Source organism: Pelmatolapia mariae, linkage group LG1 (assembly GCF_036321145.2).
Source record: "Pelmatolapia mariae isolate MD_Pm_ZW linkage group LG1, Pm_UMD_F_2, whole genome shotgun sequence".
In the NCBI taxonomy this organism is placed as follows: domain Eukaryota; kingdom Metazoa; phylum Chordata; class Actinopteri; order Cichliformes; family Cichlidae; genus Pelmatolapia; species Pelmatolapia mariae.
In genome coordinates, this window is record NC_086227.1 from 13475802 (window position 1) to 13546831 (window position 71030).

Here is a 71030-nt window from a genome sequence, read left to right on the forward strand (position 1 = left end):
ACAGGACCATTTACAAAAGTCCACTTTTAAATCAGCCACTGTTCAAAGGCACATTTTCTTTCTTTCTTTGTTTCTTTCTTTTTTCCCTTTCTTTTTGTTTAGTTTTTTTTTTGTTGTTGTTTAGTTTTTTGTCATATCTAATTTTCATTGGGGAATAGCACCTTTTCAAACCCGATTACAAGTCCCAACTCTAAAGTTGTTTCTTCAAAATAGTGTCATTCCTACAATGGTAGAAATGACACTATGATATCCTTTGAAACAGGTAATGTGATTGGATTAGTGCCAAGTTCCCTCTTAATGAATCAGAATGTCCAACAGTAGGAGGTCATTTCTGGATAATTTGGACAAAAACAAAACCTAAATGTTATCTAGTTTTTATATTTTCTTTTACTTTATAGTAAACAAGCATGAAATATGTGCAAAATTTTGTGATTCTGAATTCTAAGCTACACTTTTTGTTGGGTGGGGTAGCTTTCCTAATCTTATTGTCTACCGTGTGTTCATTTTTTATTTACTATATTGGTCTGTGTCTTGATACAGTCCTGATAATCTCACTGTAGGTTGCTGAGCCAACAGAGCCCTACATAAGCTGGGGGGAAGGGAGGGGTTGAGCTGCCCAGCCGCAATAGTGGAACCATGTGGCATAATCATTTCCTCTCACTCTATAGGCTTCTGTTCCTGGGGTTCACCCGTCTGCCAATAGTACACGTGTAAATCTTTGTCACATATATGCATGCAAGGAAGAATGATGCACATACACACTGCAAATGTATTGCAAACAAACATAGATGGCTATGCACTTTATGCACGAATTTGGTAGCAGTAACATTTTTTTATGCACACATGGACACACAGACATCTTTCCATTACTACAGATATTACTGCTGGTGTTTGCCAAGACCCACCAACTGAGATAAGGGAAATAGTGTAGTGTGTTCAGGCAATGTATTCCCCAAGAAGCTGCTTCAGTTCTGAGGGTCATCTAGATTTGTTCTCTCCAGTCAACACTGCCCTCTTCTGGCTAACATTTGTAATTACAATATGATAAACCGCTTATTTCTGTATTTCTGTGCGCCGCAAAAGATGAAAAGCTTAGAAGTTGAATAACCATTTAGATGGATGGATAGATTCCAAAATACCACATTCTTTGCTACAGTTATTTTTTAATAAGCACCCAAAACCTTTGGGTGTCATACCAGATACTTCTCTATTCTATTAGATGTTGGTAGGCATATAATAAATGTTGTTTTTTTTGCTAGACTAAAATAAGAGATCAAAATTTCAAGAAATCAAGTATTAATTAAAATATTGTGAGACATGTAACAACCACATATTTAAAATACACATTGCAATATAAACCTTCTCTAGTCTTTCTTTTGACATCAGTACTATAAATAGTCTCACAGTAAAACAAAATACTTTAGAAAACAAATATTTTATACAATTACTGAGTGAAACACATTAAAACTGTGAGATGACCAATGCTGCAAATTCATTAGGTTCTGTGGCTCAGAAGAACAGCAAGGTGGCTGTTAATTGAAAGGCTGGTGGCAAAATCCCAGCAAACCTGCGTGTCAAACAAGATACTGAATGTGAGTGTGAGTAGAGACAAAAGAGCATATAAAATAATCACTTGTGTGTTTGTGAATGATGTTTGTATGGAGTAGAAAGGCACCATATACAAGTACCAGTTCATTTACATAATCTCATCTAAACATGACAGAAACAACAAATAAAAATGATTTTGATTTCTACAGAGGCAAAAGGTTTAAAGTCCATTTTCACTGGATTTTATAGGTTTTCATTTGATTGCAACAACATTGGCTGGAAGACTAGAATGCTTCTGCTTCTGACCCATCCTGTTACATTAACACTTTAGCATGTATGAGTGATACTTGTTGGGTGACATCCAATAAGCACCTTTTTAAAACTAACAAAATATTTGCCTTTGTAAAGGTGAGAGTACACTATTTACAGAAATGGAACGGCCATTAATGCCGCTGACCCTTTTTTATGAAACCCAATTTGAAAGTATTTCGAGCGATCTAACAAAACTGAATAAAATTCTGATTGCTGCACAGTGTACTTCTCTTTGGTGTTTAACAAAAACAGCTCTGTTAAAGGACACTTACAGATCGCATGTAATGCACATTTCCCATTCTGTGATTCAATCATGCTTGCTGATAGGTAGCCAGCTTCTTTCACAGTGGCCACAGCTTGACTCCAACCTTTGACCCTGCTATGCAAACTGAATACCAATAAGTGACTGCACACTGATTTTGTCAACATCCCAAACATGCATGTCACTCTTTTTTATGATCTAGTCAGGGATTTAGAACAGTTTTAAAATATAGAGACCATTCTGAATACATATAATAAATTATAATATGCAAGCTTCCAAATGCAAAAAATAAGGTATGATGGGCAGCTTAGCAGATTGGCATGTACCAGTATATTCCAGTAAAACCAATCTCAAGCACATGCATTAATTAAGTACAATGGACAATGTAAACAAATAGTAATGGAGACATTCTCCACATACCCTCTCTCCTCACTAATCAGTGTTTATCACAGTCATTTCCAAACCTGTTGCAACTCTGTTGAGATTACACACATTGGTATGGTCTGCTATTGTGTGGGTTTGTGTGCACATGGGTGTTTGTGTGCCAAGCCCTTGATCTTCTCCTCACACTCAAGAGTGACCTCACAAAGCTGCTCACACCCACCATCTGCTCTGGTCCGGTCTGGTCTGGTCATATGTTGTGCATCGCATAGAAGAACATGTCTGAAAAATGAATGCATTCTGAAATCTATCATATAAGTAGCTGTAAAATAAGATAATTAAGTGTATAATTAATTAATTGCTTGCTTGCTGAGAATAGAATGGAACGGCAGACAGTCAGACATGAATGAAAGAGAAAGACATAAAAAGACAGAGTAAAGCTCAATGACATTAAAATGAAGGAACAGATAATCCTGTTAGAGAAAAAAGGTTAGTGCATAACACAAATGCTCTGATGAGTGTACCCACACATACACACATTTACTTATACTACTGAACACAGGAGGACCTCGACAGAATTTCAAACCAGTGAATAGGAAAGGAAATAATAAATTTTATGTACACACACACACACACACACACACACACACACTGGCACAGACAGTGATTCATCCCTGAAACAACTGCAATTGCGAGAGATCCATCAGTTGGCTCAAGGCTGCCTGGACAGGAACGTAGGAGAGACAGATGGACTAGTTTAACCACAGTAAGAGAGGCTGACCTTCTAAAGAGTGGGAAGAGGAGGGGAGAGTGAGACAAGTGTGGAGAGAAAGCGAGAGAGAGAATCAGGGATGGTGTCAAAGACATAGACGATACTCTGAAATAGCTGTCATCAATCTTCAGTATCGCTACAGACACAGAAATCTCAGAGAGCCGAAGACGTGTGTGAGAAAGAGATAGAGGAGGAGCAGAAGATAGAAAGCAATGACACTTACACTGTAGCTGCGTAACTCCAAAATCAAATATGGAGTACAAAATTACTGAGGCTAGGGGCATGAGGAAGCACTAATACAAAACCACATTACACTGTTGTGTGTGGTTTTAATTTGTCCCTAAAGAAAGAAAATAAATTGTCATCTATTCACTCAGAATCCATGGCTGTTGTGGCAGTTTTGCCTTATTAAGTGGTGCTGTTACCAAACACTGAGATTAAGGAGGATCAGTCAGGATTTTTCACCTTTCTGTGGCAGTGCATATTTCTGTTCTTTATGAAACATTAACAATCTAAGCTATCCTGTCATTACAAGGTCCAACACAAACCAAACACATTTCACAAGAATAAAATGAAAACAGCATAGAAATGAATGCAGATGTTGCAGCTACATATAAAGGAGGGCAGCATTTATGTTATATAACACTCAATTCAGTATCTACAAAGGTAGACAGAGTAATAAGTGTGGTATTAAAGTAGCTTTATTTTTTATCTTATTTTTTATTGTTTTTCAGCAACCAAATCATTTGTTTCCAGTTTTCATAAAATTCGGAATTTCCTGAAACTAATTTAAAATTTTTTTTACCACATTGATTGATATGATATCTTAAATGTCAACATGGGATTCAAAATCTACTCATCCAGGTGTGTTACCCACGCACCCACACACACATGAAAGGTTCTGAAAAAGTGGACAAAAAAGGCTCCGACCCCATCAGGAGTCCAGGTGTCAAGAAAACTGTACTTAACATCAAGGTTTAACGTGTCTTGCTTAGTTAGTTTTATGTTGTAGTATGCTGTTTAAGGTCCAAATATAGCGATTCATGAAATTGTTTCACTCAGAGCACGGAGCACAAATCACTCGTCTTCTTACAGTGAATAGACTGTCTTACCTCACTGTTTAGTTTTGACTGATGTCAACAAACAAAAATCTGCAATAGGATTAGTCCCTCTGACAGGTTAAGAACAAAAAGATGTCACTCAGTGTTGTTTTTGCCACTACTTCAGTTCCTGTGCTATAAATGTTTCCTGGCGTTTCATTTGCCTTTTGAATTTTCTAAAATTCTTTGTTTGTTTCATTTTTTTTTCCTGACAATTTATCACTAAAAGCTGTTGTCACTGGCAATGTGTTTTAGAGCTGAACACCATCAGCTACAGTAAATGAAACTGTTGAGAAAGCCAGAAATTTAGAGATTGCATGTCTGGATCTGTGACTGCAGGTATGTATGACATGTCTGTTCATGACTAGCGTAGATATTTGAACTTTTGAGTGACCTGATTCCATATCTTTCCTTTGTTCTGTATCCTTTAGCGCTCGTGCTGAGCGGGCTGACAAGAATCTTGTCTTTTTGAACGCAGCATTGATTTTCAGCCATTAAATTGAATCATTAAATTACATTTAATCTCCTTATGAAGCAGATATGAAGGAAACAATCGAACTATTACAGACAATCTTAATGGTGAACTTATACTAATGTGAAAAACATAAAGAGCAGACCTGCACACATGTTGCTCATGTACCATATGACGTTATCAGTTAGTTCTTCAGATAAAAGAGGTGAGTCTTGTGCTACTTTCAAACATTGTTTACTATTTTTTTTACAGTACTCTTTCCTCTTGAGTGTTCTTTTGTTTCCTTGTGTTTCCATTTTCTCCTGTGAATGTATTTGTGTGTATAGGTCTGGGCGTGGCAGTCAGCCTTGATCTGCTGTGTATTTGGTCTACACATGTAAAAAGCATCCACAATTAAGGTCTGCAGCACTTCAACCCAAGCTGGTTGTCCACTCCTTGCCAGTTTGTCATATCTGTGTGGAAATTTGTGTACAGATAAGGATGGTGACCTTCTACTCTCTGGTCTTCAGTAATTTTGCATAAATCCAAAGTAATTTTGTTCTTTGTGTTTCAGGACAACAATCCATTGGCTCACCTGCCAGCTCACTACAGCAGAGCTCTGCACCTTCCAACCTACTCAACTCACTCCAGTGTCAGCCAGCCTGACTTTCAGCCTTCAGTCTCAAGCTCAAACAATCTGTCACCACCAACTAAGGACAAAAATACTAAATATTAACAGATAATAGATCAATAGATAATAAAAAAAATATTAATTTTCACAATGCAGGCTGGAAAAAAATTATCGTGTAATAGGTTTGTGTCCATTATACTTTTTATTCCAAAAAAGAAAGAAAGAATAACAATAAATAAAAGTAGGAGAGTTTTTCGACACTTCTCTTCTTGGAGAGAAAAAATACTTTCTGCTGAACATTTTAGCATGTTTGAGCTGGGACCTTCAGTTTTTTCACAGCAAATATGTGGCCCTTGTGCTCTGTCAATATAGCTCAAGTTAAGATAGAATGATGGATGCTTTAAGTTCCTCGAATATTTGCATGTTTGATCTTTGAAAACAGTCTCTGAGGCCTGTAGAACCCAAAGTTTTACAGGGAACTGATATTTTATTTAGAGCTCCTCATATACAAGGCACATAAAATTCTTTTTAAAAGTCCAAATCAGGTGAATTTCTTCACAAATATTAAAACTTAAATAAGGGAAACATTTTTTTCCAACTTACAATATTTCCCAGGTATGACACCATGTACCAAATACAAGCTAACTTTATTAGAAAGAGCAAATTGTTAGTATTATATCCAAAATGTTTGATGATCACTTTTTTGCCTAGATGAATTTTTGACACAGTCATATTTATGTATGCCATTCATACACAGGAGACCAATAAGTTATTCTTTATGTCTAAGTAGAAAAGATATGTGCCTGGTGGCATTCCAATGCAGTCACTGGTAAGGTTATAGACAGCTCACTAGTACCGACTTAGTTGGCTCTAACTTCCTTTAAAACTGTCCTTAATCTGTGTGGTATAGATTTAACAATGTGCTGGACACATCCCTCAGAGATTTCCATATTGACATGATTGTATCAAACGTTGCTGCAGATTTGTCAGTTGCGCAAGTGATGCAAATCTCCTGTTCCACCACATTCCAAAGGTGCTCTATTGGATTGAGATCTGTTGACTGTGGAGCCATTTGAGAACAGTGAACTCACTGACATTTTTAAGGAACCACTTTGAGATTATTTGATCTTTGTGAAATGGAGCACTAGCCTGTTGAAAACAGCGATCAGAAGATGGCTTACATTGTGATCATGGACAGGGTCAGCACCAACACTCAGGTAGCCTGTGGCATTTAAACGATGCTCACTTAGTAAAAAGGGGTTCAAATATCCCTCACACCATTACACCAAAGCAGCATCCTGAACTGTTGATACAAGGCAGGATGGACCCATGCATTCATGTTGTTTATGCCAAATTTTGATCTTATCATTTGATAGTCACAGCAGAAATAAACCTCATCAGAACAGGCAACGTTTTTGCAATCTTCTGTTGTCCAGTTTTTGTAAGCTTGTCTGAATTATAGTTTTCTGTTTTTAGCTGATAGGAGTGACACCTGGTGTGGTCTTCTGCCAAGCATGTCCATTACCAATTATATGTCATATGCATGCTCTGTTACATATATGCTCATACACACACAGTTTCTAATAATCAGTCAATGAGGGCCAAGCAATTCCTGTGAGCCAAAAAGTCATGCTTCAGAAATCTCTGATCTCTCTCTGGCTCAGTTTTTTCTTCTTTTTTTTATTTATCTGGCCTTCGCTCTGTGTGATGTCAGTGATAGCAGATGTATGGTCACCTCACAGCCAGATCAGAATAAAACACAAAAGCCAAACCTGACTGCTGTCTAAATCTATTCTAGTGAGGTGAGAAAATCAGAAGAAACAGACATAAAGGGAAGTGGAAGGTGGCTGAAATGAATAGCTTGTCTCAGGCAGATGATGAACTGAGAGGCTGTGCCGAGGCCTAGTAAAAGGTAAATAAGGATCATTTCTGAACTGTGAATCATGAAAAGCTGCTCTAGCAGAGTTCAAGAATAAACGTTGTAAAAGAAGTTGTAAATTAGTATAGGTATCCTCTTTGACATCTTCATGAGAGTCCCATATTACGGTTTGTAGTTGTAAAGCATATGATATTCATGGCCAGTACACCATGGATGAGGTCACTGCCCTCCAAAAAAAAAGTTTAAAGCTTGCCAATAGATATGTTGTAAATGTATAACAGGTTCAATAAAGAAAAATTATAACTTTGTGCGGTGATGTAAACACACTATATTTGTCTCATTGCAGCACAGATGAAGCTCAGACTATAGAACCAAAGGATGCAGAAGGTTGACTGGATCAGCGTCCAGGCTTGGCATGCTTTTTTATATCTTGTATCTTGAAGTTTTATTCAGAATTAACACAATTTCAGAGACCCAGTGAATCTTTATTTCTGTAACCATTTACTACCTGCTAGTTCTTCACAACTACACAGAGTGTTATTATTTGCACACCTCTTGATGCAATGCTGAGGTATTCACATGCTATTTTAACAGTATGTATCAAACACTCTTTCTTTATTACTTCCAATCACATATAATGGTGATGAAACCCCATTACATGTTTGTGCTGGGAAGCAGAATGTCTTGCACCTCAGACCCAGACTGGAACTCCCTCCAGCTAGCAGCCATCCATGAAATGAGAAAATCTATAATGCACTTAATTTTCATCTCTGTAGATCAAGGTAGTGTCTCTTAGTGGTACTAAGGGACTAAAAACACTGCATCAACCTTCATCAAACCCTCCTGCAATATTCAGACATACAGTACCTATTACTCACCCTGTCAAACACCTACTATACACATTCTTGCACTATTCCTTCTTTTTTGCTCTAAATACATTCTTATCTTCACACATACTGTGCTGCAGCAGTGGAGTCTCAGAGACCTCAGTATTCTTGGCCTGCAAACCAAAGTCACTGAACAACATATCTGGTACCAATTCCCTTTTTCCTAATAATCTAAAGCAGATATCTTCCATTATCTCAAAATAAGATGCAAACATGTGCATTAGTATAAACAGGTTAGACTGCTTTTTCAGTCACTCAGATTCATCAAGACTTCATCCTGAAGGAATGCACTCAAGGTTTTAGTCACACTTCCTCTCGGCAATCTACCCTCTTAAAATATTTCAAAAACAAACAAAAGAGAGCATTTTTGGTAAAGTCTCACAGAGTTTAAAGCTCGTGGATGGCACTCTGGGATATGTAATGGTAATCATTGGTGAATTTGTTTCTAATTTACACAAGCGTACGACAGCGTAAATTATAACGTGATGTTGAAGGTTAAACTGTAAACGCAACTCTTTTGATGGAGGACTTATTTTCTTTTTGTAGGACCTATTGCTAATCATCAGTCATTATGACCAGTCTATGAAAGCAGAACAGCTGTAAAGTCTGACACTTGAAGTTCAAAAAATGGTAGTCACCAAATGCTAAATGGATAGACACATACTACACGATGAGTGTGCCCCGCCATTGTTGTTGACACTGTTTATGCGTATGTGTCACATTCTCTCTGGGCTTCCGCCTCACAATATTCTGTTCTGATGTCCTGTGTGTCATGGTGGCTGGCAGGCAGGCCGTGCTTGATGATGTCAGTGTGGCTTAAAAAACTAGGCCAGTGCCATGATGGTAGGTTGCATATCATCCCCCACGGATCGTTCACATCATTTTTCTACAAACAATGAAGGAGAGTGTTACAGCCGATATGTAAAAGGGAGTTTAAGGGGGAAAGAGGATAAACAGCATTGTGCTGATGCGTTCTGTTAAATCTCATCAGTGAGATGAATAGAGCAGATAAACAGATGTGGAACAGTTATGCTGAAGCTCAGTCAGGTCTTGCTCACCTCCCTTTGTTCTCTGTTAAATGGTGCCTGAGTGAATCTCAAAATCCAAAAAGTACAAACAAGAGGCAGGACAGTTGCATGTGATCTTTTTATTCATTAGAACATTTCTTCATTGATTTTATATTATGCTTCCACAGTGTTACTGGACCTACAATGGTATGACCACCTTTATTTTTCAGCACAGCACAGCCAGGCGAGCCTTTGTGTCATTTCTTTAGTGTTCAGGAGTAGTTCTCCGTGCTTTTTGAAGGACATTCAAATCTCTTCTTTGGATGTTGGCTGCCTTTTGTTTTGTTCTCTGTCAAGATGATCCCACACTGCTTCATAATGTTGAGGTCTGCGCTCTGGGAAGGCAAATCCATAACTGATAGTGTTTCTCTGTGTGTGCATGATTTTACTGCACCAGCAGTGTGTTTGGGATCATTGATATGCTGAAAAATGAAGGTGTTGCCAATCAGATGCCTACAGATGGCATTGAATGGCAGCTCAAATCTTATTCTGTTTTTTCTTCGTTCATATACATACTATCAGCTTTTCAGTTAATATCACCTTGTTGGTGCAAAATAATATCAAACTGTTGTATTTTTCATAGCTTTAACTAAAAAATTGGAAGCTTTTGCAACAGGCTGCTAGTAAAAAATTGCCTAAATATACAATTTAAAATGGGTTCTTAACAAACACAAAAGTGGTTTATCCCGTGGGTAATGTGCTTCTTTTATGCTTGAATGATCCATAGGTCAGTGGCTTAACAAACAAACAGGCCAAAGCACAAACAAACAAACAAACATGCGTTTAACACCCCAGGTACAAAAACTGGACTGAAAATGCATGAAAAGGCAGTCTAAAGAAAAAAATTGAAAGGCCTTGAGAAAACCTGAAGAACTATTGCTCAAAACCACTTTGAAAATTGCAAGATGTGTGCTCATTGGAAGCAAAATATCATGAAATAAAGTGTGACTCAAGACTTTTGTACAACACTGGAAATTCTAATGTTAAAGAAATTGTTTGTGACATTGAGACCAAAAGACAAATACATTATTTTACAAAACTGAAGTGAAATTAAACAGGAAAAGTCTCCGTTTGGATCATCTCTAGATTTATTAGCTTTTCTCTAAAGAAAAAGCAGGGGTTTCACTGAAACATTGTGCCATATGCATCATAAAAGAAAGTAACTGCTATTTCCGTAACCAGTATGTCTGCAATCTTAGCCACCTTCTTTCAGCTGGCAGTGATAAAGTTTTCGGTCCGCAGTATACACATCCTATTGTCTAAGTTAAAACCGACCCTTTACCACTTTTGATTTAACCCGTTCAATTAGACCCCGGACCCTACATTTACAAGCAATAAATTGAAATCCACAAAGATGGAGTCCCTTAAATACAGAAGAGTGCTACTAGAACAGCTGAACAACATGACAGATAAAAGTACAGTTGATTACTGATATGAACTTTACGTCATTCTATAACATAGATAGGAGCGCTTAAGCACACACCTTTCTCAGTGAGAAATACGGCCAGTAATGTCTCGCACACATATCCAGCAGTAAAGATTTCCAGTCTAGGTTGAGCTATCTAGGGCTTTTCAGTCGTGCCTGGACAACGCTGTGAACGCGCATGTCAGGATCGCTGCAGAGATCCTGCTGCCTCGGCTCTCACGATTAATCGTCGGGATGGTGTTGACAGCGAGAGGCAGCAGGCGGCCGTTTTTACACGTTTAAATAAATGTCAGGACCTGATAAAATTTATTTATTCAAGTCCAAGTCAGGTTCTCCGCAACAACATCGTTTGCGGAGGAAGACGGTGCTGCCAGTCCGAGGACGACGTTAATGTTAATGATGGAATTCCCAGTCGCTGCTGCTAGATGGAGAAACCGAAAGGGTGGACTCGTTATAAATAATTAAAAAAGAGAGCCCGTCTGCTGCTAAAATAAAAGGAAAATGCATCTGCACCAGGTGCTGACGGGAGCTGTGAACCCAGGAGACTGCTGCTATTCGGTGGGAAGTGTGAACGACATTCAGTTCACGGTAAGATTTTATTTTGATATTGTTTGCTCAAAGATGACACCCATTGAAGCTAGCGACTAAGTTAGCTAGCTGGGTAGTTAGCTAACCAGCGTTATATTGGCTGTAAACGGGCTGGCTAGCGAGCTAAAGCACTGGCTAGCCGGGTAGTGTGCTAGCCAAACTGCCGCACCGAGTGATTCAGAAACAGTGGGTTGAGACTACGCGGGGCATCCGTGTCACGAGCTCCTTTTTTTAATTTACCGTGACAGTCAGTCACCGACAAGCAGGACCCCACGAGTACATGATCCGCTGCGGTGTTTGCATCTGCTATTTACGTGAAGGTTTTTGACATTATTCTCCCCAAGACATTTAAAAACAGCCACTCAAATGACCTTTAGCTGCATCTCGTAACATTAGAATTACTGCAAGGGAATCCCTTTGCGCAGCCATAACATTTATTGGCAAATATTTGCAGTGGGATACGCGCCGGTGAAATTCATTTGCAGTGCAAATTAGGGGCGACTTGTGTGTCAGGGTTTGACGACGTTGCGCACCGTCACAGAAGGAAAACGCTGTGTTTGGTGTGGTTGCAGAACTAGCTTAGCTTGCTCCCATTTGGCGTTAAATCCTCCTCACAGATCGTTAGCTCGCTGTCATCCTGGCATCAGCTGCGCCAGCCGTGACGTAGAGAGCCTTATATGGATACATGAGTTAGGCGGCTGAATGGCCGTGTTTTGTCACTGGGGAAGAACATAATCAGAAGACATTTGCCATTGCTTTGACTTGAATAAATTAGTTACATTTTTCATGACCAAGTGTTTGATGTTCTTTAGAGGTTTACAGTTTTAGATGGGGCAGTGGGACATCAGTCACATAGACTTGATGGGTTTTTAGGCATCTTGATCAAACGCTATTATCTTGAGCTGAGTCTGCCTCTGTTGCGTGTTGTGTGTCAAAGATCTGTTAAGATCTGTCTCAAGTCGACCTCGAATACATAGAAGACAAGTCAATATTTCGCTTTGTGCTACAAGACATGGCAAGAATCTGTAATGTCACAGTACACAGTCCTCTTTAGCCCCCAACAAATTGACAGGTTGAAGTAAACGTGCAGCAGAATCCAAAACTGTTGCTCTCTGTGTTGGTGTTGAATCGATAGCAGAAGAGGAATGATGACTTTACTGATAGCCTGATGAATGTACTTTATTTTGGCTTATTACAGCTGCCAGATCTGGGCTTGGTCCCTTCCTGCTGCCTATTAATGAGGTGGTGTTTTGTCATTGTGTTTTGTTTTTAATTTTTTCAGAGGAATGGGCATGCTCTTGTCCTTCCCTTCTGATTGATGCCATTCTGTTAAATTATAGTACAGTAGAGCATCGTGCTGTTTATTACAGTTAAAATGATCTGTTTTTTAAATACTGGCAACTGATGAGGGCAGTTTAAATGCAAAAAAACCAGGCGTCTTTCAGTATTCTCAAATATGCGCTACAGCAAAGGACAAAGATGATTTTGAAGCTAAAGCATTGCATATCGCTTTGCCGAAAGGGCCCGGTTTCTGTGCCTGGTGTTTTCTTTCAGTGTCTGAGAGGGTATTTGAAGAGCACTGGGCTTCATGTCCAGCAAACACATTTACACTCCCACTGACCCTTAGGGCTCGGAGGCCAGATCCTGACAAAACGCATGAACACATACGTACATATCTAATCTAGAGCAGCCATGAGGGCACCAGCTTCAGCGTGGCGTCTGCAGTGTTTCATTCTAAACTATCTGCATTGACATATTGACAGAAATCAGAAGAGATATTTTTAAATAGAGTTGGAAAGTGAAAAACAGAGATGTTGCCATCTCTCTGTGCAGTGGCCTGATAGATGGTGGTTATGTGCTGAGAACCTAGAACAGTTTGATCTATAAGTCGGAATTAAAAGGAACAGTACATATTTAAAAATATAATATTGGCAGATTTTTAATAATCACGTGTTGTTTTTTCTGTCGTTAACTGTGGCTAACACACAGCTGTAAAGTTTGGTTAGAAAGATCATTTTCATGTCTATTAAAGTGATTCTTAAGCTGTAGTCGGTGTCTTAATATCTGTAAAAAGCCTAGTGGGTTTGATATGCAGATGTGTGATCTGCTAAAAATAGAATACATCTGTAAACTAAGCACAAGGAGAGGAGGAGCACGTACTCCCTCCCAAAGCTCCATATTTCTGAAGATTTTCTTATATTATAGTTACTGCAATAGAAGAAGGTGCTGCACATTTATCAAAGATGGATAAGATTGTCTAAGATTACATAAATCTTGGCCAAGAAATGTTTGTTAATTATGTATCTATGAAGCAAAAGTGTCACTAAAACAGGTCCCCTGTTGTTCTAAAAGCAACCCGCCTGGCTGGCTACATTGATTCAGTTGAATATGCTATGACTAACCGAGAGACTGAAGAATGATTGAATCTAGATGTTATGTTTGGCTTTAAAACATTCATTGTTTCCTTGCAATCTTTCTGCAGAGAACAGTAAAGACCATGCCATGTGACTATAGGTGGAAGAGTCAAAGTACAGGTCTGTGCCGTAGGATTCGCAAAGGTTAATATCTTACAGATTGATAGACTTACCAGGTTACTGCAAGTCAGAATTGATCAATCCTTTAAAGAAAACAATGCACCAAAAGCTTTTTATGTTTACTGTAAGTCCTGCTAGCTTGCACAAGTATGCCACAGATGGTAGCAGCTGGGGCTTGGGAACATGATCACGTGATTATGTAAAAGTGGCATTTGATGTAATGAAGGCAGAAGTGATCTCTCACTTTGTTCCTCATATCTACTTTCATTACCACAGAACGCAATTACATTCACTCCTTTATTTTAAAAGACATTAACAAATACCTCTCTGTCATTATGCAAATAGCATTTAAAACGAGACTGGCAAAATGTCCCTCATTTCTTTAGCTCTTATCAGTAATAACACATGTTATAGATACCTGCGCTGTCTTTCATGAGGCTAGAAATGGAGTTTGCTGACTAACCCTAAGGACACTGGGGTTTTTCCAGAGCTGGGTTAAGGAACCCAGCCCAGAGGAGTGATTCAGGGACAGCTGTTTTTAATACAACACACTGTATTATTTATGTCCTTTTTTCCTCACAAACTGAAACTTTGGTTAACTTAAAAATGTGTTATTGGGATAAGGGCTTTAAGGTTTAATTAAATAATTAGCTAATAATTGACCTTTTGTTGTTTACCAAAGCTGTCAAGCAGATAATGCTCAAAAATACATAGTTTGTATTTAACAGAAAACTGACAGTTTATTGTTTCTTTGCTTGATTGCAGCTCTTTCGTCAGTAGATGGACGATATTTATCTAATGGCGGCAACATTCTTCATATAAGCAGCTTATATGTCTGACAGGGAAGACATGCAGCTCCATCAGGGTCACACTCGTTAAGTCAGTGGATTTAGAAGCTGTAGATACTTGAGTGTGATGATCCAAATATATTCAGACACAATTAGTGGCCGCCTAATTTAATCTTTTACTGAATCAAATTACTGTCCTAAAAGTTAGCTGGGCATTACATTGATTAGACTTTTCAGCAAACGGTGGTGTTTGCAATAGACTGCCATTTAAATAAATGTACTGTTGACTAAGTCATAGTGTTTCACATCTCTTAGTTGATCTACTTTAATCTTAGAATCCGAGCTGTCGTCTCTCCCTGCCTCTCTAATATCCTTTCCCCTCTGCACACGAATAATGCCGTGCAGACAGATCAGAGGTAATGCTTGTCAGAGGCCAAAGATGCTATAGACAGGAGACGTGATTGTCTAGATGTGACTGTGGAATATCTCATTCCTTAAAAAAACCTAAATAAAAGACAAACCTGAGGTATAATCTGACCAAGAATCTCTTACCTGATGATGGCGACACTGTTGGATTTTTATCTTTTTTAATCATTTAAATCTTCTCTCTGTTTGTTACACAGTGCCAGTCTTTGTCGTAGGGTAATTATACATGTATTTGTCCCAAACCAGTGTGGGACATTCAATTCAGAATGATTCCTTTGTTTGGTACACCATCTATTTGGCTCTATATACTCTAGAGCCAAGTTCCACCTGGATCATATTTGGCAGTGCATCAGTTGTCAGTTAGCAATAGCATGTGGATAAGCTTTGAAAGCTGAGCACACACTGCGATGATTATTAATCTTGTATGATGTGCTAACGCCATGTTTTAATAGTGTCTTTCCACACAGACTATCACACTACACAATCACAAAGCAGTACAAAGCACCATATATAACAAAAATGTTATTTGCTTAGTACTCTATATTAAAATGCATCAAGTGTTGGCTTTTTTACCATGAATATCAGAATTAAATTTCTATTTATCCTTTGTATGCCAACCCTCTATGTGGATTTGAGGATGATTTAAAAAAACAACGATGGGTCACCCTCTTTAACTTGGGTATATTTAAGCTCACTAGCTCCAGGTCCTGTTGTGTCTAAATTAGTTTGCTGACAAAGATAGTAGAAAACACTGCGTGTGTCAGTGTGAATGCGAGGGAGAGGGTGCAAAGCAGTCCTAGACAGCGCGTGACGGTGACCGCTTTTAATTCCAGCTGTAATGTTCAGAGGGAAGTGTCGCAGTAAGAATGAAGTACACACTGCACCTCCCTTCCTCCTTTCTACGTGTCACTCACATTTTAAATTATAGTATTTAAAGTATGGTCCTATGACAGTTTTCACTATAACTTCATCCCCTGATCGTCACTCAGTGTTATACCACTGGCTATAGTGTGTTATTCTGTGACCTAGTGGTTCTCGGCGTCTCCTCCTGTTCTCCTGAATAATGAAAGACACAAGCCGTCATCCTGACTGTACTGCTGCTGTGAGACCAGTTTGCTGGTGTCCCAGGTGCCGCTGTCATTCTGCTCATGTATGCCGGCTGCTGGCAATCAGCATCATATCAATTTACCTTCCAGTCGATGTTCCAAATCTTTATATTGTAGGTATTACACCGGGTCTGCACAAGTGTATAAAACTCCTTGCTGCCAGACTGTTGCTCATGCACTGTCTAAAACACAAAATGTAAATATTTTGAACATTTAATTGTTTAACTTTTTCAGCTCCTCTTTGGTTTTATTTATGAATGAGACTGAAAGTGTGACAGTTACAATGTAGTATTACTTAGTTTTGTGGCTCGCCCTTGTTCATCTGCCAAGATGAGAGCGAAAGCAGAAGTTTTGTTTATGAGAGTTTGTATGTTCAGCAAAACTGAAAAGGAAACAAAAAATGCACACTGTATGGAGTTTACACCATGGATATCCTCCCATGGTTAAGTATTGCAGGTGGAAAGGAACTTGTCTGGAATTGGTTTTATTTGATTTGTATGAGAAGTAACTAAAACTAGTCTTACAGCAGTTATTCGGCAGCGCGACAGCATGCATATAATGGTGAATGTGATCAGTGAAATTTTTGGCTTATCAATGTTTATCAGTTTTCTTTAAATATTGTGTGAAATATGATCCACAAAATGTGTCTTAGACTATCTTAGATGCTGGGAATATGTGCCTCATATGCTTTTCTGTTTTAGAGCCTGATTGATTTACTGGCGGGATGATATTAGCTACTTGCAGTTCAATCAGTTTTGGCATTTATAGCTGCTGATAAATGAAAATTAAATGAGAGATGGGAGAAACACCCTTCGAATATGTGGAGATTTGTGGAGGGCACTCTGCAACCTTCCTGTTTGCAACAGCGCTGAACGCGACAAAAACAACAAGCAGCTATTCTGAGCGCAGTCAGGCAGAGCATAAACGAGTAAATAACTAGCCAACAGATGTCGGGAAAATGTTTTGTTTCATGTATCTAAAAAGGAAAAAAAAAATGTTGACCAGTACCAAAGTATTGGATTTTTAAATCCCCAAACATTGGTCTTAAAAATCCTGGCAAGGCTCAGGTCTTTCAGATGCAGTGTCACATGTGCTGTTAAAGGCTCAGTTTTTTCATTTAGTGCCACATGAGAGTGATGTTCAGAAATGCTGTTTTCAATTTTAATAAATCATGTGAAATCATGCTATAGTGCTATAAAATCACCACATATGTGCATTAAATGATATTATGATTGCAGTGGCTGATCAGTCCTGTGTATGCGCTTTATTTTCAAGAAAATGATTTTTTTTCAGTGTGATAAATGGTAAAAACAAAAATGACCAATATCGGTGTGTAACAGAAACAGATCAGGAGGTTGTTTCAAAATCCCACAGCGACTGCAGAGTCACGCTGTTGTTTTTCTTTCTCCCCACCATTCAGCTACGAATGTAATTTCCTGTAGACGCCTCTTTCCAATTGTTGAGCTGTTCTTTCATGCCTCATGTGATTGACACAGCTTTTGCAGATATTGCGATATGCTTGGCTATATATTGTCCATCTAGTTAAAATCAAGTCATATAAATATTTGAAGTAGTAAAAATAGCATAGTGAAAAGATTTGCATATAGAATGATCTCCAGCTTCCAGACACATTTTGCAATGATTGTAATTTTAAATCTCAGTGGCTTGATTTCATTTGTTGAATGACTTAAAATGTGATTTTGTTTTTCCTATTCTCTGGTATTTTCAGGCCTATGGCTCAGGATGCGATGTAGTGATCTTGGCTAGTGACTTTGAGTGTGTTCAGATTATCCCAGGAGCTCAAAATGGAAACATACAGGTGGGCTGTGTGGAGTGCTCCCACCAGCTTGGCAGGGTAAGTGTTAAATGCTCACAGAGACACACACCCACACACAGCTTTAGTTTTTTTGTCCTGTGGCTAAAAGATTTTATCAATTATGCTGAGCGGAAAGAGGTACATTTTGCCTCGTTTGCATTTGTCTTCAACTTCTCGTGTTCCTTTGCCATTTTGCTCTCCTGCACCACACCACACCTTCCTTTTTCCTGTGGGAGTGACTGTGCAAAAGCACTGATGGGGTGAGTAATGTGATGATGAGCACAACTTTTTATTTTTAGATTGCTGCATCCTACGGAAACACAGTCTGCATCTTTGAACCTCTTTCTATCAACCCAAATAAACGCCACAAGGTGAGTACCAGCGCCAGCTTTGTAGGCAGATTTAAGGATTTAAATCAGTATGTAGCAGATTTAATTACACCTTTGTTCCAGTAACACTGCATGGTGTGTGTCGCTCTCCCACCACTAACAGCAGCTTAACTATCAGTGGCAAAAGACAGGACAGTTCTTCCTTGATGCCATCACCTACAACCTGGCCTGGGACCCACAAGGTACACAAATGCTTTCTATGATTACCAGAGAAATCATTGCATGATAAAGGCAGCTCCTTCTCCTACCACCCTTTGATTTGGCTGAAACAGCATGTGCATTATGTAAGAGTCACAGTTTGTATGTGGCTCTGCGTAGTGTAGTAGTCAACGTGGGACATGAGGTGTGTAACACAGTGCTTTTGTGTCCTCAGGGAACCGTATCCTAGCAGCAACCGAGCGACTCCAGCTGTGGGCACCTCCACTGACGGATGCCCTGATAGAGGAGGAGGATGGGCAGATGATTGACGACAAGCCCCACCCTGTCCTCAGTGACTGGAACTGTGTCTGGCAGTGCAAGTGCGTTTTGGCTTACATTCTATATACTGTTTTATTAAAAAACAAAACTTGCTGCTTCAGGGTGATGCGCCTTACAAAGCTACAGTTTTAGGATAAATACCTTGACATTTAACTAACCAGTAAATTAAGTGTTGAACAGACCAGATACTTTTTTCCCACCTCCTCTTATCTCTTTTTGTGGAATTGAAGATGCTTTCTTCAGCCAAGTTTGTCTAATTTTAAGTGGAATCTAGAAATTATTTAAAATCCGTTTTGAGAAAGTTGAGGTGGATTTTTAGACCTCTGCTCTGAAAAGGTATTATATTTTTGGGTTCTGCCTACCTGCCCCATCCTTCTAAACATGATAACACTCAAATGCAGAAAGGGATTTTCTTCAAATTTGGCACCAATCTAATCAGGAAGGAACTGATTAGATTTTGTTTGTCAAAGGTCACAAAAAACCCTTTCTGGTCGTAACTGAATTAAATCGTCATCGATGATAACATTAAACAGAAATAAAATTTAAAAAAAAATTTTATATATATATATATATATATATATATATATATATATATATATTTTGAAAAACACTTTACAACACACAGTGTAATATGATGAGCATGCCCAGACATGGATGTCGGCTGCAACAAGGCAGTTATTCTAGTTTGTGTAGCATTGAGGCGACAGCTGAATATTTTGCATACATTATTTTTTCACTATTACTTTGGAAGTAAACTTTTTTTGGTCATTTTCTCTTATGCAGTGAAGAGTTAATCACTTCATTGTGCAGAAAACGTTCTGAAATCTTCCCTTTCCCTCATAAAACCTATAGTCAGTTACTGATTATTCAAACACATCTGGCCTTACACGAAGACTAGTCTTCTGAGTCAGCAGGCAGTGCCGCTCTCACACCTTAAGCTGTGTGAGAAGACACAGACATATGAAACCACATTTGTAACTGTCATATGATGACACACAGAAAACTATGCAATGGTTGCGACCAACAATACCTTGTGCACAAAGAAACAGACTGTTTCCATGGAGAAGTGGATGTTAAGGGTTTTGCTGACGCTTGACCACAAACCATGTGAGGTTAACTTTTTGCTGCGTTGAACGTGTGAAAATTATGGTGACAGTGTAGGAGCATGTGAATAAAACCCCACTCATACAGGAATAGAGATCGATCCTTGACCATTTGGCAAACACCTGTGTGAAGCTGGGGAAACGAGTATTTCCCAGAAGTTTGGAAGTGGTTGCTGGGGAAAATAATGGCTGAAGCCCTCAGTTACAGTTGCAGTCCTATAGACTGCTCAGTGACGTCTTGCTGTAGCACTTTCTTTGTGATGGATTTCACTCAACGAGAGCTTTCAATCTGATAGAGCTTCCATTTCCTGCCAGTTGAGAATCTTATTCCCTAACAACCATTGATTGCATTATGTCCAACATAGTGAACAGCTCTTGAGGAAAGTGTGTTTGGCATCACATGAGAAACCTTAATAGCTGATATTGTTTTTGTTTCTTTTTCCTTTTCTCTTAGGACCTCTGCGTCTGTTCACGCAGCCAAGTGGTCTCCTGATGGAGAGTATTTTGCCACAATTGGAAAGGTTAAAGATTCATGTTAACATTTTTAAAAATGGCAAATCGTTGAACCATTTTTTTGTAACTCAGTTTGCCTATATAATGATTTTCTGCACATGTACAGGATGACTGTTTACTCAAGGTTTGGTATCCCACTACTGGCTGGAGATCCGCAGTGGTGGTCCAGGACCCGTCTGATAAAAAGCCTCTTCCTGTTCACTTCTCCTTTGTTTACTTGGCTCATCCTCGCTCGGTCACTGGTGTGTCCTGGAGGAAGACCAGCAAGTACATGCCCAAGTAAGAAAGCACACATGATCACACACATAATATGCTGTAAACGTGTTTATTTGTCCACTTTTGTTGTACGTGCTTGTTGTCTTTTAAAGCCAGACATAATGTTTTGGCTATAAAATGAGGTTTTGCCTCCTTTGAGTGATATGCGTTACTAGGCCAGAAAGATATTCAGCACACTTGGTTAAAAATGTGGTTCGGTAACTGGGCATCCAGCAATAATTTTATTTTGGTCATGGGGTATGCATACTTAACTCTTGTTATAAAAAATTGTTGTTGTGTCCCTAAAATGTGTTTTGGCTGAGCATTTTTAATAAAGGCAAAATGAATCAAAAAAAGAACTACTGAGGGATGATTACATTCTTCTGTTATTTTCTAGGGGTTCAGTGTGCAATGTGTTGCTGACATCTTGTGAGGATGGAGTGTGTAGATTATGGTCGGAGACCCTGTTACCTGAAGACAGTCTGCTTGGTGGACAGATCACTGAGAACACACAGTCCTTCAGCTCTAGCCTGCCAGGCCTGGCAGGCAATAAGGACAAGATCCAACATGCTTTGGAGGTACACTTAGTTCAATCTCAGCAGAAATAATTCATAAATAACCAAAAAATTGAATATTTCTCAGAAAGGAATAACACGGACCTGTTCTCTTGCCTTTATTCCTGTGCTCCCTCTCTAATTAGTCAATCCACCACCTAAAACATCTGCGCCGTGGCCGGCGACGGTCCTCTGCTTTAGTGGCACACAGTGAGCTGCTGCCCTCTCAGCTGGGCACACAGGATGCACACACTCACCGCCATATCGCTCATCATGCCAATGCCCTGTGTCACTTCCATATCTCGGCCAGTATTAATCCCAACACAGGTAGTGTTTTTTGTTGGACTGGGTTTTAAAATGAATCAATGTGCACTTTGAATGGAGCTGTAAACTTAATCTAAGCTTGTGTAATATTTGTGCTCCTGCCATGTTTCTGTCTGTCAGATATCCCATCAGTGCTAGCTGACTCTGCAGTGTTTAACCCAGACGATGGCACAGGTGGCGGAGGCTTTGTGGTTCACTGGCTCAATAATAAGGATCTTAGCTTCACTTCATCCATGGACCTTTTTATGCTGCAACTCCGTAAATTCTCTGAACAACAGCTGGACCAAACTACTGAGGACCCCTTGGATCCTGAAGGATCCCCTATGAAGTTTGACTTTGGTATGACCAGGCTAACAATATATAATGCTGCTTAAAACGTACCATGTTAAAGGACACGTATAAGACTAAATAATTTTTTGTTTTTGTTTGTTTTTTCCAGACCTGGATGAGATGTCTGACAAAGCATCCTCAGAGCAAGGAGAAGAGGGTGAGTCAGGGGAGCAGGGAAGCACCAAGGCATCCTCCCCAGGATCCAGCTCTAGCATGCCTCTGCCTTCCATGCTGCTAGAGAGGAAGATGGAGACTCTGATCACAGAGTGGAACAAGAGCCCGGACATGTTGTTTACCATCCATCCATTGGATGGATCTTTCCTGGTTTGGCATGTGAAATACTTGGACGAATTCAACCAGGGCATCTTCAGACAGGTTCAGGTGTGCACAAAAATTCAGAATATGAAAAACATTTTTCAAGCAAATCATAATCTCTTTTCCTAAATTGTAACTTTTCTGTTTTAAATTGAATTCAGTTGTTTACTTGCTCGTACACACCTTGCTCACAGCACAAACTGTGTGACTGTTTTTTCTCAAATATAAATTGACTCAGCATTCCTCCAGTCGTATTTGACATTCAGAATATATTTTTTCATTTTCTCCAATAGAGAATTATGGAGTGTACTCTGCGCTTTATCAAGTTACCCACAGAATTAATGTTAATTAGCAAAAGCTGTTATAACTTACTGAATGAAGTCTTTGTCATTTTAATCAAGTTAGAGCCCAAGTAATTTTTCACCTAATTTTCACTTTGATATGCAGCGAGAAGCTTGCACTGTAGCATCCGGCTGTCCTAGAAAGAGCAGCACTCCTCTAAGAAAGACCAAACAGGACATTAAATTTAAAAGGACTGAATTTTGGGCTTCAGCTGCACAGATGTTTAAATTTGTTCGAAAATATCCCTTTTGCATTGACTGCAAAAATACAGTAGAGTATGAAAAGACTTTAATGCTCTAATATTAAAACATATCTACACAATACAAGTTAAATACATGTTTGAGTTGGTTTAGCACAGATGAGTAAGCCAAAAAGGAATATCGTTAGGAAGCTGAACTATTATGTTGATTTAAACTGATAGGTGGATCTCTTAAGGGTTAAGACACTGAAGAAAATATTCGCAACTGTTTCTTATTTTCCTCCAGGTGTCCTTCTCCTCCCGTATTCCGGTGGCGTTTCCCACAGGAGATGCCAACTCACTGAGTAAAAACATCCTCATGTATGCCTGCACTTTGACTGAGGGTGTAAGCGCTGGAGTAGGCAAGCAGGGAAGGATAGTCCAACATGTGTCCCACTCTGCTTCAGCCTCAGCTGGCCTTAGTTCTGCTGCTGTGACCTCCCCTCCCAACCCTCACATTAGTCCAGCTGTCATGATGGTCTCCAAGCATGTTGATGGATCTCTTAACCAGGTACAAGGTTGAGGTTAACCTCGCTCTTCTTTCTGAGGGCATTGCTCACATGTTTTGATAAATTGCCACTTTAGCCCAAGATGTTCCCACAGGCTTGACACAATTCTCAGACAGTCTATCATTTTGCAGTTCACACTATAATTTGATGTTTTTTGCATATTTTGTTTCCCTCACAAAAGCTTTGATTCCTCTGTCTGCAGTGGGCTGTGACATTTGCAGAGCGTTCTGACTTCTCCAATGTACTGACAGTATCTCATAAGTTCCGGTACTGCGGCCATCGTTTCCATCTGAACGACCAAGCTTGTCACACAGTGCTGCCGCTGCTGCTGACCTCCTCTCACCACAATGCCCTGCTCACCCCTCCCTCAGCCCCTGGAAGTCTGGAAGGAGAGCAGCCTCCTACCTTTCCCCTACCAAAGGGTCTTCCCAGGTATAGCATGGAGTAGAGGTAGAGAACTGAAGCAGTCAATAATGGGTTTAGCTTGCTGGTGATAGGCTAGTAATTGTAACTGTTATCCATTATTAAGGAAGCAGCTTCGTAATGCAGCTACAAGGACCTTCCATGACCCCAACGCCATCTACAGTGAGCTGATTTTGTGGCGAGTGGACCACATTGGACCCCTGTCCTGCACTGGAGGCGTCTCAGAATTGGCCCGTATCAACTCTCTGCACACCTCTGCCTTCAGCAATGTTGCTTGGCTACCCACGCTAGTACCCAGCACTGTACTTGGTAAATATACCGTACATTTTTATATAAAGCTGATTTTTGAGTTGTTATTATTATTATCATTATTATTATCATTATTATTATTATTATTATTATTATTATTATTATAAGTAGCTTAATAACAATAATTTTGATTAAGAGGGAAAATTTCACTCTTCCTGAGACTCTTGCTGCACTCAGTTTTTGTTTTTTTTGTCCAGGTGGCAGGATGATATTAAGTTCAGAATTTCTCAGGAAATACTGAACAACTGTCACAGCTACTCAGTTCCAGCAGTAGCAAACAAATCAGCAGTATGTTCCAGCTTTGCGGTCAAAATGCAGTTTTCTTCTGTCTTATTGATACTGATGCCATAAGTCTTGAAAAAAAAAAAAAACAATATACACTTTCTAATTCAAACCCATTCTCAATCTAGTTTGTCTCGATTATTGCTCTTTGAATAAGTTTTCTTGGATGGCTCCATTTATGAATGTCCTTCAGAGTTATGTGCATTGCCCAATATTAAGGCTGCAATCTTTGTGTTGTGTCTAACAGGAACTTACTGTAACAGTGCCAGTGCCTGCTTCGTGGCATCAGATGGTAAAAACCTGCGTCTCTATCAAGCTGTTGTGGATGCCAGGAAACTACTGGATGAGCTGTCAGATCCTGAAACATCTGTGAGTATATGCACTGTTTTGTTATTGCTCACTGCAATGTGATAGTTTTTGTTTAAGGTTTATGTGAATGTATCTGGGTTTTCATTATTCACACTGTGGAACTTTAGAATTTGTCATGAAGGATCAAGAATTGAGTTAAAATCAGGCTTATGTGTTGCTTTGTTGGCTATGTTTGGCTTTTAGGTGTACACCAACCATAAAACACAGCAGCTGTCAAATACACACATTATTCACAGATGTTAACTTTTGCTATAGGCCAGCTTTTAAATAACCTAACACCTATTACATCAGCCACACAGATCCTGAATTTATAGGACATGTGGCCATGTTGTTTTTGAAGCAAAATATGTGTTTTCCTCATGCCCTTATAACAATTTCCAGACTTCATTCCTCTGTACAATATAAAAAATATTATGCAACACTTTCTACCACTCCAATGGTTTTAAATGAAATGCAGTATGATGAAATACAAAGTAGATTGTGTTTTATTTTTTCCTTGTATATCTCTTTTTAGAAACTAGTGGGCGAAGTGTTCAATATCGTCAGCCAGCAGTCCACAGCCAGACCCGGCTGTATCATAGAGTTGGACGCTATTACAAACCAGGTTAGCAGCTGCTCTGTATTTTTTCTCACCCACTTCAGATCAATAACAGACCAAAATTCTTGGCATGAACTACTGAAACCTTCTGATCAATAGATATAGTAAACTGTGTGATGCTATGTCCATGTGCCTCCAGTGTGGAGCCAGTACACAACTGCTACACGTCTTCCAAGAGGACTTCATTCTAGGTTACAAGCCCCAGAAAGAACCAGAAGCAAACACACCAGCCTTTCCACCTGGGGGAGGTATAGCACACTGTTAAACTCTGTGTCGGTCTATTTATTCCTATTTTACAACCCAGTTGTCATTAGATGACGATAATACTGCATTTTACTCTATCCAGATTACCAACCTCCTCCCTTCTCTGAGAAGTTTTTCCTGGTGGTGATAGAAAAGGATCTCAACAGGAACTCTGTTCTGCAGATGTGGCATCTACATCTTAAGTCTGTGCAGGCCTGTGTGGGTAAGTGTTTTGGTGCGTGAAGCAAAGCATTTATAGGTGAAATTGAAAAATAATGTGAAGTCTGCTTTTTTAATTTAGATTAACTTGTCTCTTCTGATGTGTTGCCTCTGTGTACAGATGAGCCAAGCCCAGATTACAGCTTCCAGAGCCAACTGATGGTTCCCAATCAAGTTGTGAATGCTGACTCATCTCCAGAGACGTCTCCTGTCAGACCCCTGCCACGGTCAACTTCAACAGCTAACTTGCAATCTGCTAGCAAACTGATCCTCAGCTCAAAGCTGGTTTACAGCAAACGCCTTGACCTTCCTCATGGGGTGGAGGTTACTAGGGCGACCCCATCTGCAGGTTGGAATATAAACTTATGAGTATAACCATGCTGTTGTTGCTGATGTGTAAAAACTAGTGCTGTCAGCGTTAATCTCGTTAAAATGACGTTAACGCCATAACCGCATTAACGCGGTAAATCTCCGTTAGCGAGTTAGCGCGGGTCGCCCTATGCGTGGGGCTGCACAGCGCTAATGCATTAACGAGCTAACCTCGCTGACGCGTTGACGCTGTGCAGCTGACAGATTAACGCTGACAGCACTAGTAAAAACTCTTTTTTTCTTTTTACACATAAGTTAGTGCATCATTTCACCTGTCCTTACCTACTGTAATAATTCAATGCCTGTAGACACAGTATGTTCAATAGGTTGTGTGTCTTTATCATTCAGTTTTGAGGAAATGAGTTTCCTGATGGGTTTAAATGAAAGAATATGCTAAAGAAAAATATTCTTAAATTTCATTTTGTCTCCTCTTTCTACCAGGACATCTGAGTTCCTCCTCTATTTACCCCGTGTGCCTGGCTCCATACTTGATTGTTACAACCTGCTCTGATTCCCGAGTGCGGTTCTGGCACTGTGCTGTGGAGGGTGATGATGGGAATGGTATGGATGGCGAGGACAACCGGGTGTACCGCTGGGAGCCCTGGGCTCTGATGAATGAAGAGGAGGACAACAACAGTGCTGTGTGTGTGTCAGGCCGGCCTGTAGCTGTGTCGTGTTCTTACATCGGCAGGCTGGCTGTGGCTTTCAAACAGCTACGACAAGGACAGGTAGGAAATTAGAATTTGGCTTTGTCATTGTATTGTGAATGCATTATACCACAAAAAAAAAACTAGCAGCATAGAAATTGTGGAAATTACCTTGAGGTGAAAGAAAAATGCAATAAAAATGTAAATTGGGCAAAGAAACATCATTTGGCTGGACCCTGGACTCTCCCATTAATGGATACTAATGCCCTGTGTCTGCATATTATTTTACTTTTATGTAAAGTGGAAAATGATCAAGTTTTGCATTTGGGCTGCATCTAGAAATGATCAGCATTAGTTAGAAGGGATTAAAAACTAGCTAGATGTCACTGAAGTGAAAATAAGTTCAGGTTTAACATCAGCAGTCTGGCTTACAAGCAAGTCCGTGTATTTAGTGTTAAGGTGCATGTAAAAAGTATAATTAAGAGCCTTACTGTCTTACTGATTTGTCACAGCAGTCATGTTAAATCAAATGGTCTTCTGTTGTCCTCAGAGTCTAAGTTCCAGAGAAGACTTCTCTATGCATGTGTCCATCTACGAGTGTGAGTCTACTGGTGGCTCAGAGTGGGTTTTAGAGCAAACTGTCCACCTGGATGATTTCGCCAGACCCTCTTCCACCCTGGATCCAAGAGTCAGTGTGGACTCAAATCTCTTTGTCTACAGCAGGTCAGGAACTATTACGTTTATCATATTATGTCAGACTAAGTGTTTTTCTTGTATGTCTGATAGGTTATTCATTTTCTTCACCTCAGGTCTGACTTGTACATGAGCAGAGACCATAGCTCACCCAACATTAAGCACTACGTGCACTTGGACTGGCTGTCAAAGGAGGATGGATCGCACATCCTCACTGTGGGAGTGGGCTCCAACATTCTTATGTATGGCCGTATCTCTGGCGTGGTCAATGAGCAGACTAGCAGCAAGGAGGGTGTAGCTGTTATCACCCTTCCTCTAGGGGGCAGTATCAAACAGGGGATCCGCTCACGCTGGATCTTGCTTCGGACCATTGACCTCCTGTCATCTGTGGATGGCACCCCATCGCTGCCGGTCTCCCTTTCCTGGGTAAGGGATGGCATCCTAGTGGTGGGCATGGACTGTGAAATGCATGTGTATGCACAGTGGCATCAGGACAAGAAGCCCGGTGAGGGAGAAGAAGGCAACCTTTCATCAGCAGACATAGCCGGAGGTCAAAGCACAGTGTCCTCCTCCATCTTTGAAGGGAGGGCCAGGTCAAAGAGTGTGTTTGAGGGGAGTACTGCAGTAGATGAGGCCCTTCGTGCCCCGGCAGGACTTCAAGAAGGAGGACTCTTTGAAGCAGCTCACTCGTTGTCCCCAACTCTGCCTCAGTACCATCCAACCCAGCTGCTGGAACTCATGGACCTGGGCAGAGTTCGGCGTGCCAAGGTGAGTCCATTTCTACCTCATCCAAGTGAAATCTAGTGAGTTCTTATTCAGTGTTTTTCACACGATGTGATGCGGATTAGCCGATTTTAATAAAGTCTTGGTCTTTTTTGTGTGTGTCAGGCCATCCTCGCCCACCTGGTAAAATGTATTGCTGGGGAAGTCGCTGTGGTTAGGGATGTGGAGGCAGGTGAGGGCGGAGCCAGGAGACATCTGTCTCGGACAATCAGCGTTACTGGCAGCACAGCAAAAGACACCATAGTGTCGGGCCGTGACGGAGGCAGGGACTACACAGAGATCAACTCCATCCCTCCCTTGCCTCTGTACTCCCTCATGTTGGCTGACCTAGACACCTCTTATAAAGGACCTGAAGAGAATGCTAAGGGAACTAAAGGGACTGATGGTGAGGCAGCCCAAAAGTCCACAGAGGACCAGTATGCTGACCTCTTCCAGGTAGGCAGAGTTGAGACTTGAACAGATTTTGTTGTTAAAGGTTTACCTGCGTGTAAGGTCTTTAAATCGTTCTCTTCCTGCATTAACAGGTGCCAACAGTTACCACGGATGACTTTGTAAACTTTGCCACAGATAAACCAGAGAAAAAATCCCGAGTTATTAACCTCTCTCAATATGGGCCTACCTATTTTGGACCAGAACATGCTCAGGTAAAAATAAAATAAAAAATAGGCTTCTCTTTACATAAAAATCTACTTATAGAGAAGTAATATTTGTTTATCAGTTCTCTGCTTCACTTGCTTTCTTCTCATTTGTGTCCAGGTGCTGTCCAGTCACCTCATGCACTCCAGCCTTCCAGGCCTGACCCGCCTAGAGCAGATGTTCTTGGTGGCCTTGGCTGATACTGTTGCAACCACAAGTGCTGAGGTCGCAAGCTCCACTGATCAACAGTACACAGGTCTGTCTAGTTTGTGTGTGTTCCAGTCATACTTATATGTACAGGAGACTGTGTACAATATAATACATCTGACATGTGGCATAAACACTGTATTCCTTAAAAAGAAGTCATAACAGCATCCTTACTGATATTGCACTCCAGCAGTAAAAGTTGATTATGGTCCCCCTCCTCAGTCCTGCTATACATATTTTCAGCAAGCAAATTGGTTCTAAGTCTTGGTATTTAATTGAAACCTAGCAAATCGGTCCAATATTGCATTAAAGTTAAATAAATGTTTTTAACAAACAGGAAAGGAATACTTTTCTTGAGTCATTCGCCAGCTATCAAATCTTGGCTATCAAATCTTCAGTTTTTCGTTCTTTTTATTTAGTCTTTTGTGAGGAAGACATTAGCAGGTTGTTCCTGTGCTAAGTAAGCAGAGAAGAGGGTAAGAAGGTTCAAGGACTGGAGACCTATTGTGTGACAGGATCACATGAACTGAAGTGATACTTGAGTTTAAAGGTCTTTGCCCTCTTGTTGAGTGGTCTGTGGGGGGGAAAAAACTGATCAACTGCTGGTATTTGTGTAGGTGGCGAGGCTCTTGATGAGTGTGGACTAAGGTACCTGCTCGCCATGCGTCTTCATACCTGCCTGCTCACCTCTCTGCCCCCACTCTACCGCATGCAGCTGCTCCACCAAGGTAAAGTACTCTGCTCATGGTGCTGCTGCTGTGAGACGAGTATACAAAACGTTTTGTATGACAGTTATGGGGTATATTTCTCCTTTCACTATCCCTATTATTCACTATCCCCGATCCAACTATCTGCTTCTATTGCAGGCCTCTCAACGTGTCACTTTGCATGGGCGTTCCACTCAGAGGCAGAGGAAGAGCTGCTGAACATGATCCCAGCAATGCAGAGAGGCGACCCACAGTGGTCTGAGCTCCGGGCCGTGGGTGTGGGTTGGTGGATAAGAAACATCAACACTCTGAGGAAAATGGTGGAGAAGGTACCAGAATAAATATGTGTATTTATATACATAAAAATCAAAATGTAATGCTGATTATGGCAATATCTGTATAAAATGTCATTTTACTCAGATATTGCCTCAGTTTCTAGGTGAGTATATGAACTAGAAAAGGAAACTTACCACCCAGTTTACTCTGTAATGTAATTAATTTCCTACAGGAGTTTTCCATTTCTAATAAATATTGAACAGCTAGGAGTTACTGTAAAGACTTTATGAATCAAAGCAATTGGTAAATATTGATAACTCTTTAGAAATAACTAAATAAGGACTATTGCTTATTTATAATCAGTTGGGAAAAGCTGCATTCCAGAGGCAAAATGACCCTTTAGATGCTGCCCTGTTCTACTTGGCCATGAAGAAGAAAGCTGTCCTGTGGGGACTCTTCAGGTTGGACATTTTCTCTAAACACATAATTAATTTGAATAATTTTTCCAATGTTCAGAACAAGAGGTTTTAAGTGAATTTTCTTACTAAAGCAGAATAGGATACCAGTCTCTGTGGCTTTGTTCTTTCAGGTCTCAGCATGATGAGAAGATGACTCAGTTCTTCAAAAACAACTTCAGTGAAGACCGCTGGCGAAAGGCAGCTCTCAAAAATGCTTTCTCCCTACTGGGAAAGCAGCGCTTTGAACAGTCGGCTGCCTTCTTCCTGTTGGCTGGTTCCCTCAAAGATGCCATAGAGGTTTGAGGACTTTTAATAGTGCACAGACAACTTACTGATGCTGTGTTTACTCCAGCAGCATATTTCAGTGTAACTTGCAGCAGCAATATCATAAAGTTGTCTCTCTTTAAGGTGGTATTGGTACAGAAATATGTTGATGACAGAGTGGGATATTCTTCAGCCTTTAAATCACTAAAGCGAAGCCTAAATTATATTAATAATAAGATGCATAACAGTAGCACATAGTCTTTGTTGGCCTAGATTTTTCTCACCACACAGTCAAAATATACAGATAGGAAGTGTGAGTTTCTGTTTGTACCTTGCAGAAATCATTAACTTTTTGCACTTGGCTTGTTATTTCTTTAAAAAAAACTGCACTGTTAACTCATCATGCTGTTTCATGGTGTTTAGGTATTGCTGGAGAAGATGGAGGATCTCCAGTTAGCCATGATAGTAGCAAGGCTGTATGAGGCTGATTTTGAGAATTCATCTACCTGCCAAGGCCTCCTTTATGAGAAGGTCTTGGGCTGCAACAGGGACGGGAGTGGTTACCACTGTTCCAGGTTGCACCCCGATCCGTTCCTCCGCAGCATAGCCTACTGGATCATGAAAGACTACACGCGAGCCTTGGACACATTATTGGAGCGAATCCCAAAAGAGGACGATGAGAATCCTGGTTAGTTGGTTGAAGACATTTTAGTGATTTTTAAACGGCACGTTCCACTAAAAGCGGATTGTGCATTATTCATGCTGCTTTCACCTGAAATAAATATTTTCTCCCTTTTGTTTCCATTTTTGTGCATCAGATGTGATGGTTAAGGCTTGCAACCCTGTGGTGTTTAGCTTCTATAACTACTTAAGGACACACCCTTTGATCATTCGCCGCCACTTTGCAAATCCAGCGGGCACAGCAACAACAGTAGGCCTCACTGCTGAAAAGAGCAGCGCAGACGAGATCAACCTCATAGAGCGCAAACTGTTCTTCACTACGGCCAATGCACACTTCAAGGTGAGTCCATACTAATCTAGCTATTTACTCCAATCCAGTTCTTTTGATGGAGTTGGGAACTTGTACATTATATGTGTAAGTATAAATATGTAGTATAAAGTGAGCCAGTTACAGTTGAAGTAAACATTAAAATGGTAAGGACAAGAGTAAAAGATTAGTGAAATCATCGCCTTCTGACACAACTAGCAAAGAACATTTTAGCCTTTAAATTCAAGTGCACTTTGTTGCTTGTGCCTGTAACTGATGATCAATTTTTAATGTCCAGACTGCTTCCTCTGAAATCACAGGACTAGGGTAAACAGGATAGGGTGAAACCGTGATGTTCACGAGCTTCATAAATAAATCACAAACACAGCAAACAGCTTTACACAAGAATCAACTTCCACTATCAAAGGATGCAAAATTTGTTACACACAGTTTACTGCAGTTGCATACAATTTCACAGGGAAAGAGAAATAATATTTTTGCCTTGTAGTTTAGCAGAAATGCATTAATAAGTCATGATATTGTTGTTGGGCTCGATCACAGAACATTATTGTATTTTTGCTCCATGAAGATCTGCTGAATTTGCTCTTTCTACTCCTCTAAAGAGAAATTAAATGTAGCAGTGTTACAACAGGAAAAATTAGACTGGAATAAAAGCTATACTCTGAGGCTCTCAATTACATGTTGCATTAACCCAGCCAGGATGTCATTGAGTGTGATATGAAGGAAGTTAGATAAGCTGTAACTAAGAAACTAACATTTTTGCTTGACCCACCAGGGTTTGTGGATTTAGGATTCAGATTTAGGCCTTAGCTGTCGCTGTTTGATGTCATGCCTTTTATATAATCATCATTGTAGACAAAAAAATCCACTTTGGTACAATAAGAAAAATAATTGTAATTCATCTGTGTATCATTCTGATAACTACAAAAGCATGCATGCAGAGATTATATAACAAAAGTTCATATACATATTATATAATCTCTGAATCTTGTAGGTGGGCTGCCCAGTTTTAGCTCTGGAAGTACTTTCCAAGATCCCCAAGGTTTGCAAGAAGTCTGGCTCATCGCCTCTCAGCAAGGCTTCATCCAAGGCCAATTTAAACACAAGCCAACCCTTGGAAAATGGCACTCAGGGAGGTTTGGACTGGGGCTCTCCAGCAGCACCGACACAGGCCTGGGGAGGAAATGATGGCACTGGTGGGTTGGACTGGAGCCAGCCTATGGTGAAGGTAGAGGAAGATGAGCTGAAGCTGGACTGGGGAGATGACAAGGAAGATGATGAGGAAGAGGACGATGATGGTCTGATCATGAAGAAACCAGAGCTGGAAACCAAAGGAGAGGAAGGTTCAGGAAAAGGCAGCCAGAAACTGCAAAGAGAGGACTCACAGGTAGCAATAATATCTAGAATCTCCTTGAGTAATTGTGGAGATCTCAGATTTTATTTTATTGTTTTTTTCTTTGGTTGCACAATACCAAAACAGGAAAAATCGGGCATATAGGAGACGACAGATACAAACCAAAATGTTACATTTAAAGGATTTTTATTTGGAGTTAACACATCAAAGAAGACCTGCCTGAACACTCAGCCAGGAGAGGATAACGTTTATTAGGATATGTAATTTAATCATTATTATAAATAAAAAAAAAACAATTGTGAAGGCCCGACTCTCATTCAGATGTAGTTTTCTTGAATGAGAAAAGAGAAAAGAAAAACATATTTATTTTGGTGGGGTCTTCTCCAAAAGGTGGAAATCTGCAGCAAAGGTGTCGGAGAGTGTTTTTGGGCTTGATTTGCAAATTGGGTCGGCCCCAAATATAAAATTCAAGGAGACTACAAACCATGGTCTTTTTCCTTTAAGTCACTCGCATGTATTTCAGGGCGAGTCGGAGGTCGACGTGATAGCAGAGCAGCTGAAGTTCCGTGCCTGTCTGAAGATCCTCATGACAGAGCTGCGTACATTGGCTACAGGCTTTGAGGTAGACGGAGGGAAGCTCCGCTTTCAGCTCTACAACTGGCTGGAGAAGGAGATAGCAGCCATGCATAAAATCTGCAACTACAAGGTGGACTTTAATATTATTTGATGTTGTTTTAGCCTATTTTAAAAACTGCTGAATGTTTCTAAAAATGTTTTTTCAGTTCTGGTTCATTGTAATTTATTTTATTTTTTTTACCATAAACATTATCAACTCAGGTGGAAGGAAAGGAGGAAGAGTCAGAGGTGGAGCGCTGGGGAGAACGCTCAACATCGGTGGACATATCAGATGACGTATTGGAGCGAACAGATGCTGGAGCCTATGAGCGTCATCAGATGGAGCGCCGCCGGCTTCAGGCCAAACAGCAGCACTCTGAGAGGCGCAAGGCATGGCTGAGGAAGAACCAGGCCCTGCTCAGAGTGTTTCTATCCTACTGCAGCCTTCATGGAGCCAAGGGAGGCGGAGTCACCTCTGTTCGCATGGAGCTTCTGTTCCTCCTGCAGGAGAGCCAGCAGGTATGCATGTACATTTATACATATGTCATTATATATGTTTATGTTTTTTATTAGTACAAAACAGTTTACAGAGAAGGCAAATTCACTTTTTGTCATCCTCTGTAGGAGACCACAGTGAAGCAGCTGCAGTCCCCTTTGCCTCTGCCTACTACACTGCCCCTGTTATCTGCTTACATTGCCCCCACCAAGACGGTCATAGCCAACCCTGTTCTCCACCTCAGCAATCACATACACGACATCCTCTACACCATCACACTCATGGAGACCCCACCACATCCGGACATCATGGACGATCGGGTCAGTACTTGAAAAAAAATCTCTAACTTAACTTTAAGCTGACTGAAAGTCCTACTGTCTGGTTGTTCAGTTTGGGGATGAATAATGAAAAATGATGTTCATGTTTTTAGGTGAGCGCTCTGCACACGCTAGCAGCATCTCTGTCTGCTTGCATCTATCAAGCACTGTGTGACAGTCACAGCTACAGGTAAACACGTGCATTGCAACACATCCAGAAACCAAAACTGGCTTCACATTACCCTTGTGCTCAAAGTACACGCTCATCGCTATTTAGTAGTTAAGTACTATTGCTTTTGATGCTGTGCTTGTGTAGCTTAGTCTGACTCCAGGTCTGATCAGACATTTGTATCTTTGAGTTTCACACTATGAAAGAAGAATAAATATATTTAACAAAATGTTGAATATGCATGGTTTGGACTGTTGTGACTTTATCGTTTAATGTTTTGGTTGCTTTGCAGCAGTCAAACCGAGGCCAACCAGTTTACAGGGATGGTTTACCAGGGCCTTTTGCTCAGTGAGAGGAAACGACTCCGCACAGAAAGCATTGAAGAGCATATTACTCCCACCTCTGCCCCTGCACAGTGGCCAGGTAATAAGACCTCTTACTTTACTAGCCAGTGGTGTTTTTTCTAGGAGTTGGTTTGATTCTGACTAAAGAGAGAAATTTGGATTAGAATATAATATTGTATTAAACACATTTGCTCTAATTTGTAGTTTTACAAAATGAAACTGAAGTCATATTTGAGGATCCTCACCGATGCATAGGATGGGGAAAATGGCTTTATGTGCGACCATCAAGGACAGTATTTTGTGAAAATGTGAAGAGCAGGACGAGAGAGAGCGCAGAGCAAAGCAGGCAGTCTGTGTTTATGCAGAGAGGCAGATGGTGTTCTATAATAGGAGCTCAGTGGCCTCTGGGAAGGAAATGGAAAGAAAGAGACTGATCACGCCATCCTGAAAAGGTTTCATAAATGGGTTCTCGATGGTGCTGAGAGTGTGTTTTTGTTTGCCCATGAAAGTTATTTGTGTAAATTAGGGGTTAATCTGTTGCGCGTTTATCACGTTGGATGTGCTTCCCCTTTCTGCAGGTGTGTCGTCCCTGATTTCTTTGTTGACATCCGCGAGGGACGAGGACCAGCCAAAGCTCAGTGTGCTCCTGTGTGAAGCTGTTGTGGCAGTTTATCTTTCCCTGCTAATCCATGGCCTGGGCACTCACAGCAGCAATGAACTCTTCCGCCTGGCAGCACATCCCCTCAATAACCGGGTGTGGGCTGCAGTCTTCGGAGGAGGGGCCAAAGTTATCATTAAGCCAAAGAGGCCTGAGGCTCCACCAGGTAAAATGATGATTTGGTAGTTAGCGATCTAAATCTTTATCTTTACCATGTCAACATTGTTCATGGTTTTAATTATTTGCCTTTATCCCTTGATTCAGCACATGAAGTTGACCTTTTTCCTCCAACGTCTGTTTTCCCTTTAACATCTCTGATCACTTCCACTTTTGGTATTATCGCATAGATAATAGCACTGTCCTGTTGATGCTCCTAACATGCTGCTGCTACTCGTGTGTAGCGTCTTGTGTGAGTGTGCCCTCTGCCCTGTGTCCCAGTGCCAGCTGATTTTGAGGCAGCCAGGCCAGAGGAGTCTCAAGAGACAGGAAGACCAGAGCAGAGCAACTTCACCTCAAACCCCACTGTCACCCCTACTGAAACCCAGCGCCCTAAACGTCCCCCTCCTCCTGTTTTAAGGGACGAGGGGGTGGGCACTGTGGTATCTGCAGCTAACACCAGCTGTGAGTAACTGGGCTGGTGGATTGCAGTGCTGTTTGCAGAATTGCAGTGCATGGTAATTGTAAAGGTTTGCATTGTTGCAGCTGCTTGACTGACCCACCACTCTATTGTGAAGCTACTGCTGAATGAGCATTACAAACAAAACAAACAAAAAAAATCCACTACTGTTATGACAAGCCAACAGCTGTGTGTGTGTTTGTGTGTGTATACTGCATTGCATGTACATGTTGTAACGTCCTCTGTGCTCATTTTGTGTCACTGAAGCACCAGCTGGGCCTAGCAACGAGTATTCAGGGGCCAGTGCTGAGCAGCCCACTATATGTGAATCTGAGACTAAACCAGGTACACTTTCAGAGGCTTCCTGTAGCATTCAGGCTAAATATCTACTTGTGTGTTGTCCAGATTTTAGAATGAAATACAACCACAATTCAAGAAAACCACTGCGGTGCTGTGTTAAATCTAAACAAAAACAGAATGTAATAATTTACACATTTCTTAAACCTATATTTTATTTACAATAAAACACAAAAACCCTATCAGATGTTTAAATTTAGATATTTTACTCTTTCATGAAAAATATTTGCTCACTTTGAATTTGATGACGGCAACAAATACCAAAAGTTGGAACGGGGTGACAAAAGGCCTGAAAAGTAACATTTTGCAATTAATCAGGTTCATTTACAACATGTCACTAACATGGTTGCTTTGTAAAAAAAAAAAAAAAAAAAAAGCATCTCGAAGAGCTGAGGATCATCGGTCCTCTTCAGTGTAAAACTTTTAAAATCTCATCATCTACTGTCCATAAATTCAAGAAAATTCATAGATTCAAGGAACCTGGAGAAATCTTCCCTGTGCGCAAAGGACAAGGCCGTTGCCAGAGAATGCAATACCGTTGTCTTCTCTGGATCAAACTTCATTTCAAATGGACTTAGACAAACTGGAAAAACTGATCTGTGGTCAGATGAAATTCTTTTTTTTGTTAAAACATAGACGCACCATCCTCTAGACTAAAGAGGAGAGCGCTCAGTTCAGAACTGGTATGGAACTGTATTAGTGCCTATGGAACTAGCAGCTTGCACATCTGGAAGCTGCTGTACATACCAGGTTTCTATAAAACCTGGTATGTACAGGTTTTATCGAAACATGTGCTCCCATTCAAATTAGTTTTTTCAGGGAAGGCTTTGCAGATTTCAGCAGCTGCAGCCCCATATCAGATAAGAATGGGACAGCATTCCTCTCCCAAAGGTCCAGCAGCTGCTCTGCTCAGACAGTCCTGACGTGTACAGATTAAAATAAGGTTGGATCCTGCACAGTGGGTAAACATGGCCCTGCCCCAACTTTTTTGAGACATGTTGCTGCTATCAAATTGGGAACGAGTTAATATCTTTCTTAAAATTGTACTTAATCTCCCTTCGAATATTTGATATGGTTTCTATGATCTACTGTGATGAAAATAGATTAGCAGAAATTGCATTTTGTTTTTAATTTGCATTTTACACGGCATCCCAACTCTCTTGAAACTGGGATTGTATTTTGAAGTAATGCAAATGGGGTTGGTGTACGTAAGTAATTTGCAGTTGAGTTAGTTACTGCATTATAGATTTATACTAGCGCTTGTGTGACATGATTCAGGTGTTTGTCTGTTTATTTCAAAAACTAAGCCATTCCCAAAATGCTCACAGCTCTACTGTGTCACTGTTGGCTGAAATTGACACTGTTCATCCATATTCATCAGGCCAGAGTATACCGTGCTCACATTGTGTTTATGAGGGAGGAAGATGGGGACTGGCATTTAGACTCCACATCTCTAGAGCTTGAGGCAGCTCTGAGCAAGGCCAGGGGCCTTTTGAAGAGCTCCTTTAGAGGACAGGCCATCTTAAATGCCAGCCTGTTGATAAAAATCATTTGTTAAAATTGTCCTTTTGAGGGCCACAGCAAACCTGCATGCATGCCACAGTCACACAGCTTTAGAGAAAAGGTACATGCTGATGCCTAACTGTCATGTTCTAATTAACTCATTTTAACCTTAACATACTGTAGTTGCCAGTCTCATCGTGTTTGCCTATTAAGTGCTGTGGATATGAGGAAATGCTTAGCACATGATCGCTGAAGAAATTTGCCATCATTGTTTGATGTGTTCTTTGTGCCCACACATGAAATATTCACTGATTCTATTATGTAATGGACTGTGCAGTATCTGTGTGTCTAACTGCACTGTCTACTCTGGTTTGTGTCTTGTCTTGTTTTGTCTGGTGCGATGCCAGAGATAGTCATCCTGGATAATGGTGCAGGTTTGTGTACTAGCGAGTGTTTCTTGCCCTGTGTTTACATCCCAAACGTGTGCTTTTTGTGCCTTTTTATATTTCTCCTTTCCAAAAGTGTATGACGTTTCATTTGTGACTGAAGTTAGGTGCAGACAGGAGCCTCCTTTCTCAGGTATTTTGTGTTTTGTGTAGGATGTGGATGCAGTACTTTTCCTCCTGATCTATTTCTTTTTCCTTTTTTCTGAGTTTACGCTGATGCTGAGTTTACGCTGATCTTCAGCCTTTGTATAAAATGCAGCACACTGCAGACCTCTTTTCAAATTGTCTTGTGTTTGAAATATGCCATTTCTTCATTCTTCTTCTGCTACAGTGGCTCCCCCTCAGCCCCCAGCAGAGGATGTGGACCGATACAGACGCAGATTCAACATGAGGATGCTGGTTCCTGGACGCCCTGTAAAGGAGACACCTGCCACGCCACCTCCTGTTCCCGTTGAAAGACCCACCTACAGGGAGAAGTTCATTCCCCCAGAGCTGAGCATGTGGGACTATTTTGTGGCCAAAGTAAGAGAGTAAAACTGTCAAACTGAATCTTTGATTCAGACTTAAGGTTTAAAAAAAATAAACAATATACATATTTAAACCTTTCATTTACTCTTTGCTGATCATTTCCCCTCTCAGCCTTTCCTGCCGCTGTCAGACAGCAACGCCCTTTATGACTCAGACGAAAGCGGTGCCGAGGATGACGAAGATGATGATGACGCATTCCTTTCTGACACACAGATGACTGAGCACTCTGAACCCAACTCTTACAGGTACAGCCAGCATGCCTCTTTTTCTTTATTTCCTCTGAGACTCATTGTGGTTCATATTTTAATTATTTGTGTGTTTGTGGGTTATGTAGCTGGTTTCTGATCCGCCTGGTCATGGTGAAACTGGCTTATTACAATGTCAAGAACTTCATTCCTCTCACTGGCCTGGACTTCACAGGTACGTGCTCGCCAAAAGACCGATCCTAAACGCCTCTCTAAACGTAAGAGCAGTGTTGGGAAGGTTACTTTTAAAATGTATTCCATTACAGAATACCGAATACATGCCCCAAAATGTATTCTGTAACATATTCCGTTACGTTACTCAATGAGGGTAACGTATTCTGAATACTTTGGATTACTTAATATATTATCATGCTGTTTACAACTACGTGAATGTACTATTGCTGTGATTTATTACTGTTACTGAAGGTCCGCGGCTCCGAACCGTAGTAAAGGGACATCTGACTAATACGGTGGGTTCCGTGTCGGGCTCGTAGCTGAAAACTAGCTTTACTTTGTTGTCTGGGTCAACTTTGCTAGCGAGAGACAGAGAGAGGCGTTGAAAGGCTGCTCCAACGGAACTTATTTTTTCCGGAGGAAAACACGAACACAGTGTACAGTAGAGTCTTAATAGCTTACTTACAGCTGGGCTCGTCAGGCACTCTTCTTGGCTGCAGTGGTTATTATTATATTTACATGCTTCCAGCTCCCGTTTTTGCTCCGTGACAGCTCGGACTTTTCCTTTCTCTCCCTCCCTCGCTCACAGACACATAACGTGTATGGTAGTCCATTCTCGCTGCAGCACGGACTACACTGCCCATGAGGCTACATTCTTTAGGGCCATGCCTGTAGCATTCTGCCTTTTAGCTTAGCACAACAACAACAACAAAAAAGCGCTCTCTCACCCAGGAAACACACACAGAGAGAGAGCGTCACCCTGTAACCATGGCAACCGTAACGCTGCCGCCTGGAACAACAGAGTGTAGCTGTCAAACAAACCCAAACAGTCCTGACCCGCGACAATATGAAACAGGAAAGTACCGCCGTGTAATCCATTTATTTCAACAAACTAACTGTATTCTGAATACCACCTTTTTAAACGGTAGCTGTAACGGAATACAGTTACTCATATTTTGTATTCTAAATACGTAACGGCGGTACATGTATTCCGTTACTCCCCAACACTGCGTAAGAGATGCATTCTTTATGAAGGTGCATGGAAATATTTTAGGACATTTCATCAATAATTTGTTAAACATATGGAATCCACAGATAAATGCTTCATAGCTTTTTGCTTCTGAATATCAAATTTGTATATGTATTTGTGTCACAGAGCTGCCAGTCACGTCCCCTCTGAGCAATGCTGTCTTGAAGACTTTAGAGACCTGGGAGCAGCTTCTGTTGGAGCGAATGAATAAGTTTGATGGCCCACCTCCCAACTACATCAACACTTACCCTACTGACCTCAGCACAGGAGGTGGTCCTGCAATACTGCGACATAAGGCCATGCTGGAGCCTGACAACACACCCTTCAAGTGAGTAATACATCATCTATATGTAATTTTTCTCTTTGTATTTACAGCAGATAAATAGATAAGGCCTCAGTAGCACAGATGTAGACACCAGTTAGTGACCAAAGGTTGCTGGGGGAAAAAACAGTATTCTCTCCAAACAGCTCGCTAACTGCTCACAAGTGGTAGTGAAATGAGTGTAAATCGACTGGAAATGGGAAAACATTCACCTTCAAAGTAAAAGTTCCACCCTTAGAAATATGTTGGTTTCAGCCAGAAGGCATAACTTGAATTTTTAAAGTGACTGTTCTTTCTTTCCAGATTGCATCACATTTTTTCAAGCTTTAGTGTTTTTTCAGGCTTTGCTGACAATTGTTTGCAGACAAGACAGTTTTCTTCCATGCAGACTACAGGAATTTGTGTTACTCTGTTAGTTATTATATGCCATAGTTAGTTTGGACGTTAGAGTGTGCAGCACCCTCTTTGCTTCTGATTTTACAAAGTGACAGTCACAAACAGCCTGTTTGTGATCACCTTGTTTTCATCCACTTTTTTTTTTCTGTAGGACAAGGAACCACCAGTCCTTTCCAGCCCGACGTCTGTGGCATTTCCTGGTCAAACAGGAAGTTCTTCAGGAGACATTGATCCGTTACATCTTCACAAAGAAAAGGAAGCAGAGCGAGGTCGGCACATGGCATTTAAATTTAAAGTTTATAATTTCTTTTATGAATTTTAAGTACTTGAACATCACATTAGTCAGCAATTATATTATGTTGTTTTTTTCTTTTATTCTGTTTTATCCTCATCATCTTAGTGTAACACATGATTGTCATAGAAAACTAATTTCTGAAGTGGATTTGCTGACATTAGGCCAGGTTAACCACACGTAAAGACACGACACCAAACATAGAGATTTATGATCCATGTAGACATCAAACAACTAGCCCTACCAAAGTGAAGTATCCGAACAATTTTTACAAAAATAACATATTTTATATGCCTTTTAATTTAACTTCAGTTCTTAGTGTGCTGCATGTCTACAGTAGGTTACCCATAAAAATGGAAAACGGTATCCAGATGCTCGGTTGTCCAGATATTTTAAATTTTTTTCCCAGATCTTTTTTTGGTATATTTTTGCAGCAATTTGGTCATTTTCTTAGTCATGTATCTAAATTCATCCCTTGATTTATTTATTTATTTATTTATTTTTTAAAGCACTGAGTGAGCATTTTTATCACTGTTAATATTTTTTCTTATCTTTGCTTTGACTCCTTTAGCATATAATCAAGTATAAGAGAGTTCACTGCCTTCTGTGATGTCTGAATCAGTCACTTTTATGACAGCCTGCCAATGCAGCTCGCAGATCGAACTTAAAAAAAAAAACTCCGATAGATTCTTGTCCTCATGCCTAGTTAATAATTAAAACCTTTGTCGCTAACTGGAAAAACATCATGTCAAGTTCAGCTGTAATAGTCAGATCAAGAGTTCATATCTCCATACCTGCTGCAACATGTCTGACTTACTCCCATTTTATCACCAAGTATACAATATCCTGTCAGCTTTGTTAATTTTTTTCATTTTCATTTCATGATTTATTTTTCTGTTTGTGCATGTGTGTTGTGTCGTGCTGTGTTGGTGTGTCCTGTGTCTATATTGCCTCTGTGTGTGTGTAGTCTGTAGAGAACCATACGGACCGTATAAGCCCACACTGCAAAGCAGGAGCTAGCAGTTCCTATAAGGTAGTATCATTTACTGTACCAGCCCAGGCCCTGGCTCTGTCTGAGCATCTGTCTATCTTGTCTGTCTGGGAGAGTCATTGCAAAGCCAAGCTTGAAGGAGCAAGTGCATTAAACACTAAAAGAAATCTTGCACCAGTTGCACAGGGTTTGGTTTGCAGTTTGTTTTGAGATCCCGCCACGCTGGGGTAAAGCACTGCATGTCTCCTCTCTAGCTTGGCCTGATAGTGACTGCTCTGGTAATTTTTTGGCATAAAATCTACTCGAAGCTCTATTGCTTAGATCTAATGTCTAATCTCTTCCTCTCACTGGGACACTTAGGACACTTATCCACTCACATAACCTCATATCCAAACCTATCAATAACACATCTCCCTGTGTAGCTCACATCCTTTCTAGCTGGACTGATTCTGCAGGACTCAAAATCACATAAATGAGATGGCACATACTTTAAACCTACTAACTTGCATGCTCACTGTCAGGGTGTGGTGGTGAGGCTTTCTAACTGGAAGGTGTCAGCCCAGAAGCTCAGTAGTCATACTTGTCAATATTTTCTGTTTTCTGTATTCTATCTTTATCCTACTAGAGGGAAATTAAAGTGTTGTGTTTTTTTTTTAAATGTCCTTCTTACCATTAATCTGACCCAGGAGAACCTTATTTTAGTGTTTCTCTCTTCAGCTTTGATGTTTTCCTTTTCTTTTTGCCTTTTCCAGGTGGAGGCTGATTTGGGCTACCCAGGAGGAAAAGCTAAAATCATCCACAAGGAGTCTGATATAATCATGGCATTTGCCATCAATAAGGTCAGTTGTGGGTGTTAACTTGTGTAAAATACTGGGGAAAACTTGTGGTTCATAATTTCCTTGGAGGTTTCCTGGAAATAACAAAGTACTTTGATTCTGAGGACACTGTACATGGAGACAGGATTATTAGATAGATTTATATTGAATGAAGGTTTCTAGGAATCCTTTTTTAAGTAGCAAATACATGTTAGTTACTTTCTAGGAATTCAGAGAAGCTAGTGCTATGTGGTGTCTCACCTTATCCACCGTGCTTCCTTACTTTCCTAGGCTAACTCTAATGAAATAGTGTTGGCTTCCACCCATGATGTCCAAGAGGTTGATGTGTCTACTCTAGTGGCTGTCCAGCCCTACACGTGGATTGGGGAGGACTTTGATAAGGAGTCTCGCAGGTCAGACTAGCAGCAGATCATATGATTTCCTTCAAATCTCACTGAGCCCGGACTGCACACTCCCTGTCTCCTCTCCAATTAAATGATGGCTTGTGTTTTGTTTTTTTGTTTGTTTGTTTTACAGCTCTGATGATGTAGATCATCGTTCTTCGCACACCAATATTGCCCAGGCTAGCTCCGTCCCCTTTGCACCACCGCAGATGCCAGTCTCTGCATCCATGCCGTGGCTCGGTAGTGGTCAGACCAGTATGGGAGCCAGTGTGGTACGCGATTCTTCACTGCAAATCTACACAGCTGTGCAACCTGAATCCAGCAAAACCAGGCAGCAGTACATATGCAGTATTTAGTGATAACCAGTAGGGGGTGATTAAGTTCTGTTTCAGGGCTCATAGAAAGGGTGGCATGACTCTGCAGTCTTTTCATTTCATAATATTCATTAGTAAAGATTTAGATGTATTTTTACAAAATGAAAACGCTTCATTTAAAACTTCTGCTTCTGGAAAAAAATCAATTTACTGTGGGGATTTTATTCAGCAGTCTGCAGGGCTTGCATGTTTTCAGGCAAAGTTTGTTTTTTATTGTTATCGCTGCTGAACCACGCCGACTAAACAGCTGGTTTGCTGAGTCTGTAGCTGCTGATACAGACTGGGGGTGTGTCTGCGTGGCAGTGATGGCTACATATAAACACAGATATCAGAAGCCCTTTCAGCCGGCTAGCCAAGGTACAGATTTACGTCAGACTAACACACAGATAGGTTCTCCGTGTCCCAGCCACGGTGATAAATGTTTAGTGTGATACACAAAGGAGGACAAGAACGAAGGGTGTCACAGAGGTTCAAACAACTGTGGAAGGGGTTTTGTTAAATGTGAAGGGTGAAGAGGGTTCTCTTAACATACTCAATTATCATATTCTGATGTGCAGCAAAATTAGTTGCACTTATATTTCATGTAAATTGGTTTGCTGTTTCATCTGTCTAAAAGCTACTATCTGTCCAGTTTTAGAATTAGTCTTAGTTTATAGCAGTGGTCAGAGAAAAAGTTTTTTCATGACCTAAATTAGTTTATAGCAGTGGTCAGAGAAAAAGTTTTTTCATGACCTAAATTTGAAATTACATGCACGTAAAATACTTTAAAGATATTGTTGATGCTAAAGAAGTCATGAAAGTGCAGGAATGAGTTTTAACTAAAAGAGCTGAAAGCTCTGAATATTGAGGCAATCTGCAGAAATTTGCTTGATGTTTGAAGTGATGTGTTGGTGTGTAATTCACCATAGTCGCGTATAAGTCTGAACGAGTGCACACCTGAACGAGTGTCATGTGTGTCTGAGAAAAAGATTCGATAAAAGTGATTTAAACTCTTGCGCACATAGACGGTGCCTCAGTCAGCCCATCATCCAATCACGTTACTGCTTAGGTTAGCCCAAGGCTCCAGTTAAAAATACCTAAAGACTGTTTGATGACCACTGATGATCGGCGCTGCACTGAATAGCTGTTTGCGATTGCTTTGGCTGGTAGCAGATTGATATGGTCGCCTTTGATTAATGTGTAAACCAATTTGTCTGCAAAAACTTGCTAAATGCACGCTAAGTGGTAGTGACACTGTGAAGAGTGGAACCCAAACGGGCAACAGTTATTGTTCAGGGGGCCGTCAACCAATCACTAGGCTTATGTTACTGAGGCCTGATGTTTTCAGATAGTTAACTTAATTGTTTGCCCAATTAATGCAAGCTAATTACAAGATAAATGTATGTTTATATTGATGTCTTTCAGATTATGAAGAGGAATCTAAACAATGTGAAGAGAATGACATCCCATCCCATATATCAGTACTGTGAGTGCTACTTTGAGAGGATTCACCAGTATACATGTTTAACATGTATAAGTAAATGATATAGCTTCTCCTGCCTTGTATTCCTGTTCTTTTCCCACCATCTCTCTCCCTTTCTTTTCCTGGTTTGTGTGTGTGTGGGGCTGTGTGTCAGACATGACTGGGGCTCAGGATGGTAGCGTGAGGATGTTTGAATGGAACAGACCTCAGCAACTCATTTGCTTCAGACAAGCAGGCAACGCTCGAGTCACTCGTCTCTATTTCAACTCCCAGGGCAATAAGGTACACACACAAAGTAGCAACTGTGTTTTGTGTGCACGGCGCCATTGTTCTGATTCCTCTGAAACATTCTTGTAGTGTGGAGTCGCTGATGGAGAGGGCTTCCTCAGTCTCTGGCAGGTTAACCAGACATCGTCCAACCCCAAACCGTACCTGGTAAGGTTCCCTCCCACCTCCTTATTCACAGTCGCAGCACACACACAATATGAATGGTCTGTATAATTCAAATGAAAATGTGCTTTTATTTTCCTGTTCTTCCTCTCAGAGTTGGCAATGCCACACTAAGACCTGCGGGGATTTCGCTTTCATCACATCCTCCAGTCTCATTGCCACGGCCGGACAGTCCAATGATAACAGGTCAGATTTGGACTACAAATCAAACACTGCTCTTTTTCTCTTTATTTTTTCTTCAGCTGCCTAATATTTTGCTTTATGTTATTTATAGAAATGTTTGCCTGTGGGACACTCTGATTTCACCTAACAATACTATGGTGCATGGTGAGAAATCCATATTTATTCTAATAAATGAGTTTCAGTGATTTTCTTTTCCCCTGTATTTCAAGTTTATCTACTTTTACTTCCTACCTCCCCCTTCAGCTTTTCCCTGCCATGAGAACGGGGCCACTGTGCTTCAGTATGCTCCTAAACAGCAGCTGCTGATTACTGGAGGCAGAAAAGGCTTTGTGTGCGTGTTTGACATCCGACAGCGGCAGCTGCTCCACACTTTCCAGGCCCATGACTCAGCCATCAAGGCCCTCGCATTGGATGCCTTTGAGGACTTCTTCGTCACTGGCTCTGCAGAGGGCAACATGAAGGTGACGCATGCTCTTTCTCTCACTCACTTCCTTGCTGATACACGCTCACATTGTGTGCTGAGGAATAATATCCTTTTGTGTCAGTGAATGTTATTGAACTTAAGCACTGTGTAAAGCAAGAATTATTTTATATTCATTTCCAACAGTTTTTTTTTAATCCATAAACTGCAGCAGTATTTGGTGCAGCCCTCTAGCCTTCAAACAACACTTTTGTCCCTGGATTTAAGATTCCAGGTCTAGTTTCTCAGGCTTTGCTGTTGTGGTTTGTTTATTAAGTATTCCGGTATACGGTGGGCTTACCAGCCTGGTGAGTGGGTCTTGAAAGTTAAGCTGACCCTGAATCACTGAAAAGCACGGCATTCATACTGGTACACAAGAGGACAACAATCAGTGGAGGGTATGATTTACATGTGGGTGTTAAACAGAGGAAGACAACAGCAGGGTGACGAGATCAAAGACTTAAAACACAGAGGTGATATGGTCTAAAGGTCAACACTGCACTGCCGGGATGACTGCGTTCTTGTTATAGATGTTATAAGCAGGAACAAGAAAATGTTAAAGGCAAAAGATTTAGAGAAGTGAGTCTTTCGTGCTGCTTTTAGTCATCTCAGATTCTTTTATCTTTTAATGTAAACTCAGACTGATTTGATGATAAAGCCTCTGTGGGTGCCATACTATCTGCTGCAGGAAGCCTTGTTCTTCTTGTCACTAAAAATAGTTTGTTATGACTTTGGCTGAACTAAATAAAACACAGTCAGACTACTGTATGTTATATATTCAAATCTGACTTAGGATTTATCAGTGACAGTCAAAGCAGCAGTGTGTTAATGTTTGGCATAATCACATGGAGTACTGGTTGAAATTACTGTCCTGAAATATTTGATAATTATTTTTATTACTGATAAATGTGTTCTCTGTATTCTGACTTAGTTGACTGGTAATAAAAATTGCTGTGATCACCTGTAGTTTTCATGGAAGACACCAACTTGTCTGGAAATACTCGCCATTTACTCTACATGTTGTGAAATGTAAAAACATTCAAAGGAAACCAGAAATTAAGGCTGTTCACCTTCAAAGTAAAATTTGTGCCTGATCGCTGTAACTAACACATTTGAAAGGGTGCAGACGGTCTCTGTTTTTTGTTTTTTTTGTTTGCATCAGACTTTTAATAATTTCACTTTTGCTTGGCGAGTGTTTACAGACAAGTCAGCATCTATGCAAACTACCTGCAACTGCGTCAACCTGCTAGTGACAAAAGCAAACACTGATTAGCACTCTATACCCATGTCCAACCTCTTTCTCTTTTCCTGCTACTGCCATCAACCTTTTTTTGGGGGGAGGTTGTCTGGATCCTTAAAGCACATTTGTCTCTTTGTAGAAACAACATGGAAAAATGCTAATTGATCACAAATGCCAAACAAGTGGTGTCCCCAGCCAAATAGTTTTTAATTTCTCCAGTTTCATTATTTAAAAAATGCTTTGTTTGGGGTTTTTTTTTTTTTTCTCTAAATCAAAACTTTTTTTTTTCCATCCAGAAAACCCTGCGAAAAGAAACTAATTATATACTCTGTTCTCGCGCTCTCTCTCTTCCTTTGTATCCAGGTGTGGAAGCTAGCCGGCCACGGCCTCATGCACTCTTTTAGCACAGAGCACGCCAAGCAGTCCATCTTCCGGAACATCGGCGCAGGTGTCATGCAGGTGGAGACGCGACCCGGAAACCGAATCTTCACCTGCGGAGCAGACGGCACCCTAAAGATGAGGGTCCTCCCAGACCGCTACAATATCCCCAGCAGCTTGGTTGACGCTCTGTAATGCTTTTTGTAATTCTGAGGGTCCTAAGAGGAAAGGGTCCGAAAGTCGAGAAAAAAACTGAAATGCTTTGTAACACTCTGTAGGCATTAATAGAAACGCTGCTGGGGGAAGAGTTAGTCAAAAGATTACCACGCTGTTGGCATCTTTCAGCATGAACGGTGTTCATGAGTTTACTGTTGGTCGTATCCAAAACGATTAAAAACGGAGCTGCAAACATTTTATTTTCCCAAAGGCTGAAAACAAAGTTACAAGCAAACGGTATCATACTTGATTTTAAAGCTAGTTTTATTGTAATTTTATCGAAGAATCTCTACTCTTAGAGTGTGTCCATAGGGAAGCTATGCATGTCCTGTTCTCGTTATGCGGTGCAATCACAGGTCTATTGATAGTGCTCTGTAAAAGTGCTCAAGCAAAAATTTTAAAAGTGTGTAACTGTCGTCATTTTGTGCCCACAGCTGAAATCTCTTAGCATCTACTGTAACCAGCACTGTGGTTTGTTATTAAGTCAGTGGTTTCCAGTGTGAATCGAGTTGTTGGAATCTGCATTTTGTTTCAATGGTTTTTGCCCCCCACCCTCCTGCCTTTTATTTGCCCAGCTTTCTCAGCTCCGTGGAAGAGTTGATGGTGCATTTGCTCCTCATAGTGACACCTGTCTGTATTCCCCCCCTTTTTTTTTTTTTTTTCCACTGGCTGCCCATCACTCACTTGGCCTATAATGGTTTGGGTTCAGCCCGCTCCAGTTTGGCCCTCTGCGTGCGTGTTCACTCTGCTGTGTCTGCCATCTGTACGTCTGCGCGCCCACCTGCCCTCAAATGCCTGTTTGTGTGGCAGACTCACTGCTAGAACATTCCTGTTTGGAAGACGGTGTGTTTTACTCCTGTGACTGTGATTTCAGTGTTTCCATCTGTCTGGTACAATGCTAAAGATCCACCCACCCACTCACCCCAGAGCAGAAACACAAAGGTTCACTTCTGGTTTTATCGCAAAGATTTTTTTTTTAAATTGAGTTGATTTTCTTATTTAAATTATTTATGTTTGTGTTCATTTGGTTGACCATTCCTTTGTAAAACTATTTAACTTATTGCCTTTTATTTTAGGAATGTAAGGGGTTTTACTGTAATCTGACTGGGAGATGTGCAACAGTCTACTGTATGTAAGTGTGTGTTTACCTCACTAGTTGTTTTTACTGTTTCATCCATAAGGAATAGATATTTGCACTCAAATTCTGGAGACACTAAAAGTTTATTTCAAATAAATAGGTTATTAAAGAGGAAACAATTATATACAAATGAATGTCTGGCTTTATTTGGCCTACTAGTACAACGTTTGAAATAGTTTTATTATATAAATTATATAAATATATATATATATGAACTATCACAACAACCTTGTACAAACATGAAGGCATTTCTTTATTTTTGGTTTGTATCATACCAGTTGGATTAGTTGTAACTTTTGTTAAGTGTATGTATGGTATTTATTAAAGAGATTTGTGTTTCTCTCCCTCTCTTTCTGCCCTCTGTGTGTACTGTATGCATCTTAAGTGTTTCCCCAATGGTCCCACTGGTGTCGTGTGTGTGTGTGTGTGTGTGTGTGTGCATTCATGTGCGTACGTGCACATCAAACAGTCCAAAAGAAGCCATTATTATGAGTAGAGGCCTATTAGGGTACTTGAGCCTGAAGGTGTGTAAGAGAACAGGTCATGGTCAGTTTTACCTTTGTAAAGTGAATAAATTCTTTTTATTTCATCAGGATGATTTGGCGCTTTTTTTTTTTTTCTTTTTTTTTTATTATCTTGTGCAGCCAGAGAGCTGTGCTGCTTCCTTACAAAGGCAGGTTTGTCTATATGTACAGAAAGAAGGGACAGGGACATCACGAGTTACATCTGTATAAAAATCAAGCAGTGGTGACCACCATGCAAAAAAACGCAAATGGCAACAAAAGTTGAGTTATAGGTTTGATTGGCATAAACTGCCAGCTGATAAAAAATGATAAGTTTTCACACTATTAGTAAGTCTTGTGTCCTTTGAAAACTCCATGTACAGTAAATACAGCACTTCCTTCATCCATCCATTCATACATTTTCTTCCACGAAAGGACGGATACACCCTGGACAGGTCAGCAGTCGCTGCAGGGCTAACAGATAGTCAGACAAACATTCACACCTATGGGCAATTTATAATTGCCAGTTGAGCTAACCCCACTAACTGGATGTCTTTGGACTGTGGGAGGAAGCTGGACTACATGGGGAGAACCCACACACATGGGGGAAACATGCAAATTCCATACAGAAAGGCCCTGGCCAGGTGGCGGATTCAAACCCAGGACCTTCTAGCTGTGAGGCAACAGCGCAAACTTCTTGTTAACCAAAACCATATTTACTTTAGTGAAATAGTTTGACGGTCAATTACAATTTCACTTAACACAAAAGTAACACAGGACAATATATTTAAAACAGTGACACACACACTGTATGTCACTCTTGTGTTATCAGTTTTCAGATGCAGTGAATAGATGAAAGTCTGCAGGCGTTTTGTTCTCAGTATTTACTGTAACAGTCGTGTTCGGACATCATGTTTCTCACTCATCAGAGATGAAGTGGACCACATACAGCCTGACGTAGCTGTGGTCCCAAACATACAGGTGTCTGTCCTTTGGGCTGTAGGAGAGCATTGCCAGCACTTCACCAGCAGACCTCAGGTCAAAGGTCACATTGACCGGCTTTCCCTTCAGCAGGTCAAACGCAAAGGTGACTCTGGTGTCCTTGGTGTCGGTGACATACAGGACGCCACAGGCGATGAAGGCGTTGCCGGCTTTGATGCGAGGGTAGGTGGTGTTCACGTAGGATGTGACGGAGAAGGTCTTCTGGTCCAGCTGGGCCACCATGATGCTCTCGTCAACATTGGATGCAAAGATCAGCCACAGGCCGTTCTCATCTGCTGCCAGCTTGAAGTAGGTCTTAGAGTTGGGGAGCAGGTAGGCGAGGTTGTTGTACAAAGAGTTTTCAATAGTGAGAGTCTGAAGTCTTCTGGTGCTGAAGTCAAATCTGTGAACACACAAGCAGGAAGCTGCTAAATGAAGGATGTGGAAGTCATAAAAAATCACCTTGATGTGCATCGAGTGGCTTTAAGGCTTACTTGGCAATGCTGGGAGTGCCAGCAGCATGATAATAAAAGAAACCATTGTGAACGATGTGGCCGCAGCCTTGATAGTACTTTATAACGTCTATGGTGTCGCTGCTGTTCTTCTGGAAGAAGGAAATGCTTTTGTACTCCTTCAGCATGCGACCTGGGGAAGAACAAGCAAAATCTTTACTGCTAAAAGATGTGGAGATTATAAAAGTGGGGACAGGAGCACCTGCTCGACACTCTGTAACCAGCCTACCAGAAAAGTGATCCGCCACCCATATTCGCTCATCGTTCAGCTGAGCGGTGTCCTTCATCCATGTGCCAAATGTGGTTTTCATCTTTGTCACATTTCTGGGGTTGATCAGAGACTTAATCAGGCAGTCTGTGGGAAAAAATAAAAAATCTCAGGTGATTTACTCACAGGTCACATGACTGCACATGAACACAGCCTCCTCTGGAAACGTACCGTTCCTTTTGGCAGGCTTCTCGTGTAGTTTTTCTGTCTCCTTTACAGGTGAGGTTTCATCATTTGGAATTGCATGTAGCCCTGTTAGAAGCAGTTTCATCCTGTTTTAGTCATGTCATTGATGGACTAGTTTGTCAGAAGGTTTCAATTAGACATTTTATGGGGAGGGGGGGGGTCTTTGAATTTAAAAAAAAAGAGAGAATTTGAACCTTCTTCCCGAGAGCTTTGATAGCATTGAAAATTATTTTGTCAACAACTGTTTCTAGGATCACAAATGTCACCTGCAAAGTATGACTGATCTCTCACCCTGATTATGAGAAGCTTGGAGGTGAGCTCTGCGGTGCCCTATTCTGGGAGGCCCCTGAGGCCCAGGCGGGCCAGGAGGACCCATAGGCCCAGGTGGTCCTGGAGGCCCAGGTGGACCTGCTCAAATGGAGAGAATGTCTAAATGTTATCCATTTAAATGTATTTTTATTTCAGGTCAAAATGGTTCAAGTCAATAAAGTTCTACTCACCCTCAATAATGGCATCATTGGATGGTTGGCTCTTCTCTCCGGGTGGGCCCGACTCTCCTTGCTCCCCTCTTTCTCCTGGTTCTCCTTTCTCACCTGGTGGGCCTGCGGAGAACACCGTGCAAAATAGCTAAAACATTGTATTCGTAACCTCAATACACTTTGCCCCATTGTTAAAATGAATTGTCCCATTGAATTGCTGGCATGAATCATGCCATCCACTGTGGAGGAGAGCAGAGTGAAGTGGGAGAATACTGGAAGACAGTTTTCCAGTTCATTCAGCTGAAGCCCAAAACCACAGAGATGAATAATATCGGCAAGGGAAGAAAGCTGTTTCAAACTCTTCACTCATTCATGAAGCAAAAATAGAATCGTCTGTGAATAAATTCTGCTTGCATTGTGAAACATGGACAGAAAGAAGTCTGTGCGTGTGTGTGCATGCCAAGGATTTTAAGTGGCTGTTTCTTCTTTTTTGCTATTTTAATACTTTTCTCTGCAGGTTATACTCAACCTTTTGACTTTTACATAGTACCAGTACTTCTATGCTTAAATGGCCAAGATTGCCTGAGGACAAAATAAAGATGGATGCCGAGTGAAAGCACTAATTCCTTACCTTTTCTTCCTCTTTTCCCATCAGCCCCAGGAAGTCCATTCAGTCCTGGGATGCCATCAGTCCCATTGTGTCCAGGCAGGCCATCTGCACCAGGCAAACCTAGAGTAACACAAAAAAATCTTTACTGTGGACTCAATGAAAGAATAAACATTAAAAAAGACTTATCAAGAATATGGGTCACTAAACCACAAAGGAGACATACCCTACAGCAGGTTTTAAATTTGGATTAGAAATTGTGGGTTGACTTACCCGGCGGACCTGGAGGGCCTGTAAACGAAAGTTTAGAAATGTTAGAGAATTTTTTTAAAAGTAATATTCTGAACATGATCACATGATTCATATGAGTAAAACATACCAGCTATGCAGACTCCCCTGGTGCTGTTGCAGATATCAATCAGCACTTTGATCTGAAGTAAAAGAGGAAATAGAAAAAATATTAATGCAGTAAATTTAGCAGCATACTTTACCTAAAATTACTCTATTAAAAATAAAAACCCTGCACCTTTTAACGTGTCAGTTAAAGATTATCTGTGTAGACTTCAGAAACCCCTTCATGTTAAAAGTCACCAGCGGCCATTAAGGAAACTGCAGTTAGCATCTTGTTAATTGTGTGGTGTTCACACTCAGTAGGTATGAGTCAGCATTCTGTGCACAGGCCAGAACATGAGCCTGACATACACATTAAACTGACTGACCGGCATCATTTTGGTAGATGAGAAATGTAAATTAACACTGTTACTACAGTCTGAGTATTAAATGTTTTACATTTGACTCTGAGCTAGGTTATTAAAGAGGAAAGAGCAAGAGGAGCTAAAATATTGCATGGAAATTAAGGGCTTATTGATGCTGACCCTAGTTCATGCAAGGCGGGCGTCACCTTTTTAAAGAGCAGGTAGAATTTTGGCTGTGTGTTGAAACTGATTGTTTGCTGACATTAGTGAATTACTAACTCTGACTGCTGCACACTGTTGGCTCTGTAGGGAAGTGGAGAAAAAGAAGCACTGAGGCAAGGTGCTCTAAAGGAAGATTAAATGTCACTTTCTTTGGATGTATGGGGTAAATCTAACTCCAGTCTTTTTATATACATAATTATATGTGAGGAATATTATTATTATTATTATTTGATATGTAATAATATTTACTTTGTGGCAGTGACTACAGTAAGTCATATTCAAAAAGATGAGCATGATTTGAATGCAGAATCTCAGTATGTTAAATAATTACAGTTTTTCTGTGAAATGTAGCTGAGTAGAAGCTTAAAATGGTACAAAATTAAAATGCAAGTGTGTTTTAAAAAAGTAGTTTGATAAATGGAAATATTCTGTTGGAGTTTGATTAGGACATCTAAACTAAAAATCCTGTAATTATATTACCACAAACAGGATCTGGAGCCTGCCAGATCGTCACGCTCCATGAGCGTTGCGACTTTCAGCCATTAGTCCAGTGAACCATTAGCGACAGCATTATTAAGCAATCACAAAACAAGGAAGCAGGCTGAGCTGCTCTAAATGTCCTGGCCTGCCTTCGCTCTCTCTCTCATTCAAGGATCTAGACTCACCGGGACCATGGAGTATGTCATCATCATCATCATGTCGTCCTGCACGTGCGCCTTGTGGTAGTGCTGGCTGTGCCGCTGCTTGTGCTTCTCGTGCTTCGTCCTCTTCTCGGTTTCCTCTCCGACCTCCTGGCTGGCATCCTGCTCACTGATCTCCTTTCCCTCCTCCTGGCGAATCTCCTGCAGCTCCTGCTGTAGCTCCTTTTCCACTTCTTTGCTCCTCTTGTTCCTGGAGTATTGGTACTGATATTGTGGCTGTTCCCCCACGCTCGCCCGCAGTCCTGCTGCTCCTCTGGGCACCTCTTGAAGAAACTCCACCACCGAGCTCTGCTCCACCTCCATCAGCCGTGCCTCTGTCTGCTCCAGCCTGGCACACTGCTGATTCTGCTGGACCAAGAGCACCAGAAGGCCTATAGAGTTCATCAGTGCCACGATACACGTCCCATACAGCACCATCCGCTGAGGGAGAGTCATACTGGGTGTGGGAATCCACATTGTCACCACTTCACCTCCTCTCTTCTGGGGGTCAACCACTGACCTCAGCATTCAAAGAGAATGAAAGAACTGTGAAACAGCACAGAGGATGTGTTAGCTCTACAACCTTATGGAACAAGATGCTCCCACCAAAAATCAAACCATCTAAAATTCAAACTAATCCAAGAGACAGGAAGACTTTAGCAGAAATTTAAGCTCCCGTTCAGCTTGTTTGAAATCTCCAAATAAAATCTAGTCAGCTTCAGTGTCTGAGCTCCACACTGGTGGTCTGTCTGAAGGCAAACTGGTAAATACAGTGGTTGTTCACCAAGTGGAGATGGGGTTATGTATGTGTGTGAGTGTCTTTCAGTGTGTGTGTGTGTGTACATGCAAACCAGTGATGTAGGAGTGGGCATTACACAATCTTCTGAGCTTGTCTGGGGAGAAACCCCCGCCTGTTCAGTCACCTGATTTATATTCATCTGAACCCATTCTACTGCACCGCCGTGGGCAGACTGACATCTCTCTCTCTCACACACACACACATGCACGCGCACATATATGATGAACACACAAGAGGACTCAAACACATTACAAGAAAGCACGAATACACCAGAAAAAAACAACTGTTCACTGGTACAGTTACATTATTACATAATTACATTATTATTGTTGTTATTGTTAGGCCTATATGGCATTAAAAGAAAATACATTACATCATTATATATTACCACTAATATAGCTCCACTAAGTTCTCTCCTTTTCCCCACCTCCTGTATCCTTGAATTTCTCCCCCCGGCTCTCGTCCTTGTCACATCCTCACAGCTTCCTTTCACCAGCCGCAACAATGGCCCATTTCCACAGCTTTGATTTAGAACTGAAAAATGACATATAACTGGAAAGGTGACAATTCAGCAGAAAAAAAATTAAGGCATTTGAAGCTTTTCTCCCTGCAAAAGGTAGCTGGTACTGCCTGCTTTGGCTTAAACAAAGATGTGACTACCTTAATACTGCTTTAATGAGTAAGTTAATTGGCCTCCGTGATGTTCTAGAGCACTGCTCACTTCATGTAGCTGACCTACATGCTCTTGCAGCCGCGTTAAAGCCCTTTTACACAAACACACACACATGGGTTCAGCATAGGAGGAGGTAGAGGAAGAAATCAGCCAAGCAACATAGATTCAAGCCCTGAGCTCACCCTGTAGTGTGAGCACTGTGGTCTGAGGGTGTGGGTCACTGATGGCCAGTGGTTGGACAGCTTGAACTGCTCCAGCCAGACATGTACATATGAGTTTTTATAATAATTTTCTTTTCTTTTCTTTTCTTTTCTTTTCTTTTCTTTTCTTTTCAGATATATTTTTTTGCGAAGGCTGATAAATTATTTCATACTAAATCTATATTTTGACATTCCCACCTGTAGCCTTTTCTCCTTCCTAAGCTGCAGCTGCTGGGAAAGTAGCTTTATCTCTGTTCTTCCCAGAGGTCCATGTTCGAATTCGGACTCCTGCCCAAGGACAGACAGATGGTCAGCCTTCCTGAAGACTTCATCCACCCTCCCACTTCTTCCTGCTCAGAAATTTAAAATTTATTAGGACTACTACAGAAATAAAAGTGAGGGATTACTTGTACTGCAGGTAAGTCCTCTCATAGTGTCAACAGAAAAGAATAAAGTGGAGTTCAGCGTGTAATGTCAAACAGTAAAGGCTACACTCTCTGTTGCATGTAGCTTGTAATGTGCAGCGGCGGAGCTGGTTGGGAAGGCAAGTTCAGCTTCACAGTGTTATCATATCTCATGGCCAACTCTCCAGTGCTGCTTTAAATGTGAATCGTGTGATAAATTCCCCAAGGTTGCTCGGGCAGCACAAAGCTGAGCGTCTGCTTTCTTTTGCTGCCGGTCAAAATCATCAGTCTCTCCTTCTGTTCTGTTTGAAAGTGAAACTTCACCCTCTTTTACTTCTGAGGTTTTACATCAGGACGTGATTAAAAAAAATAAATCTGATTTTAGCAGGCTATTTAAATATAACCTCAGAAGAACAACAGCACGTGGCATACTTCAGCACACTCTTTTTTAAAGCAGTGTTTGAGTTCATTGAGGTTTGAGGATATTTCTCTTTCAGGGAGACTGTTTTAGATGTGCCATTGACCTTTTCAGAGAGAACAGCCTTTCACCTGTGGACAAAACAACTAGCCATACCTTTTCAGTCTATTTCTAATTGTACTGTCTTGAACTTTGATGTTTAACATGCTAGCTGAGGTTTCCAGTTTCTCTGAGCACTGCACAGTCTGAATTTGCTGGGATGTCCACTCCTGCGATGACTGTGGATGGCGATGACTGTCATGAATCACTGTACAGTAGTGATAAATTATAGGTTGTATAAATTGTGTATAACCCTTGTGCAGTATGTAAAGCATTAGAGCTGAAAGAGGGTGTACTTAATTTTTTATGTTTATCTAAATATGTGATGTAATAATATAATCCTACATGTAATACATATTCTGACATTTAAAAAACCTTTTTAACAGCTCGTTTCTGAATAACTCCCTAAACATGTACTAGTGATAAAGATGCGGTTGACCACAACTCAGAGCCCAGAGACGAGGTTACGCACACTTCTACTTTTCAGGAGAAACAAAGGGGGCTGTCGCCGCTTAATCATGCAGAACAATCTAGGTCTACGCCATCACACAGGGCATCGTTATCGAGGCAGGGGCACAGCACACAGTCAGTCATTTGAAGTGTGTGCATTCTTGGACTGGAGTGTGGGCGGTGAGTTTGCAGGGTTCTTTATGCAGAATGAGCCAAGGAAACAAAGGCAGGCCCAAGAGCAGACAGCATGGGTTATGTTGAGGATTTTTAGAATTTATAATGCTCAGCAGAGAACTGAAAGTGGCTAAAAGTCACAGATAATGTCAATATTCACTGAGTTGTTCTGTTCTATGTTTTTAGTTCACAGACCAGCTTTAATACTGATGACCTCTTTTTTTTCTCCACTTTGTTTTCTGGTGAGGAAAATTCTTACACAAGTCTGTCCATTAGCTACAGCTATCCACTCTTTCTTCAAACTGTCTGGGGGCTGGAGATTAACACATCAGTCTAGCTTTACTGTAGAACATAGAGCATATTATCTTAATTTATTAGTCTGATAAACAAATAAACAAATACAGTATGGTATCTGCATTTAACACTGGTATTATGTGTAACTTATTTCCTGGCTTCACTGGATCTGAGAGCAACACCAAATAAATTAAAACACAGGAAGCCAGGATTAAATGGATAGCATTTGCCTATTTTTTAAACTTTATTGTAATATGATCACATGTGTGAGTACAATATGAATACATAACAGCTCTAATTAAAACAAATAGCTTTGATTTTGAATGAAAATGTATCACCTAAAATCCAAGTCAGCTTTTGAACATAAATCTGGAATCAATGTAATGAAGATTATAATTCAAATGCACGTACATATGTCAATATTAACATTTAATCCATTCCCTTGTCTCGCTTGTTTAGTAAAAACAGATGAAAAATGTGCATTTATTGAAAAGCTGATTTTTAATAGGCAGCTAGAGCAAATAACACTGATGTTCTCAAATTCTCACAGGCAAAGCAATTTCTTTTAAAGTTTAAAGGAGGTGAAAAACTTCTCATCAACAAAATGCCAAATATGAGCTCACGCCAACATGCAACCGCTGAACTAGGTCCTGTAAACCCAAGGGCACAAGCACAAACCCAATCCCTCAAGGTTGCCACAGTATTGTTTACCTTTTTCCTGCAGTGTTGTGGCTTTTGCATTACCCTGACCTGGCTCGTAACCAGCTCAGACTGCCTATAAAAAGGCAGATGTGAGCATTTGGACCCTTTGGGTCTGTGCAGGCTGTTCTACATCATCACCCTTCTCATGGATCTGATCTCTGCTTGTGAACAGGCGATGAGTCCTGTAGGCTTAGACGCCGTGGTGGCAGATCTGTCCGTGACCTCAAATGCGATCCAATCGCATGGAATATCAATGGCAACCAGAATGCTGATACTGCTCTTCTGTCTGCTGTTGGTTGCCTGGAGTCACACGGACAAGAAAATTGTGCCAGGTTGGTTCAGGTTGCCCTGATTAGGAGTTTGTTTGTTTTTACAACAGAATGTTGTGAGAGCTGAAATATATTTACTGCTTTTTTAATACAACAGGTCCTTCTTTCTGTTTGGGTTTGGGCCCACTTCTGTCATATCTGAGATTTATCTGGACTGGCATAGGCACAGCCAGCAACTACTACAATAACAAGTATGGAGACATTGTTAGAGTCTGGATCAACGGAGAAGAGACGCTCATACTAAGCAGGTTAGTTGCACTCAATCTGTCAGTGCTGATGCTACCAAACATGCCAGTCAAGAAATAAAATGAAAAGCTGCAGTGCATTTTTTGTTATTGTTTTTTTTTTTTTTAAACCAGAGCTTCAGCAGTGCACCATGTGCTGAAGAATGGAAACTATAATTCACGTTTTGGGAGCATGCAGGGACTCAGCTGCCTCGGCATGAACGAGAGAGGCATCATATTCAACAACAACGTAACTCTGTGGAAAAAGATACGCACCTATTTTGCTAAAGGTAAAACTGGAACTCTTTCATGAACTTCAAAAAAGAGTCAGCTATTCAAATGTGATTTTTAAACAGCAAATATTTGTCCAAACTAAATCATAAAACCATCTCATGTTGTCAGCTCTGACAGGCCCAAATTTGCTGCAGACGGTGGATGTTTGCGTCTCCTCCACACAGGCTCACCTGGACCACCTGGACAGCCTGGGACACGTTGATGTCCTCAGTTTGCTGCGCTGCACCGTGGTGGACATCTCTAACAGACTCTTCCTGGGCGTACCTCTCAATGGTGAATAGGATGCATGAATATGTTACTTGCATTATCATGCAAGCTGTACATAAAGAATTTCTTGTCTCCAGAAGTGGATCAAAAAGATATGGGAACGATTTTAGCATGCTAATATATTTATGTTACCTTGCATCCAGAGAAAGAGCTGCTGCTGAAGATTCTAAAGTATTTTCACACATGGCAGGATGTGCTTATCAAACCTGACATCTACTTCAAGTTCGGCTGGATTCACCACAGGCACAAGACAGCAACGTGAGTCTCTCAGTCTCATACATAAGCCCACCTTTAGTTTCATCTTTTTAAATATGTGTTATCTGTTATCTCACAGCCAGGAGTTACAAGATGCCATTAAACGTCTTGTAGATCAAAAGAGGAAAAATATGGAGCAGGCAGATAAGCTGGACAACATCAACTTCACGGCAGAGCTCATATTTGCACAAGTCAGTCTACGAAGTATTCTCCTTCTGCAAATATACTTTCATTTAAAGTAAAACCTTTCACTTGTTGTACTTATTTTTTTCATTTTCAAGCCGTCTCAGCAGTTCCTCTTTGCATGTGAAATGCTGGATTTCTTTTCCGCCTACCAAGTAAGGTCAGACAGCATATTTGCATTCAACTGTGTTTTCAGAACCACGGTGAGCTGTCTGCTGACGATGTGACGCAGTGCGTGCTGGAGATGGTGATTGCAGCTCCGGACACTATGTCCCTCAGTCTCTTCTTCATGCTTCTGCTCCTCAAACAAAACCCGCACGTGGAGCTGCAGCTGCTACAGGAGATAGACGCTGTTGTGGGTAAGAGGCTGCAGCAGTTAAGAAAAAATGCAATTACAACTGATTTGCTGCACATCAAAGATACATTTTGACACTTGGCACTGTTTCACTTTACACTGACAGCTCTTACTATTACGCTTACACACCCCATTTAAAAGAATAAGTAGTGCAACAGGGCCCAATTATATCACCAAAACCACAAAACCTGGCCACAATAACCTTCATTAACTCAGGAGTATTGCATTTCACTGCATTTGCTCCAGGCTGAAGAACTTGAATTCACAACAGTCTGTTGCTGCTACAGGTGAGAGACAGCTTCAGAACCAGGATCTTCACAAGCTGCAGGTGATGGAGAGCTTCATCTACGAATGCTTGCGGTTCCACCCAGTGGTGGACTTCACCATGCGTCGAGCCCTGTCTGATGACATCATAGAAGGCTACAGGATACCGAAGGGCACAAACATCATTCTGAACACAGGCCGAATGCACCGCACCGAGTTTTTCCTCAAAGGCAATCAATTTAATCTGGAACACTTTGAAAAAAATGTGAGTAGTGCTTTCATTGCTTTACTTTTTCTCCTATTTAGAAAGAGGTGGAACTTGGTTGAAAAAGATGATGTCACACTTATTCATTCTTGTCTGGCACATGTTCCAGTTGCACCAGTCAGCAATTAGAAACACATCAATCAGAATCTTTCAATCCAGCCTGATGAAGCCACACCCACACAGATCATCTGAGCTTTATGTTCTTGAAAATACATCTTTTCTTTTACTTTTTATCTCATCGGTCCTCTTGTTCTGCCTCCAGGTTCCTCGGCGCTACTTTCAGCCGTTCGGTTCAGGCCCTCGCGCGTGCATTGGCAAGCACATTGCCATGGTGATGATGAAATCCATTTTGGTGACACTGGTGTCTCAGTACTCTGTTTGTTCTCACGAGGGCCCGACCCTGGACTGCCTCCCACAAACCAACAACCTTTCCCAGCAGCCTGTAGAGCACCAGCAGGCGGAGGCTGAACATCTCCACATGAGGTTCTTACCCAGGCAGAGAAGCAGCTGTCAAACCCCCTGAGACCCGAACCTTTAGCTGTACCTGTACTTTTGTATACTTAATTTGTATAATCTTATAACGACACAAAGCTAGCCTTTATATTTTGATATACACAAAGATTGTATTTGTACTCAAACTGTATGCATGATGTGAAATGTACATTTAAATCTGCTAACACTGAAATAAATGTAAATTATTGTGTCACAAATGTGTGTTGTCGTCTCATCATTTTGTCTTACATATTTAGTTCACAGTTTTTTGGTTTTGTATTTTTTTTTTTAATTTGACCCCACATTTTTCTCATTCTCCTTTTTTAAATCTCTTACACCTAAATTTAACTAATCACATGATTAATAATTTATTAAATGCGGTATAAATGTGCGTTTGTCATTTAAGAACACAGAAAATAAATAAAGGAGGATTTCAAATTTGTCCTTTTATTACAAAAAACAAAAACAAAAGCAAAGGCAAAGTCCAATGGAAGCAAAGGGGAATGTAAATACAAGTTATTACACAGAGAATAAGTAGAAGAAAGCGATGCATTCTAAGTCTACTCCAACTTTGAGAAGTAAGTTCATTTAAATTTTTATTGCACATGGAAAAAAAGCGAGAGAAAACCAGGAATTTTCCCAGAGTCCCTCTACACCCACACACTTTAATTCCAAACAATGACACAACAGCTAACTCCCCTACTGTACTGTGCAAAGTCTTCAGCGAGCCTTTATTTCTTTAAAATTTATTTCTTCCAAAAAGCCAGATTTTTTTGTAATTTTTAAAGTGTTCTTGAGGAATAATTTCCCAGACTTTCTGAAAGTCTTTGAATGCTTTTCTTTGGACACTTCTTTTTCACTCATTGTTCTCTTTTCTTTTGTGAATCTCTGAAAAATGCCAACGATAACACAGTTTGACAGGCATGAAATAGTATTTTTGCACCAACAAGGTGATTCCCAAAGAGCTATAAGGCAAAGACTTGTCATATTTCAGCACGCTGTGTCAGGCTTGGAAAAAAAACAACAACTATGTACAGCAGATAAACAGTATCAGGAAGTCATGTCGTTGCAAACAGTGCCATTTTATAATCCACAGACAAGCAATGCAAGTCTGATAACACCAAAGTAACCAGATCTATCTTTTTTTGTCTAATTGCAAAACAAGCAAGAGATGATTCACTTACTCCAGTAAACAGTGCATTATGGTACTTTTCAATAGATCTAACATGTGTAACTTTAAGATCTATAAGGCATCCTTAGTCTAGAGATTGTTCTGAGTGGGTGATAAAACTGCCCTTCGACAGCCACAGGAAGAAAAAAAAGGCATCTCTTGTTGCAATTATGTAACACTAACATTGGTCAGGAGAGGGCGCAGTAACACCTAATACAGTGATTTGATCTTTATCTTGTCTAGTCTTTTCATTATGTTCAGTTGCTCTGCCTTTGGGCAAAAGTGGCTAATACATTTCATACTGAGATGCTTCAGCTTGTATCGCTTTGCTAGAAGCAATCAACAAACACGCTGAACAATCACGTAAGCTTGCTTTGCAAACATGTTTCTGCTAACCAATGTTTAAAAGAAAAAGGGCTGAGAAAGAAACTGTGTTCAAACAGGATGTGTGCAGCTTTGAGTTTCAGCTACGCAGTGCAGTTTCTGCATGTCAACAGTCAGCTGTGTGTCAGTGATACAAGAGAGTGACACGTTCAAAATAAGAGTATCTGTCTCAGCTTGACTGATGCGACCTCTTGGGGCCTTATGGTGCTGATCACAGTGAGATGGAAGGGTATTAAAGGAAGGGTAACACGCACACAGCTGCTTGGTAGGCTAATCAGTACCTGCAACAAATCATTTCGGCACCTCTGCAAGAAGCAAAGTCACTTGTCTGTGTGACTGTGTGTGTGTTTGTTATTGTAGAGAGACTGTTTCTTTCTCTCTGTAATATTGTTTTCAGTGCACATGTGCATGTGTGTGTGTGTATGTGCATCACAGATCACAGGCTGTTCCTTGCAGGTGTCCTGGGATATAGCAAATGAATCATAATAGTCTCATCAACCCCAATCTCATTTCTGCCCTCGATCAGGATGGAAAACATTTTACATGCAGCCCAGACAGATCTTTATGAGATATATCTTGCAAATTTGCGAGGAAAAAATGTTTCGTTATAATAATCTCCGTGATATCTGTGAGTTTAATAACATTAAGAAGAGCTAGAGAGAATTATGTTATTAAGATGGATGTAAATGAATGAATGCTGACAAATATCAAGCTAAAAATACACTGAAGCTGCTGTTCTTGAGGTTTTTTCATATGCAACCTGCTGCTCATCTGTCAATTTTTTTCACAGTTCAAAAACCCTTAAGGCGAGCCGTGTTTATCTATCTTAGATTTATGTTAAAAGAGAACAAAGCCTGAAAAGACAGATTATCAAGCAGCATGTGACAATTTAAATTGTAATTTAAAATAAAGATCTGTATACATTCAATTTCCAGCAGATTTTGACAAATGTGTTAACACTCAGTGCAGTGTAAAGTAGCCTCAGGGTGTAATGGTGTTTTAATTATCACATCCTCATGCACGGGCCTAGTTGAGTCATTGTACATCACCATCAGAAGGAACTGCAAAAACTTTTTTATAGTACTGATAACTTTTAGAGAAATCCCCCCTCAATTTTTTTTCTTTAAGAAGTTATTAGAACTTTTATTTATAGGGTCTATTTTTTACTTCCCTCTTTAGGGTAGCTACTCTTTAGAAATGAGAAATAGCTCTAAAAAATTAAGCAAAACAATAATTAAAGAAATCAGCTACTCTGTGTGTCAAAGGAAATGCAATGTGACTCTAAGTCATCAAAGTAAAATATCAAAACACTGCAATAGCATTACCTTTGACATCTGCACCCATCATAGCAGTGGAGAAGCTCAAGTAGGGTTACAGGAACGTAAAAGTCAACAACCAAAGCAGATCTATGTTGTTATGGTTTTCTGGCTTCTGTACTGGTGATGCTACAGTCACAGTAGGAAAAACAGTGGTTGGAGACGACGACACGCCCAAAACTAACAGCGTGCACAGAACTTGGGTTCTCACTGCCTTTGAAATGTTACTTCAAAGGCGGGGACCCGGCCTGTCACCACTCACTGTAAGTTGCTGTCCTCAAAGCAACTGCAAAGAAACAGAGTCAGTCTGCTATAACTTTGCATTTAGATGGGGTCAGGCTGGCAACTACGTGCAATCTGTAATAAAATGGTGATTCACTGTGATAAATCAAGGAAAATCACAAATCTATTTCCTTCGATTGCAAATCTATTGCTGTGTACATACAAAGACACTGATATTAAACAGAAATTTGCTTACATATAGAGTCCAGCCAGAACCTCGATCTGAAAAAGATCAGAAATAGTGACGGTGTTGCTGCAGGACAGCAATTTTATACAGGAATATAAGCAGAATATGAGCCACCAACAGCTGAGTCAAGTTCTCTATTGCAGAGAGACACACTGTAGGCAAGTTACACTCATCAGCACACAGATTAACTATGATGTGTTGGCAGTCTGTCTACATTTATAAATTAGATGGCAATTACTTGCAAACCTTCGCCAAACTGTCTGAGAGTAACTGCAGTCAGAGCAGGATTGTTTGGGGACAGGTTGCCTCCCACCAGGCAGCTTGTGCAATCCCCTTGTAATGGAAAGTGGTCGTCCAGAGGCCGAACAACTACCACAACTACTTGCTATTGGTCACTGAATGTGAATAAATTCAGTGCAAACACCAGGGAACCTCTGATTTTTCCTAGTCACAAAGAGGTTACTCAAGTGTGCTGAGCCATAATGATTCATTCATAAGTTTTTGGTGGCTTTTATTAGCACTAGACACTGTAGTCTATCAAACCTTAGCAGCTCCTAAGGTACTTACTGTAGTATACCAATTGTATAGTCTAAAATCTCCTTTTAAATACAATGAACCTGAAATCATGACGTCCCCCATCTTGTTGGCTTGTAGTTGTTGCTATTCCAGCTACAGATGGGCTATGTCATGTTACTGACTGTGGAAGTATAATCTGAAAAAAGCACTAAGGGTGGAGCCAGTGAGTCCCCAAAACACTTTGGTTTGACAGGCCAGACGGGACAGAGATACAGCACTTCATGAATCCTTAATAGAAGTCTACACTAGAACCCTTTGACACCAGAGATGAGCTTCCCAGAGACAAAGTCTAATTTATATATTTCTTAACAATTTAAATAAAGCAAAGTTAGCTGATGAAAACCTCAGGGGGTGGGGGGTGAGCAAACTCTTAGCCAATGGTGCTCCTAGAAAGGAATTCAACTGAATACATTACAGTTCAACCTCAGGGCAATATTTGCAGCAAATTGGGGTTTATTCCAAATGAATCATGCATCACTGAAGAGTCATCATCTCCAGACGTTGTGTATTCCAACAGTGTACCAGACTTCCTAGCAATAGCCAGAAATCTACAGCTAATAGCCAGAGATACTTGACTGTGAACCAAAGTGGCAGGCTGATCAAACAAACAAACCAACTCTGCCATCTCTTAAGCAACAGTAAGCCCTGGAAAAAAAACCTAATGTGTACCATGAGTGTGGTTGCACAGTAACTATTAAGGCAATAATAGGAGAAAGTAATAAGAGAAAATGTGGCCCCAAAGCAGCTGCCTGTTATACCACGCATCTGCTATATGACTTTGTGATGGCTGTGTGTGTGTGTGTGTGTGTGTGTGTGTGTGTGTGTGTCCGTATGGGAAATATTTTTAAAGAAGAATTGAAAAATACTTGTGGTTTCAGATTGTGTCAGCCTTGTCTGCTTTAAGCACAAAGATGATCCACAGTAATGTGTTTTGAGATTTTACACTTTGAAATGCATTTTTGTGATTTCATTTAGGATGAAATCAGAGCACTTAAATGAAAATATGCATATTGCAAATCCACCACACTGGACTGTATTACACTTGGGCTAACTGTAATCTGATGTTCATTCTCTTTAGGAAGTCCATGTTTCTTCATTTGTGGTTTTCATTTGTCACATGAGGTACATTTTCCATACCCATCTATTTATTTTAATTCTTCCATGACAGGTTTACAGAGGCAGACAGCCAGACAGCTTTAAAATAACTCTGACGCAACAGCCTAGCACCAACTGGAGACTGTCCTGCCTCGAGCTCTGATTGACCATCTGATTGATTACATATTATTTACTGCCAAGAAACGCACACACACACACACACACACACACACACACACACACACACACACACACACACACACACACACACACGCATTATATCGTGCTAAAATTTTCAAATGCCAGTGGCCATATTGTCTCTCCGTTTCAGTCCCCTGCTGGATTCGTGTTTCATTAAAAGAGAGCCATGGTTGCCATGGAAACATCTACCAGAAAGGGTAAACTGGCAATGTACTCGTGTCTCTACATTGTCAGAACGCTGTCAATATGAACGGTACCTCCTACAGTCAGTTATGACACTGTTTAACATGATGCTCGGAGTAATTTGCCCTCGTGAGTGTTTCTCAGCCTCACTGACACTATGCTCATATGAGCAGCGTATTTTGGGCCTTTCGGTAGTCTCAGGAAAAATTGTGCAAAAGAGGATATGCAGCGCGACTCTCTTTGAAACAGGAGAGGCTCTCTCTCATCAGACTGGTCTGTCTGAAGAAGCCCAGACTGGGAGGCTTTCTGCCAGTAGAGGCACTGGATCAAAGGCAGACTCTCACTTCATGGCCTTTTCATGGAAGCCCATTTTGCAAAGTCAGCCCATTTGTTTCCCATTGAACATCAGAAGAGAGTGGTGGCACTCATCATTGAGGGAAGCTTTTCACCCTCTTCTTCTTCCTATTATTATTTTTGTATTCACCCCTCCCTTTCCTGCTTACTTTCTAAATAAGCCTGGAGAGTTTTGCAAAGTATGGCACCACAGAGGGACATACAATGACGTTCAGCACGGTCTGTGTTAGCTCACTCGACAAAACCTAAAGCCCCAGTCAGAGATAAAGGATATCACGACGCTGGTTATCATCTCTCTTTGTTAAGTCTGGCTTCAGGCTCTGAACATGCTAATAGAAAAAGGGGAGTTTCACAGGTCATATGACTCTTCTTCTACACAAAATGATCCCCATGAGTGACGCCTACTTCAGAGATGTTATCAGATGATGATGATGATGATTAAAATTCAATATCTATATATAAGAACATAAGAAGTGCAATGCTGCAGAAAATCATTAATCTTGGAATTTATCACGCAGAGCAGTAAAACAATAATATTAATTCAAGTTAATGATTTAAAGCTGAATGCGCTCTCTGTTCTGCTGTTTAAATGTCTCATTAAAAGTTACTGTACCACAACCTAAGGGAGACTTGGAAATATCTTTAGTTTGTTTGCAGAAAAAAGAAAAATTAATATTTCATGGTGCACGTTCTGTGTTCTGGTGTAAAATATTTGAATCACCATTTATACATTTTTCGCATGACCACAGTGCGTTTATGTGGCAATGCAAGACAGCTAAACATTTACACATATTAATTAAACGTATTTCCCCGGCAGACAATCTATAATGCACTTAAGGGAATTAATGAAAATGTAGTGATCCAGGCAATTTTAAGCCAAAACTCAAAACACAGCCTGCTCCTGAATAGGTTATGTGTTCAGCAAGTTACCATGGTGATTTATCCAGGTAAAAAGAGAGCCAGTTTTGTGATACAGGAAACTCTGACTTTAAAGGCTTTTACACACAAAGCACGTTGCAAAAAAAATGACATGAAATTCAAATTTTTCCGGATGCAGACACTTAACGTATGTATACTTGACGCATTGCGTTTTTGTGCAACATTCATCCTCAAAAAAAAAAAAATTGTAAACAAAATTGTCGACACCAAGCCACAATAAGCTGGTGTTTCTAAACAAGAAAAGGAGGAAACTGAGATTTCATGGTTTGATCCCACAGTTGAAGCTGTATCGCAACTGCTTTCATTCATATTTCAGGATGTCAGTGGGGCAGTTTGAGTGTTTGCTGGCAGAGTTGGAATTACATCTGAGGAGTCAGGAAAATAATTTCAGACCCGGAGCAGTGTCTAGCTCTGTGTCTGGGGTAAAGCAGTGTTATTTTACTATTTACTTTTTGAGCTACAGTGCACTTGTTGCCAAATACATTGGTCTGGTTGGTCAGATCTGTTTATTTGGAATTGAAAAATTGAGCTTAGTTTGAAAAAATATTTGTCTGGCGAAATTATGCAGTCGGAGTGAACGGCTGAATTAAGAACAGGTGAGTCTGAAAAACATTTTAAAAGCATAAAATATTAACTAAGTCATTAATCTGGCTTTGTAGTACACCTCTGGCACCACTCATCTTTTATGTTAGCTTGTTTGGGTTTAGCTGCAAAACGGCAGAATACAAAAATTTCAAAAACATTTTCATTGCCAAGCTTAACATTTTAGCATTTGTTGAATCTCTGACCATGCACCTAATATAATTTCTGATACACTGAAGAAGACAAGTTAAAATGCATAATCAACAACTAATGTAACAATGCCTGATCAAAATTCACCACTGTAAGCTAGCTTGCTAACATTGGTGTTGACCAGTGTTGGCACTGGAGCAAATAAACTGGAAGGTTGATGGTATGAGGGGGCATTAAGCTCATGTCACACTCATGTTTTATAAAAGAAATACTGCGACAGAGAGGTGTACATCCTTAGCATCACTAACTGTGTCCATAAAACAAAGGTTGGCATAGCATGCAAAAAGCTAGCCAAAAAAAAGACAGAAAACCGCACACCAAGCAATGCACAGTCAAAAACGTCCTATAATTCCAGTGTTTGTTATCTTAATCTGAATGTCTGCACATATCTCAGTTTCGGATGTATAAAATGATTCAAATTTACATTTAACATTTACATTTAAAGTATATTTGAAATAGTTTAAAAGCAGCAAAAATGAATAAAAACTGCAGGCTAGAAAACATATTCTCTAATATTCATATTCTATCATCACAAAATTTAAAAAGAAGTACAACAATTAGCTTGAACTGCTTATTACAGCAATGTGTTTTTATCACCAAACTGCGTGATTTCATTTTAATTATAGTTGTAAGAGTATGTCAGCTGCCTGTTTGGACAGGAATGGATCCCCAAGGCCGACACATAGCCACAACGCTGCCGTTACCATCAGCCCTCATTACACTAATAGTGTAAATACAGAAGAATTAAATTGTATCCTCGCCAAGATTTCAACAATAAAATCTGTATAACTGTAGGGTCTTTACCTTACAATATAAAGCGCCTTTTGCCATTATTGTTGTGATTTGGTGCTGTATAAGTAAAACTGAATTAACAAAACCTTGCTTTAAATCTCAGAACTTTGCAGTACAGCTATTCTATTTGTTAAAACTTACCAAAATTACCTCTACGACTTTAAAAATTAGACATTTTTGCACAGTTATTGCTATAAATTTTGGATTAAGGTCTGCTTTTTTCCACTGTCACAAGTCACAGGCTGGATAAACTTGCACTGCTTGGTTCCCTACAGGCAACTATAATTTTAGATATATGGGTTACTTTGTTAGCTCTGTAAACAAAGTATCTTATCTACATACTATTAGAAGGTCCAAAAGCCCATTTAGTTTGTTTTTCCTGAACATTAATTTGAATACTAACTTAGTAATGACGTGTATTTAAAATCGTTGCTTTATCTCATATCAGTGGTTCGTTTGTCCTGTCCAAAGAAACACAGATGAATTTACCGTAGCGTATAGTTATAATACTAAAAGAACCTAATAACTAGATGGCCCCACATTACCAAGATCAAATGTGTGCCAAAGCTGATGAGGTATTCAAAATTCCTGAAGCTTAACCAGTGCACACATGCAAAGTCCAGAGAGATTGACCTGTGCTCCAGACTGATCTTTAATTTTTATGTTTTGGTTTCTTGTAAAAGCCAGTTCACTCCT

At 40.5% G+C, this 71030-nt stretch overlaps 3 protein-coding genes across 7 annotated transcripts; 2 read left to right on the top strand and 1 right to left on the bottom strand.

Annotated features, from left to right (window-relative positions):
• Window positions 1–10935: 10935 nt before the first annotated feature.
• dmxl2 (Dmx-like 2) lies at window positions 10936–50377 on the top strand. Of its 5 annotated transcripts, none has more exons than XM_063472764.1 (55): window positions 10936–11304; window positions 17888–18013; window positions 18274–18345; window positions 18467–18545; window positions 18737–18881; window positions 20398–20464; window positions 20563–20735; window positions 21109–21289; window positions 21412–21592; window positions 21710–21928; window positions 22029–22300; window positions 23062–23325; window positions 23526–23755; window positions 23853–24055; window positions 24585–24706; window positions 25221–25310; window positions 25444–25552; window positions 25651–25770; window positions 25888–26115; window positions 26577–26863; window positions 27333–27505; window positions 27592–28243; window positions 28364–28693; window positions 28783–28902; window positions 29015–29150; window positions 29719–29829; window positions 29968–30137; window positions 30448–30545; window positions 30674–30839; window positions 31230–31494; window positions 31625–31827; window positions 32810–33202; window positions 33693–33875; window positions 34007–34303; window positions 34409–34600; window positions 34711–34787; window positions 35059–35189; window positions 35689–35934; window positions 36652–36729; window positions 39022–39212; window positions 39330–39463; window positions 39553–39638; window positions 40794–40995; window positions 41537–41654; window positions 42645–42710; window positions 43421–43507; window positions 43775–43896; window positions 44021–44159; window positions 45666–45726; window positions 45878–46005; window positions 46081–46158; window positions 46268–46359; window positions 46448–46500; window positions 46600–46817; window positions 48420–50377. In XM_063472764.1, the coding sequence occupies exons 1-55, from the start codon at window positions 11218–11220 to the stop codon at window positions 48627–48629; spliced, it is 9261 nt and encodes a 3086-aa protein (XP_063328834.1). In that variant the 5' UTR covers window positions 10936–11217; the 3' UTR covers window positions 48630–50377. The 5 variants fall into 5 exon arrangements, with proteins under 5 accessions (XP_063328834.1, XP_063328840.1, XP_063328848.1 ...); XM_063472770.1 differs by having other exon boundaries at window positions 18470–18545; XM_063472778.1 differs by lacking the exon at window positions 42645–42710.
• An 18-nt stretch (window positions 50378–50395) lies between these two features.
• gldn (gliomedin) lies at window positions 50396–56272 on the bottom strand. Its single transcript, XM_063472802.1, has 11 exons — window positions 56148–56272; window positions 54907–55467; window positions 53704–53755; window positions 53598–53615; window positions 53349–53447; window positions 52739–52840; window positions 52530–52646; window positions 52224–52304; window positions 52014–52139; window positions 51767–51917; window positions 50396–51675 (listed from the first exon to the last, which is right to left on the bottom strand). The coding sequence occupies exons 2-11, from the start codon at window positions 55447–55449 to the stop codon at window positions 51210–51212; spliced, it is 1755 nt and encodes a 584-aa protein (XP_063328872.1). The 5' UTR covers window positions 55450–55467; window positions 56148–56272; the 3' UTR covers window positions 50396–51209.
• A 3007-nt stretch (window positions 56273–59279) lies between these two features.
• Window positions 59280–62149, top strand: LOC134626915 (aromatase). Its single transcript, XM_063472813.1, has 9 exons — window positions 59280–59466; window positions 59561–59711; window positions 59823–59977; window positions 60090–60254; window positions 60392–60506; window positions 60583–60694; window positions 60883–61045; window positions 61329–61570; window positions 61833–62149. The coding sequence occupies exons 1-9, from the start codon at window positions 59280–59282 to the stop codon at window positions 62091–62093; spliced, it is 1551 nt and encodes a 516-aa protein (XP_063328883.1). The 3' UTR covers window positions 62094–62149.
• Window positions 62150–71030: the final 8881 nt, after the last annotated feature.

Coding starts and splice junctions, on each gene's coding strand:
- LOC134626915 (XM_063472813.1), top strand. CDS start 59,280: ATGGATCTGATCTCTGCTTGTGAACAGGCGATGAGTCCTGTAGGCTTA. Junction 59,467..59,560: donor GGACAAGAAAATTGTGCCAG/GTTGGTTCAGGT, acceptor TTAATACAACAG/GTCCTTCTTTCTGTTTGGGT. Junction 59,978..60,089: donor ACGCACCTATTTTGCTAAAG/GTAAAACTGGAA, acceptor TCATGTTGTCAG/CTCTGACAGGCCCAAATTTG.
- dmxl2 (XM_063472764.1), top strand. CDS start 11,218: ATGCATCTGCACCAGGTGCTGACGGGAGCTGTGAACCCAGGAGACTGC. Junction 30,840..31,229: donor CCCTCAAAGATGCCATAGAG/GTTTGAGGACTT, acceptor CATGGTGTTTAG/GTATTGCTGGAGAAGATGGA. Junction 35,190..35,688: donor TGCCCCTGCACAGTGGCCAG/GTAATAAGACCT, acceptor CCCTTTCTGCAG/GTGTGTCGTCCCTGATTTCT.
- gldn (XM_063472802.1), bottom strand. CDS start 55,449: ATGCTGAGGTCAGTGGTTGACCCCCAGAAGAGAGGAGGTGAAGTGGTG. Junction 52,841..53,348: donor TGGGAAAAGAGGAAGAAAAG/GTAAGGAATTAG, acceptor TGTTCTCCGCAG/GCCCACCAGGTGAGAAAGGA. Junction 52,305..52,529: donor CCAAGCTTCTCATAATCAGG/GTGAGAGATCAG, acceptor TGCTTCTAACAG/GGCTACATGCAATTCCAAAT.